The 72,089-nt window shown below is 39.0% G+C and overlaps 2 protein-coding genes and 1 long non-coding RNA gene across 3 annotated transcripts; 1 reads left to right on the forward strand and 2 right to left on the reverse strand.

The window, feature by feature from the left end:
• Positions 1-246: 246 nt before the first annotated feature.
• On the reverse strand, positions 247-20,454 carry LOC134159644 (uncharacterized). Its single transcript, XR_009963234.1, has 4 exons — positions 20,158-20,454; positions 19,497-19,598; positions 13,062-13,178; positions 247-528 (listed from the first exon to the last, which is right to left on the reverse strand). It is a non-coding gene; the product is annotated as an uncharacterized LOC134159644 (long non-coding RNA).
• Positions 20,455-29,923: 9,469 nt separating this feature from the next.
• MRPL36 (mitochondrial ribosomal protein L36) lies at positions 29,924-30,684 on the reverse strand. Its single transcript, XM_062611018.1, has one exon. The coding sequence runs from the start codon at positions 30,635-30,637 to the stop codon at positions 30,314-30,316; it is 324 nt and encodes a 107-aa protein (XP_062467002.1). The 5' UTR covers positions 30,638-30,684; the 3' UTR covers positions 29,924-30,313.
• Positions 30,685-30,915: 231 nt separating this feature from the next.
• Positions 30,916-37,221, forward strand: NDUFS6 (NADH:ubiquinone oxidoreductase subunit S6). Its single transcript, XM_062611019.1, has 4 exons — positions 30,916-31,084; positions 32,040-32,093; positions 35,049-35,171; positions 37,073-37,221. The coding sequence occupies exons 1-4, from the start codon at positions 30,956-30,958 to the stop codon at positions 37,136-37,138; spliced, it is 372 nt and encodes a 123-aa protein (XP_062467003.1). The 5' UTR covers positions 30,916-30,955; the 3' UTR covers positions 37,139-37,221.
• Positions 37,222-72,089: the final 34,868 nt, after the last annotated feature.

A 72,089-nucleotide genomic window follows, 5' to 3' on the forward strand; every position in this document is an offset into this window, starting at 1 on the left:
GGAGTCTCCTTCCCTGGAGACATTCAAAGCCCGCCTGGACACATTCCTGTGTAACGTTATCTAGGTGTTCCTGCTCTGGCAGGGGGATTGGACTAGATGATCTTTCGAGGTCCCTTCCAATCTCTAGCATACTGTGATACTGTGATTTCTAGCAGTTTAATATACTATACCTCTCCCTCCCCCAACAAAATACCCTAAACCGCAAACCTAAACAGAAAACTCCCCAAACACCCTCATAACCAAAGCCAAAGAGGTTTTTACTAACTGGCAGATGAAATATTTTTGTTCATTTTGGTATTTAATTTGCTTCATGGTGTCGCTACTCCTCCATGGACCAATCACCAACCACGGTTATGCAACACTTTATTAACACACAGTGCACAACACACCTTTCCAGGATCAATGAGATCCCCCGGTCAGATTCCTTTTCCAATACCATAGTAGATCCACTGTCTCCTTCCAGCTTACTTTGTTTTGGGGTTACCTTGATTGTTTGTAGGCTTTGACAGATGTTGTATGCCAGAAAACCTTTACAAAGAGAAAAAAGTTGAGTTAATGTTGGCATGTTGGCTGACCAAAGTGACGCAGACTGGTCCTGTATCAGAGATGTGTCTCCACTATATATCTACTCTTTCTTTACTTATTAATAATATTCCCACATGAATGGCTGTGTTATTGTGCCTGGTATCAACTTATTAGCCTGTATTTATTCAGATCATTACACCTTTCCTTTGAAAATAACTGTGCAACAGTGGTCTTTCCTTCTATTCCCAGCACTTTTGAATTTCAGTAGTTATTAAAATGCTGTCAGCTATTGCTCTCCAGGCAGTGCCTTGAAAATCTATATGAAAATTATAGAGAGCTTCTGGTTTGATGTTTAAATTCAGTAGATACTATTTTAAATGTTGTATTTAGATGTTAAAAACAAACCCTCAAACATTCGATAAATATTTCTCTTCTGCCTTTAAAACAAAGCCCTTAAGTGTTACACTTCTGACTATTCATTGACATTTCCAAATTGCCACCTGACAGAAAGAGATTTGTAATGGTTACTGGGATGTCTTTTGCCACTGCTGAATAGTTAAAATTGAAAGTTTTTGTCCCAAAACCACACTGTAATAAAAATTTCATTGAAATATTCTTAGTATACCTGTATTCCTTGGTAGTTAATTTTTTGTAGGATAAAACCTACAACAGCTCTTTCTATTACGTAGGGCTTTTTAACACTGCATTTGCTGATTTTGATAGCAGAACTATTTCAATACTGATTAATCAGGGATTTTTGATGGCATTTTGGGATTAATGGTATCAATTTTCATTCATACTTTCTTGCTGGAATTCTTGCTTTGAAGCCTTTTTGTTTAAAATTATTTCTAGCATTAGGATGCTAGGCTTTTTTACTAGTTGCCTAATTAAAGCCCAAGTGATTTAGACGTGCTTAATTTGAGTTATATAATATGACATGTAAGTGAAGTTGAGTGTCTATGTCCCTTGTAGACAAGAGGGGCTGCTGAATTGGGCCAAGCTGAAATATGAATTAGTCTGGTGAATTCTCTGGTGGATAATTAGTATCAACTGGCAAGATGGTGCTTCAAGATCTGTGAGATTTTTGCTGCATGGTATATGATGAATGCATTTATGCCAGTAACAGGCTGGAGATTATGGAACTCTGGGGATAGGTGATGAGTCAACAGAGATCTTGTGGGTCAGGGCCAAAGGGAGAACAGTGGTGGGGGACATTACTGTGGGGATCTGATAAGGGCCACCTATCAGGAAGACTCTGTGGATGAAGCTCTCTATAGACAGATAGATAGGAACAGCTTGAACTTCAAGAGAGCAGACTTTGGCCTCTTCAAGAGCCTGCTTAGTAAGGTTCCACTGAATAAAGCCCTAGAGGGCAGGAGTGCCAAAGACTTCTGCTTGATATTCAAGGATCACCTACTCCTTGATTCTCTTGTGAGATGGGCCAATGACAACCCCATGAAGTTCAACCAAGCCAAGTGAAAGGTCCTACACCTGCGTAGGGGCAATCCTAGGCACAGCTACAGTTTGGGTGGGCAGAGAAGAGATTCAGAGAAGCCTTGGGGAGAAGGACTTGGGGATATTGGTTGAAGACAATCTGAACATGAGCCGGCAGCGTGTGCTCGCAGCCCAGAAAGCCAACTGTATCCTGGGCTGCATCAAAAGGAGCGTGACCAGCAACAAACCAGAAACAGTCTGGGTAGGGCAGCTCCCGGATTTACGGTGGGAGGAAGTTAGGAGTGAGGAGAAATGAATGGAGATGTTGACTTTTGGAGATGCATGGTTGATGCCTTCAATCCTACTCTGGGAGTAAGATGAGACTTTGATTAGGGGCAGCCTACACATATCTTCTGTGACTAATGGTTTTTCTATGGACAAGACATTGCCTGCCTGTTTCATGTTCAGGGAATGAAGATGACACTGCCATTACCTGTGCAAAGGGAATGCAGGGAAAAGGGGGAGTAAAGCAGATGTAAATCAGATGGTTTTTGACTCTTACAGAGCCAAGAGCCTGCTGAAATTCTGTTCTGATCCTCTTTCAGCACTTGCTAGCCTCACATGTTTCTTTGTCATCTTACCTTCCTGATCTACTGATGATGACGGTGCTAGACTGGGCACACAGAAACTAGAGGGCTGCAGCCTCTGTCCTCCTAAGTATCTGGCAGGACTTCTCTGTGTCCCAGAGATCTTAGGCGAATGGCCCCTATCTGGCACATGAACCATATCAGATTCACCTTTCTGGAATACAGACACAAAATTCCAATTAACATTTCAGTAGCAGCAATGGGGCTTGAAATGATCTGTAACTGAATAATGCTATACTCACTGTTTAACTAGAACCTTTTCTGCATGCCAGTGGCATGTGAAATTTGAAGGAAATATGAAAGAAAGCTGTTAGTGAAATTTATATTAAAGTTCAGAAAACTATTAATGAGCAATTTTTTTTACTAAAATTCCTCTAAGAAACCTATACATAAATGAAACTCATTTAAACGCTTGAACTAAAAATGACTGGGATACCGTGCCTTAATTACTTTTTTTAAAATATGCAAAACTCCTTCCTTTTGCCTTCAGAATAAGAAATAACAACATTCAACTAAATACAAATTGTCAAGGACAATTTTAGAAAGAAGTGTAAATACAGATTTATAATGGAAAGTGACTGCAATGTAAATAGAAATGTTTCTGTCTTTCATTAAATCTTCTGCAGACTATTATATTTACATTAAAAAAGCCCCAGAATTAAGCAATAGTTGTGAATTTCCTTAATTAATTATCTCTCTCAGCTGATACACCTGCTTCCTACCTCTCTATTTTCTTTCAGTGTTCATCCTAACCCTTGAAATGCCTCGGTAGCTTGAAAAGTAACTGAAAAAACCCCAACTACTACAAAAAGCTACATCAAGGTACCAAGGGCAAGTTTTTAACTACTCTCAACTTCTCAAAAGGTCAAGGCTGAGTAAGACAAGGTCTTACATGAGTAACAGCTTTTTTATGTTTGAAAACTTTTGCTTTATTTATTTCCTTATATGAAAATAAAATGAAAATAAAAACTCCAAACCAATTCCATCCCAAAACCACATTTGTGAAAACATAAGGTTGAGAGTATAGTTAGCACATTAAAAGGATATAATAATGAAAACAAGCATTATAAACTTAAAATACTAAATTGCCACTATCGTACCTGAAATAAAGTCAGATGTGTGAAGGCATGGAAAAGTATTCAAATGCCACAAACCTTTGCTGGGCTTTGTGTGACAGTGTTACAATAGAACTGAGATTGATCGTTAATGTTATGTTGAACATTGCTACGGTCTATATACTTCTACAAATTCTTTTTCAAAGCATCAAAACCCTAGAATAAAATTGTATACTATTAAACATGTGATGCTGGGTTTTGTGAAAAGGTCTTTGCAAGTCTCAGGAATACCTTTTCTGTGGGCTAATTTAACTGAAATCAATGTACAGGGTACAGCTGTTTCCTCTGAGCTTGCTTTGAGGTTGGAGCTGATATTCCTGGGTTTAAGAAAGACGAAAGTTGTTTGCAAAAGCTATGCAAATGAGAATATTAAAAAAAAAAAAAAAGTCTGATCCCTCTTCAGGAAGATAGACCGAACCAAACTGAACAAAACAAACAAAAGGCTCTAAAGTGTAGCTTACAGCAGGCTTCATTTACGCACATTATAATTCTACCCCCACCACTTCTACACGGTGATGTCTAATCCTGTGCTGAGATTAGGAGCAATAACCAGATGAAGAAAAGGATATCATGGACATAGCAAAAGAGTTATGAAGTTCATGTATAACAATCATCTGTGTATTAAGAATACCAAAACAATAAAAGTCTGATTATGCTGTCAACTATTCTGTTAAAAGCTAATAAAATACTCTGCTGAAGCTGACTCATATAACTAACAGGTTGCAGATTTCAACCATAAAGAAATATTATTAGTTATATTTATAATATAAGACAATAGTAATTTTGTATTCTTCATATGGAACTGTTCTGTACTTGCATTCTTCAAAATGTCTGTCACAGACGAATATAATCCATTTTACAGATGAAATGAGGATTCACATAATAGATACATTGTAATTATGACAAAAACTACAATATGATCATAGAATCATACAATAACTCTGGTCAGAAAGGACCTTTGGTGTCATCTGGCCCAACCCAGAGAAGGGTTGACTTTGAATTGAGATCTAGCTCTGAAATTCGACCAGGTTGTATACAGCATTTTCTGGTTGAGTTTGGAACATCCCCCAAAGAAAGAAATTCCACGGCCTCTCTGGGCAACCTTTTCTGATGTCTGATCACCTCATTGTGAATTTTTTTCCTAATATCAAGTTGGAATTTTCCTTCTTTCAACTTAAACCTATCACTCATTGTCCTTTTGCTGCCCACCTCTGAGAAGAGTCTGGCTCTGCCTTCTCTGTAAATGTCCTGCTAGGTAGTTGAAGAGAGTGATAGTTCCCCTCTTGGTCCTCTCTTAAGAGATCCCTTGATGTTTCTTACATGTGAAAAGAGGATGATTGTTTCTAACTTCTTTCAAGTGTACATGTTTCTAAAAGTACATTTTGCAAGCCTTACTACTTTAAATAGCAGGTGGTATAGACCATTCTACTAAACTTGTGAGTCCCTAAAAGTGTGTAGAGTTAAGTAAATTCCCTTTACCCCATATTGGTAATCTAATGATGGTGCACTCAGCAGCATGCTAAACTTTGATGGCTGTACTTCATTTTGTGTTCAATAAAAGATAACATGAGAGATCATTAGAGTAACTATGTCAGATTAAATGTATTTTCTTGTACAAAAGTCAAGTCCCTTCAGGAATCATTGCAATTTACTTTGTCTCATGGAGAACAATATTTTCCCGCTAGACCTCAACACAAAGGGCCATTACAAAATGCAATTCATATTTCATATGTTCAGAAACGTTCAGCACAAATTACAAATGGAGACTTTAGTGAAGTATTTATGTTCTGTTACCAACAAGATATGTATAAGTAATATGTGTCCCAGGGCTCCAGCCTACACCGCTTACATTTATTTGTTACAGACTGCACTTATACTTTGCAGTTAAACATAAGGTAAGTCATGTTGCTTCTTTGAAAACATAGAAAAGTGCAGCAGACAAAAACATTATTGTTTCTGAGATTTTCCAACAGCTGCAGAATGAAGAAGGTAGCATACATCGCTTAACTGTTAAAACAGTGATATCCTACCCAAACTTCAAAAGACTGTTCATAGAATCATAGAATCACAGAACCACAGAATGGTTTGGGTTGGAAGGGATCTTAAAGATCATCTGGTTCCACCCTTCCTGCCATTGGACAGGAACAACTTCCACTAGACCAGGTTGTTTAAAGCTCCACCCAGCCTGGCCTTGAAGACTTACAGAGATGGGGCATCCCTTGAATGGGCATTTTGTGAAGTTCATGGAACTTCACCTCCCTGAAGAACCTGAGGCTGCGTGGGCGCACTTGGAGGCTCAAATGAAGACCTTAGAATGGGCCAGCGAAAACGATTTTGCCCTATTTTGAGTACCGCTATGTGTGTTCATAAGGAAGTGATATGCAGCTCAATGCTGCTCTTGCCAGGCAGCATTTCCACTGGAAGCAGTTAGGCAGGGCTAACGTTTTTGTTTGTGATTATGTATTTTCACTGTGGGAACAGCTTTTTGTAATGTCCAGAACATGTGAACACAGTGTTTTAAGTACTAAAAGGTGTATAAAACTTGGGGTCTTTGGTCTTCAAAACAATAAACACAGGTCAATAAAAGATCCATGTGGCAAGCAAAGTTTTCTTGTAGAAGGGTTTAAACACTATTGCATACATAGTAAATTATATAAATTACAATTATATATATATAAATATATATATTGATAATTTGACCCTGTTAAATATATTAAATATATGATGGTACTCCCTTAAGGCATTTTAAAAGTTTCTATTTAATAGAAACTGATGCATCCAGAAGTAATATTTTGGTAGACAAATCATCAGTCTAATCAATCAGAAAACCAAAAAATGTTTTTTCTGTTTAAGGGTTACTCCACTGCTCTTCTTACTGTGGTTTCTTAAAATCAGTTTGTACAGTTTTAGTAACAGGACAGTTTAAAGCTCCATTGACATTTGAGTTTTGCAGTTCTTGAAACAAATCATGAGTGCTGAGAAACAAATTTCAAACAAATCATGAGTGCTGAAAATGATATCAAGACCAAGTCAGGAATAGCAGAGTATCTGACAATTATAATCTCATATTTTCATTGCCAAGCAATTATAAATTCAAGAAAGTAGACATCTCATCCTGCAATATTAATTTTGACTCACACTCACTAGCTGTTACTGTCACAGTATTTTTTCTTCATTCAGGTAAGTCACCTATCAGGGACCATATTAATGTTTCTCTTCCAAGAATATGATAGTCAGTAGTGCAGCCAAGCAGCAAAGCAGTGCAGTGTCTAATTCCTAAATCTAATTCCTAACTCTACTCTCAGACTGCACAATAGAGATAAAGAACCCCTCCCAATTTACCCCCTACTCCCACTCTGTTCCTTCTTCCTCCAAGGCAGCAATAGTGTCTGTGCACGTGTGTCCGTTTGAAATTACCAAAATGGTGCATGCACCGTCCTGAAAATGAATCACAGAGAGTCTGGATCAACATGAAGGCACAGCACATCAGCCCCTTCTGTGAGTGACACTTTGCGTTCTGTGGGTGGACAAGGCCAAAATATCACTCCTTTTACCTGGGCATGGTGACAACTCTGGTGCTCCCCTCTCACGCACAGGTCAGTAACGGTAATGACTTGCAAATCTCCTATGAATCTTCCAGGGGAAAAAAAAAACAAAACAACACAGCTAATAAGGCTGTTCAGTATAAACGTACAGAGCTGGTTGCACTAGAAATGGAAGAATCACTAGGACTCATATCAAATTATTATCTCCACTCACACCATCCATAGTTTTGAGAGGATGCGGCAAAACTGCAGAAGGTAATCAGACTCAGTTGAAAAAAAAATACTGTAAAATATGAAATTTGAAGGGATCAGTTTATCAACTACTTTTGGGTCAATCTTTTTAATATATTCATGGTTGCACATCACAATTGTGTGGAAGTTATTCTGATGACACCGGTACAAAGTCAAAAGCTCTGTAAATACTGAAGAAGGGCTAGTTATTTTGTTTGTGAACATTGCATGTTGACATTGCAAGGCTCTACCTAGCATACTGCAGGTGATTCTTCTCATCTGTGCCCAGAAGTCATGAACTGAAATTGGATCAGGAGCACAGGGAAGCTACTAAGAAGACTAGAAAAACAGGGAACCCATCTTTATAGAAAGGACATTGCCAAAGGCTAGCTTGTTTATATAAGTAGATTGTAGTGCGGAGGAGGTTGTGATTGCAGTCTATAAATATATCAAGGGTGTAAACACAGTGAGGGGAAACAGCTATTTAAATTAAAAGGCAGTGTTGGCATAAGAAGAAATAGACATTAAAAGATTATAAATGCATTTAGACTTGAAAATAGAAAATGTCCCTAAGCCATCATTGCAGTTAAAAAGACCTAACTTTGAAATGAAATCAAACACATTTATTCAGTTCTAGGGTACAGCTGTTGTGATATCAATGGCCTGGACTCAAGGAAGGTCCTAGTTCTGTGTTCCAGTGAACTATATTTAAGATCTTTTTCACTCACAGGAACAGGGTTATGGCTGCAGGACAGCATTTATATGCATCTTCCTCTGTGTTTCTAGGAGTACAAACACCTGTGATTATTGAGGGACAAAAGCAGGTGTTTTTTCTCAAGCATAGTTATAAGGCTGAAAAAAAGTGCATTTATTACCAAAGGCATGCAGTCTCTGCATGCAACTTACAAATATATTTATTTACTTTTGGAGTTATTTGTAGTTGAAGTTTGTTCTACATGATCAAAAAATTAGCTACAAAGTTAAGACTGTACTGTGGAGTACAAGTGTAATGTCAGGCAGGGACATTTAGTACAGACATAGACTGGTAGAATGTAGGAACTTCAGGACCAGATGCAGTCAATGATGCAGTTCCTGTATCTTTCATACCCAGATGTGTGGCACACCTAGTACAACAGCCTGTGGAAAGGCACCAGAACAAACTACAGGCTCAGGATTAAGTGCAGGACTCTGCCCTTCATGAGGTGAAGGTATTGTGAGATTGTGGGAACTATAAAGTCAATACCAGCTGTGAAGGACTACAGAGGAGGGTAACCAGTGCATCCTCTGGGATCCAAAGAATAATGGAACAAGAAATGCAAGGGATAAATTATCTGTTGCCTGGATGATCCTAGTTACAGGGAAGAATTCAGAAAGATCCTTAGAGAAAGCCTGAAGAAAGTTCTGAGGAGAGTTCAAAATTTACTGCAGAGATTTCATAAATTCAGAATAAGACCATGCCAGCTCAAAAGAGCATCTCAGAATCCAGAAAGTTGCTAAGTGGCTATTTTAAACTGCTTTTGTAAAATTAATTTCAAATATATAAGCTTTAATCACTCCAAGATCTGGCTTAATTCCAATACCACTGGTGCAGACTCACAGGGAAGTCATAGCAATGCAGCAGCACACATTGTCTCCAGAGATACGGTTTCTGTGTGCACCTCCTGCGCTGGGGAACTGGCAAGGCTCATCCACCACACAGGGACAAAATTTCAGTGTGTATTTTGGTTTTCTCTTCGGGACAGCAGCCAGGCTTGTGTTGTGCCCTCAGTAGTTATCAGTGGAGAAGTCATCCCAAATTCAGAATTTACTTTAGATTAATTAGAGCTCTGCACTATAGAAGAAACACTACATCTTTAATCCTTAGCTGACATCAATGTTATGTAGCACGAGCAAGAAATGCAGGTGGACACACAAACCTAGTGTTCTTGTCTACTGGCTTAAATACCACAATACCTTTACAATGGTGTGTTTAGACATAGCATATGCTATGATTCTTCCTTCGTCACACTGTTGGGGTTTAGGATCAGTAATAGATTTTTTTAAAAAGTTAAAACTTTTTAAGTTTTTAATCAGAGGTGGATGTTAGAAGGAGAGGACGAATTTGGTATTGTCAAGATGTAGAAAGAAACATGTTTGGTTAAATGAAAGGTATTATGGGAGGAGAAAATAAATGGAAGAAAGAAAGTTTTGACAGAAAAGTTAACTGAGATTCTATTGCTTGTGCTCAATTTATTCTTCTTTTCTTTTTCTTGACAAAAAAGTTAATCTGAAGATTTTAGTACTGAAAAGAATATGAGGAAGCAATTATAACATGGGGGAACATATGATTTTCCCATTTAAAAACTGTTTTGGTGCTGTTTCTCCACATTTGTAGTTTCATTTCTAGTTGAACTTTCCAGTTAATTTTTTAATGTAATCCAAGCATGTCTTTGAGGACATGTCAATCGTCAGCATTTTTAAAGGCAAATTACTTATTTCAGTATTGAAATACGGATTTAGAATATTACCTGTAGGCAAATATTAAGAAGAAGAACAGGAACTAGACCTCCTCTTATACCAGCCACATGTGATTGATTCTTGCCTCTTATCTTTCTAAACAGTGCAAACATAACAACTCTTCTGTTTAGCATCCAAATCCAATGAACTATCCATTATTTGTGAAATTTTGTTTGTAATAGGGCTAGGTGGGGAAAAATGTTTGATGTCACTGCTGTGTCACTGTCCTGATTTCAACAAAATCAGTACTGAGCTTTTTTCCCTAAAATCCCTGTTTCCACTTCAGTGAAAAAGTGGCTTAATAATGAGAAATGATCAGCTTGAAGGCAACAAAATTAGAAGATTTAAAAAATCAATACTCCCTAAAAGATAAAAGCATATCTTTATCTAGGGAATCACTGCAAGTATTTCCAAGGCACAGACGGGAAAAGAGAATCCAAACTATAAAGAATAATAAGAAACCTATTCCGATTTAAAAGAGATAGTGAGAAATGTAGCATATTTTTCCTTTATTGCCAAGGGAAGTACTGAAGAAAGTCATATCAAAACTGACTTCCTGGAACAGCATGGAGATGCATGAGACTTTTGTATTCTTCATCCACTGTTCTGTGATTATTAGATTGTGTAGATGTGTTTAGGAGATGGTCTAAATTGATTCCTGCCATCTCAAGTGTACAGAGGAGAAGAAAGAACAGGTAAGAAGCCAACACATGCCAATGGAAAGATTTCCACTGACTGCAGTTGCCGTCAGATTAAATGCCAAATAGTCTTTAGATTAAAAAGTTTATTTAGTAGGTGATTTTGTCAATTCAAGCCTACAATGTGTAACATAATGTTTGCAATTTTTTGCATTGTTATACCAAGGAAATATTTCCCAGGTTGCGTGCAACTTACCCAAGCAAAGTAAAGGCCCTTGTATATTCTGTGTGTACAGTATTTCTCCTGCGTGCCCTGCCCTCACTATGTGAAATTCACCCTAGATGTCCAAAATGACAAAATGACTACCTGTAACTCTTCACATACGAGACACAGCAACTGAGAATAACTGCCCCGGTGCTTACACGAGAATGGTTTTATATCTCCCTGATAAGACAGATACTGGTGAAGTTACATTACTAGAACGTGGGACCATATAGTACAGAAAGATGAAGTAACTGGGGTTTATTCTCAACAAAATCATAGTTTTAAAAAAATCAATTACTTGTTCTGCACCATTGATCACTGTCCAAATTGATTTTTTTGTTACTTCATACAGAAAGATCAGAATAAAGACAACTTTACTGAAGAAATGCAGATTCCAGTAAATATTTCAATAAGCCAAGTTTCAGTTTCATCTGCATCTGCTGTAAATATCAACGTAAGGCCAAATCCTTTTGGCTTTATCTAAATGAATCCAATTTCAGTTAGCTTGCTGGGACTATTTATCCCTGACTGGCCTCAGAATATATAGTAAATGCAAAGCGCAACCTGATTTTAATAAGCCATTCCTACTGGGAGCTGTAAAACAGGGAAAAAAAAGTGAAAATCCAGTTCTTTGAGGAAAAAAAAAAAAATAAAAAATCTCACTTTCTTATTATATCCTTTGATTTAAATTATAGAGTTGTAATTAAAGATTACATTCTTTTAATCTGAAAATGAGGCTCTCTCAATAATATAAGGTGCTGTTTGGCTTAAAGCACTAAGAGTTCTTTTCATTGAATCATATATTTTAAAACCATATTGTGTGAGTCTCTTTACTGTCCTCTTTTCCCTGCCTCTTTTGCATAATATATTGGTATGTAATAGGAAGCAGCACTGCAGTTACAATTTAACAGGAAACACAACTGTTTATTGAACCAGATACCCATTATTAATTTAACAACCAAATACAAATGCTTCTGGCAATCAGTGCAATAATTCTGTTTCCTTGATTACTTAAGGTTTGCCATTGGCTTCAGTGGAAGCTTAATCCAGCCCTCAGAGGGGAGAAGTGCTGCTTTTTAACACTTGTAAAGAAAGAACAAGTACCAACCTAATTCGGTTATCCTGCATGCAATTCCCCCTGTCATCTTTTATAGACATAGACATCTCTCATGTGGCTTTAGGAAGAGATTAAAACTATTCTCTTTTTCATCATTTTCCTCATATTTTACATCTGGCTTGGAATGTGAAATATGTGCAGTAAAGAGTCTACACATAATTTTTTAATTTACAAGTAAATGAGTTATAAGAGCTCATAGTAAGTGAAAAAAGGTTCCCATCTTTGTCTTGAAATTGTATTACCTACATTTTCAAGCAAGTGTTTCACCATTCAAGTTGGAGCACTGCATAATAGGGCCTGTAGAGATGTGTACATTTCAAAGGTGATCTGGAGAAAGCTACACCAGAGATTAATTGGGCCCAATGAGACTCTAGAGGGCAGTCTTGGTATAGTAAAAGAAATATCTATTTTTCTGTCATTAGAAACCTCAGTCATGTAGAGTCAGTACAAAACGTTATAGCATAGTTTAAAAAAGCACCAATATTTTCAAAGTAGATTTTAACAAAGTTGCTTAATTTGATATGAAATACAATTACCTTTTGCTGTAAGATAATAATTCACAATAATACAATGCAATTAAAAAGTCAGTATACCTTTTATACTATTAACTAGGATATCCATAGGCTATAATGAATACATCAGAAACCAAGTACAAAATATGGTTTCCTTCTTGGTTTTAGTTAGTTCAAGCACTCATCAATTCACAAGATGCATTTCCATCAGCAGTTTAAAACTCTACCAAAAGTCCACCAGAAGTCATTTGCTTAAAGAGAGTAGAATAAAATCCAACATACAGTGCAGATGCAAATTTAATGTCAGTTTTTAAAAGATGTGTTTTACTTTATAAGTAATTAATCTTTATACACAAGTTTTGACTATTGTCGGCAGAAATCAAAATTGCGTGCCTTGTAAATTTTTAATTGAGCAATTCTTAGATTAAAAAAATGCATTAGTCACTTTGACTGTGTTTAATATTTTAGAAGAAGTTGTTCTGCAAGAAAACAAATCATTGGTAATGAAAAACAATGCATTGCTTGTAAGTACTAACTGTGCAAACTTTTGAAACATGTAACCTTTGTTTCTTTACAGGCAAACAATATTGCAGTCTTGTTTTAATATAGGATCTTACTTCCTGTGTAAGACTTTCATCTGTATCTTTCAAAACCTTTAGAAGAGGAAAGAGAATCATTATTCCCATTTTATAGAGGGGCATTGCCTTCTCTGTTGGCTACAGCAGTCATATCGCCTAGTTGGTGAAACAAGGTTCATCACGCAACTGCAGCTTAGCTGGTTCAGGTCACACACACAAGGAGGGTGAAAGACTGGGACTGGTGCTACAAAGGCAACAAGCCAAGCTCCAATCCCATGAATTTCTGCTCATCCGTCCTTCATTCCTGAAGCAATTAAACTTCCTAGATGTCCCCATCCTTGACCTTGAAAATTTTGAGGATCAAAGAGTCTTAGTTCCATTGTTTTTCTAAGCAGGAGGATTTTTTCTGCTTTAGATCTGCTTGTTTATGCTCATACTTGAGCTGGAGTGTGCAACTATCTGTTTTTCTGCCCACATCACATGGGTAGTTGATCAGCTGCAGTCTCAGCACCCCTCTACAAACTGGATTTGGTAGCCAAAAAATACAGCTGCATCCATTTAAAACACAGCCAGGTAAAAAGAAACTACATTTAAGAAGTGTTCAAGACAAGGCTGGATGGGGCTTTGAGCAACGTGGTCTAGTGGAAAGTGTCCCTGTTCATGGCAGCAGTGTTGGAACTGGGTGAGCTTTAAGGTCCCTTCCAACCCAAACCTGTGAATCAATTCTGTGATTCTATGAAAAATATTATCACATGGTTACAGACCTTCTTTTGATCTGGCAAGTAGAGCATTCACCCATACATGGAAGTTGGATTCATTCCCTCTCTGGCCCAGGAGGCTTCAAACCATCATTTTGTGCAAGTTTATTTTTCCTAGTTTAGTGAGATGTCAGCCTGCACGCAAAGAAAATAAAGAAAATTTATAGGGCTAGTGGGGGAAATAGGGAGGAACTTGGAGAAGGACACACTGTAGGGATATTGTAGGGAATCTCTGTGCTAACCATAGGCAGGCGGGGGTGCCCTACCTATTAGACCAGGTAAGAAGTATTTGCTGAATAATTCTGCCTTTTCTACAATGTTATTCCCATTTTTAAACACTGTTAATCTATCCTTGGCCTGTGCTGATGCAATGCTTTAAAGTAACAGTAATAATGATAGTGTACATTTGAAGTCCTACTGTTTTTCTGCTTGTGGATGTGCCTTTCATCTCTCCCTGAACGTATACAGAGAAGCTTTCTCAAGTTATGAGTATTTTTCATTTTGTGTCTGAATTTCAAAACTGAATGCAAGGTTCCTGGTGGTCAGTGCTTATGCTGTTTTGCAGGCTCTGAAACTAGGATTCTTTCTCTCATAAATTAAACCAACCAACCAACTATGCCATCCTTTGCCCACTAGAACATACCTTCAGATTCCTCTTGATAAAAGGGGCCCTTAACGAGATTTTCTTGTGATATCCAATTTCTTAATTCAAATTGTCATTGGCTTTGTGTAATGTTTGATTGAGATTAATACCAAAGAGCATAATGTCTAAAAAACCCCAAACTTGCAGAGTCTTCTCTGTTCTAAATTTCCTGCAAAGTTTGCTAAAGCATAAAGTGTAGGCAACTTTATATACACTTATGGGTTTGAAATATATATATCACATGAACCAACTAATGTTTTTGTTGATTTTGTTCTTTTAAAGGGAGAATAGTTTATTAAAGATCAAGTTCTTTGAAAATATAATTTTTTTTTTTATGTAAGTAAGAGTTTTATGTGCACGTCTCCTCCAGCAAATACAGAAAAATATCTGTAGGAATATCTGTAATTTCCACTCAGACAATTATTTGAATTAAAACAATATAATGCAGGAAAGCAAAGTACATTTCATGAAAATTTACTTTTCTGTTACAATTCATTCTGTTACAATTATTACCAGAGCTAATAACCCTAACTCTCATAGAAATATGAACAGTAGAATTTTTTGAAAGTTTTCAATTCTGCAGTAGATCACATCATCTAACAAGCTTCAGATTGCTAAGAATAAAAGCATATTAAAGATATGACAGGGTTTGGCTACCTCATCGTAAGAAGTGAATGACATGATAAATTGGGGGGGGGGAGGGGGAGGAGTTTTAAAGTTGAGTTAGCTGTTTGTAGCAACAGCTAGATACCATTTCTGGTAAATATCAAAATAAATCAATATAAGAATAGTAAAAGAATTGATTACAATCTGCTGATCTCAAATGGTAATTGTAAATGACAATACATAATCAAATAGATATATTACCCATAGTACAGGTTACCACAATATTGAAGGAACTGTAAATAATAAGGTGCCTACATGGAACAACTGGATTTTTTACAAATTTGTGTGCAAATTATCATTATGTGCTTTGGTTCAGAGAAGTACAACATACGTTACTTATCACATATAATGTGATGGGCAGGGTAAAGTGTCACTTTAAGGGAAAGTGTAATAGCAGCAACTGAGAAAGCATTTTTCTTCAACTATGAATAACCAATTGAACTTGGACCCTCCCATCCAATGCTGAGCCTAAGAGTATATTTTTATGGTCCTTCACAGACAGATACTATCCATATCAGTTTGCCCATATTCCAAACCAAACAAAAATCACTTAGCAGCATTAATGCACTGCTGAGACAAAGTCAATACCTTTTGTCTTGCTCAAGGCTTTTTGTCTGCTTTTATCAAAATACTAACTAGAGCTACGTGGCCACAAGGTGTATTGGAAAGTGGAGCTGAGCTTGCTCATTTCTGCCTAAAAACCAGGATGTAATTGTACCCTAGAGACAGCTAATCTGGTCTTGAAGGGAGAGATCTACTTTTTCAATATATATAATAAAGGAAGAGATAGATACCCAGTAAGTTTAAGGAGGTGCAATATTGAGACCACACTCGAGCTGACAACATCTTTATTCAGTGCCCCATGGTCTCAAAAGGTATGTTAATAACCATAACAATAGAAATTTCCTCAGACATCACTTTCGTAAAATCGATGGTGCCCTCTGAGGCAGTCAGCCCTTGCTTTAACCTATTGTCCAACATGAAACACAGTTCAGCAAAATTTGCAACAATTGCAGATGTTCCTACAGCTTGCTGGGTTAGAAGCCAGTCCTTCCAGAGATGCTGTCAGTATCTCCAGGTAATGGTAAGTGCAACTTACCATTAAGAGTGAGTCCAGCGGAGGGTTGTAAAGGTGATCAGAAGGCTCCTATGGAGACAGGCTGAGAGTGCTGGGCTGGTTCAGCCAGGAGAAGACAAGGCTCCAGGGAGACCTTGTAACAGCCTTCCAGTACCTAAGGGAGTCCAAGAAGAAATCTGGAGAGGGACTTTTTACAAGGGCAGGTAGTGACAGGACAAGGAGGGATGGCTTTAAACTGAAAGAGGGTGGATTTAGATTACATATTAAGAAGAAATTCTTTGCTATGAGGGTGGTGAGACACTGGAACAAGCTGCCCAGAGACATTGTGGCCACTGTGGCAGTGTTCAAAGACAGGTTTGATGGGGCTTTGAGCAATGTGGTCTAGTGGAAGGTGTCCCTGTGCATGGGAGGAGGGGTTGGAAATAGAAGATCTTTATGGTCCCTTCTAGCCCAAACTATCCCATGATTCTATGGTACACTATTCAGAGTACACCAGATAATTTTACCTTCAGATGTTATTGCGTCAGCCTTTACAAGACTTTCATGAGGCAAAACCTTGAACTCCAAACTGTTTTTCTAGTCATTATACAAAAATTACATGAATATAAACACTGTTGACTGTCTCATCTGCTGTATATATTTACCTTTCTAGCAAGAAGGATGCCGTTTCTTCTCCTTTAAAGGAGGAAGAGAAAGATTTTAGAGACATAGGTCCTGAGTGATGAGTGGAAACAGAATACACAATGTGCCTGACTTCTATTATACACACACTCAGATACTAACACGGGCTGAAAAAGATGGGTGCTTTTAATCAAGGTCATTTATGCAGTTGGGTGCACTGAAGACCTTGTGCTGTGGCAACGAGTCTAGAATTTCTCCTCCTGAATAGAATAACTAACAAATAGCTACAGCTGAAGATATGAATTCAGTATGAATTAAGAGAGATGTAAATCACTGTCAAATTAACAAGGTTGACAAAGTGGTTCAGAAGTTCAGCACTGCTCTCTGGAAGTGTGAAAACATAACACAAAGGATACAAATGAAACCTGCGGGACTCCTCTTAGGGGTCATTAATCTTCATATCATGCTAACGCTTTATCAAAGTGATTTTACAAAAACTACAAATAGACATTAGTTTTGGTCTATAGAAACCCTCAAAAACATTTAGATGTGCTTTTCTTTAAGATACTGGGGCAAGGGCACCCAACAGCCATTTAACGGGCATTAGGGCCAGGGCAAATGCAATGTGCTAGGTCTGAAATGCAAGGGTTATCACTAGAGTAAAGCTAAGAGACCTCTACTTGGCTTCTTTCTGTACAGGGGGAACCTTAGCTGGCAAAGGGCTAAGGACTAATCTTTTCAAGTATAAAGGAAATGTCTCAGATAATGATTAATCGAGAAGGAGTGGCAATTCTTCTATCAAGAACATGCTAGAGGATTAGATGTCTTGCTTTTCCCTGTCAGGATAGAAGATTATTCGCGGTTGAAAAGACTTGAGTGCTAGCAAGGTCAGCAATATTACTTTTGTTAATCTTGATGTGGTGCGATGTTTCTTATTTAATGCGTTATTTGTATATCTTTATACTGTGTAAAAAAGAGCTGCTGCCTTAACTTACAATTATGGTGTGTGACTGAGATAATGTGAAGGGGACGATGGGAGTGGGAGTATGGCAGCACTGATGAGTTCTTTCTTTCTTCTTTCTGCTGCTAAGCAGTTGTCATCTTGTTTATTCTCTCAAATTACTAATTGCCACACTATAATCACATAAAAGCCAAATGAAAACACCACCCAAGCACTTCCACAATTTTCTTTTGTTGGTGCATCCAACAGAAGCATGAGTTATGGCTCAAGTTACTTTAGGGTTCTGAACTCCATGGCTCCTGAACATAGACTACTGTGCCTCCAAAAGAAGGGGTATCTTAGAGCCACCAACAGATGATGCTCATCAGTAGGCATTTACCTGTGACACTGTTGTAAACTCTCCTGCCACACCTTAGTGTTGTGGTACAAGCAGAAACAGTAAAGCGTACAGTGTATCATTTAGTTCATTTTACAAACATCAGAAATGTGATAACAAGGCTCACAGCCCTTTTATTAAGGGAAAGTAACTCTTATTGTGTCACCAAAGTAGTTGATATATATTTCCTGACAAAGTGAACTAAAATACCTGGACAGTGGGCAGAAGTGTAGCCCATACAAAACAGTTGATGCATGAAGAGATTCTATTGATTGATAAATTGTATTTTTCTAAGAGAAGCCATAATTACAACTAACAATTTACTTCTTAGTTGCTGTCATAAAATAATGGAAAACCATTGTCAACCTAAATAAATTCTCCTATTTTTATTTACAAGAATTTTCAAGCATGTGTACAGGAAAGAAGGTGTGCTAAAAAGTGTAAGTGTGGCTTTAAATAATCAATATGTTATATGGAGAAGTTCTGACCTAGAAATTTTAAAAGTGTATACAAATGTGTGTGTGTATGTATGCAAAAATAAGATTTTTTTGAACCTGCCCAGAAATCGGCTTTATTCATTGGCAAATTAATCAGATTTTTTATGCATATTTAAACACAGGTCTTGAACAGTAAGAAAGACAACTGTGGGTGTTCCTCGTGATGGTGCACAGAGAAGCCAAAGGCCTTGAGTACAGAGCAATCGACACTTGAATCCTAATGACTGTAAGTGGGAGCACAACCTGATATTCCATTAAATCAAAGGAGTAGCTGATATGTTAATGGAGCCAACTATTACAGACAGAAAACTCTTGCCTTTCCCCCTCATTTTTAGTTACAAGTATGGGATCATATAGGAAGAACATGTGCTTCTTTCTGTTCTATCCTTGTACCATCAGTACTATGATAATATCTTTTAATTCTGAAGCAATTAGTTCACAAGGGAAAATAAAGATAAAATCTCGACTTTCTACAGTCTTGTTCAAAGTATTTCAATGGACAGCTAAGATCTATATAGTTGGTTGGTTTGCTTTTTTTATTCTGCTAAATTAAATATTATTGTATTTAGGGTATTAGTGCTGATTTTTGGCCTCACTTTTGTTACTATCACCTTTTCACTATTAAGTTTATTCACTATTTTTAAGTTGTTGTTGGGATTCTTGGAGTTTCTTTCTTTGTTTAACTGTCCTTTGTAATTTTTTTCCAGTGTGTTCTCCAAAACCCTGTTGAACCCAATACTTAGGCAGTATTTTCATGATAACTGCTGGACTTTTACATTTAATTAAAACACACCTGTGTCAAACGCATACAGAACTTTCTTGCAATTCCACTCTAGGCAGAAAATCTACAGGATGCTTTGCAACTGAAGAGGGAAAGTTGAGGATAATTCAATTGCTGTAAACAAACAAACAAAAAATGTTATGGAACAAGCAAAGGAGACAAAACAGACAAAACCATCCTGTTTGTATTTCATCCTCTGCGCTGCAGAAGTGCCAGCACATCACACAACAGATATTAGAGAGGGAATAGGGATCTACAGCTGCAGAAATCATTCTGTTGTGCAAACAACGATAGAAGTCTCGCTCTTGCCTCACTCCTTCTTCCCAATGCTGCCCTCACAAGCTTCCCTTTCAGCTGCCTTTAGCCCAACTGCAAGGGCTTCCCCTCTGCAGATACCATCAGTGCAGAGGATGCTGTGCTGTTCCTCTCAGCAGCTCCTCAGCTAGGGCTAGCACAGAGGAATGCTTGGCTCCCAAAACATGCAGAAGGTCATTGGCTCATGGATGCCTGCCCTACTGACACAAGGGTGCCAGTGATGGCTAGAGGAGGCTGAAAGAAATTATGAGAGTAGGCTGTATGAAGTGGGAAGACCTGCATGCTGTTGATGACTGACCACTTCTAGACCCTCTGGTAACAAATGCAGAGACTTCATCTACTAGGCAAAGGCGCAAACCATGGCTCAGTTTCCTTCCATTTTGGAGAAAGAACTATCCTGCACAATAGCCGAGGCTGCTTCTGGGCTCTCTGCCATCCACCTTGGTTTGACACACCAGGCCAAGCTGGCCAAACCATTGCTGTAGTTTCCCCACTGGAGTCCTGTGAAGAGGAGATTTTTAAAGTACTCTCACTGCTGACTCAGTGTGATCAGGACTACCCAAAGGGACTACGCCCCTCTCAGGCCGAACCCTTGGAGGTGATTTCTTGGGTGCTCGCCAGTAAATTCCTGGGTAGTGACTGTGGACCCTCAGCCCAGGGCACCCCATGGTCCTGATCAAGTCCTCAGGAAACTGCATGGTCTTTCTCCCAGGAACATGGGCTGTGCTCACCCTGCAGCTGAAGCCCAGCCTTCATGAACTGGCCCGGTGCCACGTATGACTTCTCAGCATGATTTTCAAGAGTGCAGAAAAGTGATTTCACTATCCAGTCTGGGGAATGTGATACATTCAGACCACAACTATTTTGATAATCTGTACTGCTTGAAGATTCTCTCTAATTGACTTACCAGGACCATTTGTCATTTGGCCTCCTAGCCTTTGACCAAAAGAAAGTGATGGACAGGCTGAACCATGACTATTTTAGGAGCACCTCCTCAGTCTCCAAGGGTTTTGCTATAATTAGCATCTCTTTTACATTCACAACAGTGTTTTCTAAGAGACCATTCAAAGCTTACTCCCTTTTATCAGGACTTCCTCAGATCCTGGAAACCCTTTTCGGTGATCAGGTCCACTACAACTACTGAGCCAGGAAATGAAGGATTTCAAACAAAAAGTAAAGTCTTCAGTGTAACATTTTGGAATCAGAAACAATGGTACATAAAATTCTTAATAATACATAGACTTAAGCAAAAATTATACAGCTAATTTTTTTTTCATTTTAGTGTATAGTTTTTGTCTTTATTTCAAGGAGAAGGGGTGGAAAACAGGCAGAAAAAAGAAAATGTCTAATATTTTAACTTCAGAGAACTGCTGATGAGATATTTTTACCTTGAATGAATTTTATTTGTCTTGACTGTGGAGTCATAAGGTTTGGAGTCAATCAAGTTTCTGAAGGAAGAGAATGCTATATTAAGAATACTCATCTTTTTTTTTTTTTTTTCAAGAAAGGCTTTTAACGCTTCTGTACTGTTGACTATAAAATATGGAGCAAAAGGGTGGGAACATTTAATATATTGGAGCTGAAACTAAAACCTGGACAATGAAGCATGAAATGAAGTATGCTTGATATGACAGGGAAACAGAATTAACAAATAGGTAAGACAGAGAAAGTATGTTAAAGAACAATTTTAATGAATAAAAGGACACTAGGATGATTGTAACTTGAAGAGGACAAAATTAAAGATGGAAATAGGTTACAGCATGCGTAATCATCAGAACACAACAATGTATCAGAAAAATCTCTTTTCTCCTCTGAAATATTTCAAAAGCAATACATGACTGACGAAGAGCACAGTGCTTCAGATACACAACAATTTAAAGTATTATAAAGCAATTAAAAATTAAAAATTACATTCATTACACTGCGCTGTGCCATAGAATTACGTACTTGCCTATTAAGAAGGACGCTCTTCCGTTTCCAGTGACAAGCTTTCTTAAGAAGAAACCATAACAACAAGAGAAACACAAAGAGTTTCTATAACCTTGTAATCACACATGTCATACACAATGTACTATTTTCCCTCTTTATAGCAGAAATGCACACAAATAATATATAGTAGATGCTTCAAATTATGTTTTCTGTGACAGAAGTTAATTCTAAAGTAAGTATTCCATGAAAAAGAAACAGAGAAAACATTTTTACATGTCTATCATTTGTCCTTAGAGGACAAAAAACAAATACGTTTTCTAAAGCTTGACACTGGTATTATTCTGTGTGGCCTCCGGCTATATGCTTTTTCCAGTTTGTAGAATTGAAGGGATAAGAAAACAGCTTTGCATTAAGAGGAACACATTGTACAGGTTAATCATTACCATGCAGAAATCAAAATGCTGCCAACAAAATAATGGCATACTAGTGCCAAGGGAGTCACCAGGATGACTGTGAGGGAAGCTGCGGGAGAATAACAACTCCTTTGAATGTGGGGAAGTATTGGAGGCATGTGCTTCTAAATTAATTATTGATGTGGCTGAAACAGAAGTTTTTACTACTGTCGACAATAGCAAATACTCGTAAAAATTTAATTGGCTAAAAGTTAATTTCAGTGTTCCTCAATCATGAAATGCATTAATTGTGAAGAGCCTTTTCTTAGATGTTTAAATTTTAAAAGGAAATAAAGCAGAAAAGCAGAATCAGGCAGGGGAATTTAACAAATGTAAAAATGTTGACAGAAGTGGGAGTCATTACTTAGTCAATATTGTATCAATTAACCAAATTAACCATAATCCCCGATGAAAACTAAGTAAAATGGCATAATTTTCTAGTTTGTCTGACTCATTCACATTATACATTATGTGTGTACATTAGCATATACAAATCAGGCAAACTAAAAGGCAAAAGGCAATGCCACATAAAATGTGGGAGAATTAGACAAAACAGTGTTTGTAAGAATTTTAAATGTTCTAAATCCATTAAATAATAAATAAATCATACAGTGTACTGGTGACAGTTGTTACTTTTGAAGGAGAGTGGCTAGTCGGCTCCCAGCTACAAGCTTTCCTTAGGCTGCAGATGGGAACATCAGAGAATCACTTGCTTATATTCTAAACAAATAGCATCCAAAGCCATTGGTAGAAGGGATAAGAAAATATGGATTTCCACTTTAACTAGGTAAAGTAGAACCATAAAACAGTAAGAAAAGTGAACAAGTTCTTTGTTAAGATGTGTAACATCAGGCTGAGACTGCCATAACTGCAATGATAGTCTTTTTAGGTAATACTGACACTGAGTTTTTAATTCAGCACCATTGACTATCATAGTATAGCCCTATTTAAATAATTGAAATGGAAAACTACCTATATTATTGGGGAGCAAAGCTTGAAAAAGATTTTCTCTTCACTTACTGAGTTTATATTTTTAGCCCTGAGCATGTAACATCTCAATACCTCTGAGAAGCTCTGAAAAGAACCTGTTCAGAGGGGACAACATAAAAGATAACAGCAAGCAATATTATCACTAGAGTAATAGGACAGCCTTTAGCTCCCTTTGAATATAGGGACTTGTGGGAACCGAGGAAAAGCTCATCTATTTGCTATGCTTGTCTGAACACAGCAATAAACTCACAGAAATACCTGAGAAGGCCACTCACCCTCCAAATTCCTTGTATGAGAAACTGTGGAGAAGCTTCCTTTGACACTGGTATAGAAAACATGAGGGAGCATAAGAAAAAGCATTGACAACACTATGAGATTCACTGTAACTTCTATATTTTCTCTTTCTGGACAGCAATGAGAGTGAAACACTTGGCTGAGCAATATTGATGACACACAGGATTGTTTGATGTTCTTGTCACCATTGTTTATTAAATCCAACAGAAAAATATCTAAAGCTGGTGTTATTTAGTTACTTTAACAGTCATAGATGTTAACATCTATGTTAACATTTTAACATAACTAACAATCCTATCATTTTCTTCGTGAACTTTCTCTGTTAAAAAGAAAATAAAACATTATTAATTGGTAAGGGCCAGGTTTTAGCTCTGAGCTATAATTATTTAAAAAAAAAAAAAATTGGATTAAACTATACGTGAAATTGCCCTGAGATCACTTCAGCTATGAGACTGACATAGATAAAAGACACCTCCCTCTAATGCTGTATTGGTTTCTGAGAACTGTGGTCATGTAACAGGTGCCACAAAGGTCCTTCCCACTGTAGCTTGTTGAAATTGTTTACCACAATGTACTACAGTAAATTTGCCCACACTATACCTAGATCACAAATGGGTACAACTCTCACCCACTTTCATCCTATGGTTTGGAGGTTTGCACATATATTTATATTTAAGAGAGTTACAAAATTCAAACAATGTAACAAGGAACAAAAGAAGCAGCAATGGACAATCTTTTGTTTGTATAGTTTTACTGATAACACAAAGTCACTATAACTAGATCTAACCAGTAATACTATCCATTGGAAATAAACTACTTAAAATGTGAAGTCTGGGGGCTGTAGGAGCAAATTTTTCTGCTGTTCTTAGGAAAAGGCCAGTGGCAAAAGCATTAGGCAGTACATGTTCCTGTTTAACGTAGGCTGGATTAGTTACTAAAAGTCTTCTAAAGGAGCTTATTTGTACAGAAGCTCAAGATTTGGTCTGAAAAGGCTGCTTCATGGGTTAATGTATTCACCTATAAATAAAAGCAGTGACAGCTCTCCTGTCACTACATGCTGATGGACGGTTCCTTTTTCTACCATTACAGCCTTGTGAATGTGGGAAAATTAATTTAAGTGGTAGTTAATTTCTAATGAATTCCATTCAAGCGGTTAATATGGTCCCTTGATGTTATGGTAACCTTCATGGATCATTGCATTATGTAAATAAATTCTACTTTATGCTGGTTTATTAAAAAAAAAGGAAGATTGGTGAGTCCAGTCAAACCTTCACGAATACAAATATGCATAAAATTTCTCCAGAAATCACTAAAAATAGACTGTTTAAGAGGATTACACTTGATATCCTACAAAGCATACCATTCATCTTTACAAGTCATCTAAATTTTATATCATTTTGGCAGGATCATCTATTATTTGGAGCAGAGAATAAGAAGACTTTTGGAAAGGAAACCTCTTCACTCAGAATTGTATTAGAAATGCATCCTGTGTGTCCTTGAGGGACTCTCCAAGCCTTTAGCTCAGCTGCTTTGCACAGGCATGAATCACTGGACAGGCTTCACACATCCCAGCTCCTGCTTTATCCCCTCTTCTGGAGAGAGACCTCTTACAGGGTGTGTTCTGTAGAGAACATATACATGGCATCTTACTCCCTGAAGTCATGATTCTTCCAGCTTATATCAGGGGGGTTTAGATTAGGATGTGTTATTTTACTGAAATACTAAAATCCTTAAAGAAAAAAAAATGGTGTGCCATATTTATTTTAAAATATTAATGTATTTTGGTATTCAAATTCATGTCCATGTACCTTCTGAAAGGTAATGAAGGGTTCTTTTTACTGTGCCATACATATTACTTGAAGGATATTACATATTACTTGAAGGTTCTTTTTATTGAGCAATACATATTACTTGAAGAACACTGTGTAAGAACAGAGCCTTCTATGGTGCGTAAGTTGAGTGAGTTTTTTGATATCCCTAGTAATATGTGTTGAAACTAAACCCCTTATATATGTCTAAACTTAGGAAGCTAAAAAAGAAAAGACAACAAAATGGCCTTTGCTCTTAGTGGCTATTTCAAGCAAACAAAACCCAAAACATAAGGTGCTGTTCAGTCTTTTGGTAGCCTTATGCACCCAAGCCACTTGATGATAGACAACAATTAGTGTATATCTAGACAGAAATACATTACAGCAGCTGGCCCAGATAACTTATGACAGGGGACTTTAAAGAGCTGGGTCAGGATATTTTTGGCCTATTGATTTAATATATTCTTTAAAATACTGAAATACCAGCAGTTGAAAGTAAGGGCCACAAACTTGTAAGCTAAATTCTGCAGTGTAAAAGGGTTTTGATATGGAACAAAAGTAATGACATGAAAATAAGCAGAAAATAGGATTAAGTGAAACATGATGCAGCTTGTGTACACCATGTCAAGCAAAAGTATCTTTCTTTGACTTTTAGAAAGAGAGAAAAATACAGTAGATCTAATCTATCAGGACTTCAGAAAAATATGTGACAGTTCATTTATGTAGTTAACTAAAACACAGAAAAAGAGGACCACCTAATGGATTTTAAGATTAGTAAGGACGTGACTAAAAGTGAGATGTATGAGAGGAAATGCTTGTAGGCAATATCTTTTATTAGACAATTGAGACAGTTGGAAATAAAGCTGGTAAGCTTTGGGCATACACGAGAATGACTTGTGTTCTCAAAAGCTTTCCTATTTTTTTCTAACTATATCAGTGATCCAATAAAATATATTACCTCTCCTTACAAACCTTATCTCACAAATTCAAAAGTTACACAAAAGGGCTGTTAGGATGATGAGAGGAGCAGAAAGACTGCTTTGTGAGAAAAGACTAAAATTACTTGTTTAGCTTAGGAAAACAAAGACTGAGAAAGGATGCGATAGCTGCCTAGAAATAAATATCAAGCAGGTAAATTCCACAGGAACAGAAGTGTTATTTAACATAAAAGATAGTGTTGGCATAAGTATAAACAAGTCCTGAATAAATTTAGAGCTGCAGTTAGAGGAGTAGGAAGAGGAGGGAAGTCCTAGACCCTTTCAAAGAGCAGTGCTAGCAAAAGGCAGTTAATTTTTAATGCAGAACTTAGTAAATTTATTTAAATAATTGTATTAAGTAGTTGCCAGAATAGCAGGGAGTTGGAGTCTATGTATATATACTGCCTTTATGACTTTTTCCAGGGACCACCAATTCTCCCAGTGAACTGGCCTAGAGCTGATTGTAACCATACTACTCATAGGCAGCATCTTTTAAAGTACCCCTGTAGACTCTGGGACTGCTTGTTCCCAGCCTTTTCCTCATTTAGACACTGTTTGCTACCAGTCTTCAGCCACGTACAACAGAGAGGTTGACATTATTCCCTGCCTGTTCCTTTGCTTACTTACAGCCACTAAATGGAATCAGTACTATTTTTAGACAAAACAACTTCACAAAGTTAACTTTTTTTCATTTTTGCACAACATAGCACATAAAACCAGGTGGCTTCTTGAAAACTACTTCTCTCAACACTGTATTCACATTTACGGACAACGGATTTCAAAGTCTAATGCACAAGTTTCTAGGTGAAATGGTGAATTTTCCATTTCTGGAGGCAGGTGGATAACTCCAGCAAGTGACAGCTTCATCTTGGGTGCCAATATTCTCCTCGTACCCACTTTCATCATTTTTAGACCAGGTTCAATGTGTTCACTGTGATGAAGCTCTCATAAAGATTGCTGCTTCCACTACGAGTGGGATACAGAGCAATAACGAAACTGCTGTGGTTTATCTCCCAGAGGTATAGAAGTAAAACACCACCACTTACCTAGAAAAAATGGGCTGTAAACTGTGACAGTTCAATAACAGCTTCGTGGGCAGTTCAGCTATTCCTACAGGAAGGCAAACTCAAGTCCTGGAGAGCACAGGAGACCAAACAGGTTAGGGCATGACCCCTCGTAGTTGTGGTGAGTTAAACTTTCAGCTCATCAGAAGAAAAACAGCCCCTTCTCAGCCTTCCCCAGTTTAAACCACTGGTACAGGTTTCAAACTGCAAGTTATTCATCTGATGAGATGCAATGGAATGAATGTGTGTTTAAATGTTATAATCATTAAAGTTATAATCAGCCTTATTAAACAGAATGGGGATACTGTGTCTTTAATTTGCACCATAGAAGTCGTTAGATAGTTTTCAGCAGTGTATAATAAGGTACATCCACCCTTGCTGATTCAGAACTGGAGAATATGGTGACACTACTGGTACATGTAAGCTGGTAATGAAATCTCTCCAGATTCAGGTGTATGAAGCTCCCTGAAACCACAGAAAGACCATGGCACTACAGAGGAGATAGCAACCACAGACAAAGCCTGACAGTCATTAATATACATGAGCTCTGTATATTTATCCTGCGGTTGACCTAAATACATCTCTACCTGTTGCCTATCTGGAATCTGAGAGTCTCATTCCCTAGAACAGTTCTGAGAAATTAAGGAAGTTCAGTCATCACAACCGCAAATAATTTTAATAACTGTATGATGGAAACGGTCACAGGAGACATCAGTTGTCTTGTTCCTACTCCACTGTGGGGATTTAAAGAATGAAGAATTTCTGGAAGGGATAACCTAGACACAAAACCACCATGAAACCAGAAGCTGCAAATGTAATTGGAACCTGAGTCTTATTTCAGTTTTCAGTGTACAGATCCTTCTTCCTGTGTTACTGGGTCCTATTTATGCCTTAAGCCATTTTACATTCTAGCTGTGCACTCCTTATCATTCCCCTCCCCTTCACCTTATGCCCACACAACATCTGTGGAAGGGGGAGAAATAAAAAAGCATATGTAACTGATATAGATTGGTATTTTTAGTATTCCAGGACTAAATATTTGGCCTGGGTAGCTTAAGTAGCAGCTGTGTACCCGTTGAAAACAGCTGTTTAAGCAGCACAACATTCAGAAAGTCTGTAATGAAGGATGTGAACCCTTAGCTACCAACCACTAGGCTACTGGCTGACATTATTTCAGATTCTTGTTTTGTAGTTTATTTAAACAAACCCAAAATAAATATGCATCACCTCCATCTCTAGTCACCTTCCTCACATCAGCCAAATTACAGAAAGTTTCAGAATTTGATGGGGTTTTTTTGGGAGCACATCTCTAAGAGTTTGTGGATACCAACTGAAATGGTACTTAGAAGCGTGAGATTCAGTATTCCTGCGTAACAGATGAAGAAACCAAGACAAAGGCAAAATTACCTTTCCAAGATTATAAAGCACGTCAATGGCAGAGTAAAATTATAATTCAGAGCCTTCTGGTTTCTAATCCTATAATCCTCTTTCCAAAATCTATTAGCACAACCAAGTATGCTGTTCCAGTGATGGCTGTGAATGCTCCATTCTTTTGCACACTCCACCCCAGGTATCACAAACTGACCATTCAGATGACAACACATGCATAATTCACAGCCGCACTAAACATCTCAATTCAAATTACACCACATCTCAGTTTCTGACTAGCAACACTAGATTCAATGGCTTTAATTCTGAAACAACTTTTCCTAATTGTAGGTTGTTGAAATAGGCTGAGTCAGCCCTGTATAAAAACTTGTCTTATGCTAAATGGGGAGATGAAAACATAGCGATTTGTGCCTCCTTTTTATGTACAGTAATCCTATCTCTGAATTCACTCCAAGTTGCTGAGTGTAGGCTGTATTTAATAGACACCAACCTAGCATGAGTACCCCACACTACTGCATTCAAAACACCTGGAAGGAGCTGTTTCTAGGGACAAAGTAGAAGTTGTATAAAAGACAAAAAAAGGGCAATGCTAAAGCCTCAATTGTGTACATAAGTGAGCCTAAAACTTTGCAGAAACTTGCTGGGATCTGAAATAATTATTTTTATCTTCTTTCCTGCAGACATCTACACAAAACAGTTTACTCCACCCAAAAAGCAATGATTCCTGGGTATTGCCTTTTTATTTGGATTAAAGTTTGGGAAACTGTAGAATAGTATACCATAAACACCAGAGAGGACTTCCCTGAAGGAAGATGAGGCTAAGAACACTCCCTAATACATTCTGAATAATCAATATAACATTAAATAAGAATTTTAAACACTGGAACTTAAAAATAAAGTTATGATAACTTTATACTAACTAAAATGCCATCATCTCCCCTCAAAACCCACAGTGAAAAGCAGCAAGGGTTGTTTACGTTGGCATTACTGAAGCTACATGGGATTATGTGTTGCAACTTAACAATTATAAGACATTTTTACCTCACCTATGAACAAAACCAAAAGCTAGAACACCATCTTTCAACATATATTTATTTACCACTTAGGAACCCACCTGAGTTTGAAACTATTGGTGCTGTTGTAACAACTTTCAACATCTAGAGTTTTGTGTTGTTTTTTAGAAAGATTAATTGCATATTGTAATAATGCACATCAACGGACTTTATTTTCATTATGCTTTAATTAAATACATATGCATCTCGAGAGTCTGATGATTCAGCTTTACCCATACTAAATTAACAGAGACGTGATTTTCACGGCTAAGATAACAAGAGATCCTAAAAATTGTGGCTTTCCGTTTCAGTTCTCAGCGTCCATGATCAGAAGTTACGGCAAGGGCCCTTAAGAACTCAACCCGCCCTACTTTAGCGTTAAGAAGAAAGGCTGCCACCTTCATCATTTGGCGATCTGTGTCTCCAGCAGCCAGGTTCCAGATGTCGCTGGGCAGAGGGCGAGGTGCCAGCGGCAGGGATATGGAAAGCCGGACTCGAGGCTAACATTGCGTTCACTCTCTGCCCTCCGGCGTCCCGCGGCTGCGTTCCGGCCGCAGGGCTACAGCTGCCGCTGCTTGTGCCGGGGGTTGGTTTTGCAGAGCACGTAGAGCCGGCCCCGCCGCCGGACCATGAAGCAGTCCTTGCAGCGCCTCTTCAGCGACACTTTGCTCTTCAGCCCCGCGACGAGCGGCGGCAGCAGCCCGGCCGGCGGGGGCAGGGCCAGCAGGGGGCGGCGGACGGCTGTCCCGCACCACGGATGCAGGGCCCGACTCACCGGGGCGGGCAGTAGCACCGCCCGCCACCACGGAGCCAAGGAACTGAAGGGCGAGCGGCCCAGCGAGCCGAGCGGCCCAGCGAGCGCCCTGGCCAGAAGAGCCAGCATGCTCTGCACCCTGCGGGATAGAGCACTGTGAGGACACACACCACACCACACGCCACGCCACGCCACGCCACAGCAACAACCCTCCCTGTCCCTCCTTCTCTTACCGTCCCTAGCCCCTAACGGAAAGCACCCAGCACTAACCGGCACAACCACCGCCCCCACCTTGGACCGCAGATCGCCACTCACCGCCTCCACACACCCCGCGCATGCGCCCACGCCACGGCCCAACGGAAAGGCGCGGAAGCCGGAGAGGGGCGGGGCAAGAGTAACTGCCGCGCCTGCGCCCGCCGGCGGAGGGAATCACGTGTCCGGCGCAAGATGGCGGCGCCCGGCGCGACCTTCCGCCGCTTGCTGTTGCTGCGCCGGTCGCTGCCTGTGGCGGTCGCCGCTCGGTCTTACGGTGTGCGGGCCTCCGGTACCGGCGAGTTGGTGACGCACACCGGGCAGGTGAGCGTGCAGGGCCGCGGAGAGAGGAGGGCGGCACGGCGGTCGGTGTTGCTCCTCTGCAGGGGAGGGCGGGCGCGGCAGGGCCGCGTCTCCCACTGTTCTGGTGCCTGTGGAAAAGCACTGCCGGTGTTGCGAATGGCACGGTGGTGTGCTTCATCTAGTATGCGGTGAGGAAATGGGTGCTCTTGGATGATATATAAGCAGAGGTACGCGCGGTCTCAGACAAAAAAGAAGTTAATTTGGGCGGTATGTCCAGCGTGAGAAGTCCCTGCGTATGGCAGGGGTTTGGAACCGGATGATCTTTAAAGTCCCTTCTAACCCAAACCATTCTATGATACTATGAACTGGGAGCAAGGTCACTAACTGTTACTAAGTGCTGTGGTATGAGTCCAGCGATTGACACGGGTGGAGAGTTCTCAGGTAGGAGGTACCCTGCTGTCAGTACCCCGGTGTCAGTGCCTTGTAATTCCTTGTCATCTGTTCTTCGGTGTCAAAACTGAGCGTGAGAGCTGGGGAGGCTTGTGTACTGTCTTGTAGAGGTGGGAGACAAGCATGGCTGGTGGAGCTAGTGCAGGAGGGTCCTCGCTGTGCTTACTGAACCCAAACATAAATAAACATGAAACTTGAATTTTCTACTTTAGTCCACCTTACAGATGGCAGTGTGGGATCAAGGAACAGCATTATAAGTAATTTTTTCTTTGTCTCTATTGTCAGAGCTAAGGCTTCTATTTACTGGCTTTAGCCCCACCTCCCCCTTTCTTTTCTACTTTCCAATCTAAAATGTACTTTACTCTGTGACAGAAATTTTCTGTACAGAGCATACATGTAAGATGATGCTAATGCTCGGAACTGAGGAAACAATTTCAACTGTTTAGTCTTGACAGTCTATAAGCCTTTGTGTTGTTTATTTATTGTTATTGCTTTTTAAATCAATCAAGTTTATTTTATTTCTTAGGTATATGATGAAAAGGATTATAGAAGAGTTAGATTCGTTGGACGGCAAAAGGAGGTAACTCATTCTACTTTTAGTCATAGCAGAGGGTGTAGTTTGAGGGATTTCTTATATCTGATATTGATGATTGATGTCCTCAACCTGCATGTCATTAAACAAACAAACCTAAACACCAAAAAAAAACCCAGCAACAAAACAGCAAACCAACCAAATCCCAAAACTGCAACCAGAAAAAAAAAACAGCAACCTACTAAAACCAATCTGATACAGATTTTGGTTTCTGGTGCGTTTTCCATTACATTGAAAGTTCTAATTTTAAGACAGTTTATAGTAATTTTTGTGTACCTTTCTACTTTTTTTGAAATTCAAGACGTGGCCTGCACCTGCTAAGTGCATTAGGCATTTGAACATCTTAAAATTGGACTTATTGGACTTTCTATCTTATGTGTTTTAAGAAAATTTTAAGCTTGTTTTTCGTGCAGTTTGTGTTCAGAAAATAACATAACTAAATGCCCTGTTGAATTGTGCTTCTACACATGTGTTTAAATGCATGTTTAGAAGCTTAATCTGCTGTCACATATTTAAAATCCTGAGCTTTGCCTAAATTGAGTTTTTAATAAAGCCGCTTCATTTCCAGACCCTGGAGCACATTTGCTGAACAGTGACATAACAGGTAAAACTAAAATTTAGAGTATTCTGAAATAATGAAGCCTCAAAGGCAAAGTCAAGTAACACCAGCATCAGCCAAATGTACAGTGAAGTTACCTGGTGCACCTGTTGCTGCTGCTTATCAATAGAGTGGGTATGTGAAATTATAAGTCCTTTAGCACAGGGATCTCTCTAATGATCAAACAGTGCTGCTCCATTGGGCATCTGCTGGTCTTAGAGAGAGAAACAGAGATAGTTTCAGCTAAATTGTATTCTTCAGTGCCTGAGCATCTGATGAGTGCCTTAATGTTAATGCTATAAACGTGTATATATAGTAGAGGCATTAAATATAAGGTGTGATAGATTTTTAATGCAGTTTTGTGTAATTATTCCCTTCCTAAATTAACTTGAAGTAATTATGCTGATTTTTGAGATTTTTTATTGAGTATACTTCTTTATATTGCTACACTTGTGCTGTGTGGCAGAAATGAGGATTCTACATGGGAAACAGTTAAATGAAAATGTCGCTTAAAATGCTGAAGTAGTTTACTTCTGGGAGGATAAGAGCAAAGTAGGTCTTTCCCAAATGCAATGGCTGTTTTTATGCTACTTCTGTAACCTTGTAGGAAACACTTCTTAAGCCTAATTCTCCATAGGACATTGGTCCCTCTGATATGCCTTTGCCAGCAGCTGATTTCAGACTCTCTGTGGTAAGGATCTTTCAGGATTTTCAGTTCAGCCTGAATCCTCCTTCTCCGGTAAAAGACAAGCTTTAAGTCTGCTGAGCAAGGTTTAATGCTAGGGTTTAATTGTGAAACTGGGAAAAAAATTTACTAAATTAAAAAAAATTACTAAAATGAAAATAAAAAAAAAATACTAAAATGATCTTCATCTGTGCTTACTAATGGGATCTCTCTCTAGGAGCTTTGCCGTTATTCCCTAGTGTGTTTCAGCTGCTAGTGTTCGGGTTTCACAGCCGCATCTGTAGTATGATTGTTGTACTGTGTCTCAGAAATGTTGTGAAGAGTGGAGTTACACTTCTGATCTTGAAGCAGTGGTGTGCCATGGTGGTATCTACCTCTTCCTTCAGCATGAAATAAAGGATGCAAAGTTTTGAGCATTATTAAAAGCAGCAGTAAAAATCATTGCAGGTTGGCAAAGATTACATGTGACTTGCAGATGCAGGCCTCAGCCTGTGAGATTCTTGATATTCCCAATTTGCTTCAATACCAAAAAATATTTTTTGTTACTTTATTTAGCTAGCGTCTTCCTTAGGTAAAGAAGATCTTGTTGCTAGCAAAACTGACTTTTCAACCGCTATACCAGAAATGCACATTTGGGGTGAATTCAGTTGGAGGCTTGGTGAAAGATCCTAAGTTGTGTATAAAACTATTATTGTAGTTCTTAGTGACTTATGTTTTTCCTAAGGATCTCATCTTCATTCAAATACCAGCATGTCTGAGCCTTACACAGAGAGCATTAGATAGTGCCTTCTTTGGGTTTGTGTATTATTTTATGTATGTGCATGTACAACATTGCCTTTGAAAAAGCTGGCCCCTCCTGGTGCATGTTTACGTGAGGGGTAGGAGGGGTTGTCTGCTCACTGCTGGCTCAGATCCTGTTGGAAGAGGCTGGTGCAGATGAGGGAAGAAAGCGCTGTGGCTGGGCACTGCAGGTCCTGCTGAGACACGAGTTTCTGTGTCGCAGGTCTGCCCAGAGGTAGGTACATTTGCAGGTGTGACCTAGGGAAAAGCCGTACTTGTCACTGATGTGTGTGTTCAGGAAGTATGTATAAAATGGGTTTACAGAGTGGCACATCTTTTCTAATGCTGAACAGTTTGCCTTTCTGACTGTGGTTATGCACCCTGTTTATGGATTCCTGTGCAGTGATAGAATAAGATGCATGCTGAGAGGCTCTAAATTACCAGCAGTTGTTTTATCTCACTCCTGACCTTATCTGTCCCACTATTATTTTTATCAGCAGTGAGTCTTTTGTGATTTTATCGGGTAGTCACTAAAACACAATACAGAGGCAGTGTCAGTTAAATGTCTTGTGTTCTTGGCTGCTTGGTCCTGCTCACCTTTCTCCTGAATCTGATTAGGTCACATTGTAAGCCTGAACACTGATGTGGCCTGTGTATCTGGGAAAGGGATTGCTTTTGCAGAGTTGACCATGCAGTAGTGACATGTAGTCACTGATCTGGCTTATAGCACAGCCTAAAAGTTGGTGAAGGAGGTGGGAGGAAACTCAGAAAGGAACTTTTCAAGATGGCTGTAGTGGAACTGCTTGTGGAGGCAGGAAATGGGAATTGCTTTCTGTCTGAGTAGGAAGGGTATCTCAAAGTTTCTTTTTTTCTCTTACAGGTGAACAAGAACTTTGCGATTGATCTGATAGCAGAGCAGCCTGTGAGTGAAGTTGAAAGCAGAGTGATATCATGTGATGGTGGTGGTGGAGCTTTGGGACATCCTAAAGTGTACATAAACTTGGTAATATCTTTGTTCTGCATATAGGATGTTTTGCCTGTAAATTCTTGTTTGTAAGTTTGTACTTTTGGGTGTGCTAGTTTAACAAAAAAGGAGCCTGCGATGCTCATTTTATATAGTGCCTAATGTAAAATTAAGATCTCTAGTCAGAAGAGTTAGAGGGCTTCCATTTCAAGTGGCAGAAATTTCTTTTTGAAATTTTGATTTGTTTGATAAGACAGTAATTCTGGGGTTTTTTTAAGAGTTTAACTGAAACAGTGTGAACAAGCAGTGCCCTGAGAGCAAAAAATAACATGCTGCGTGTATTTTCAGACACTTACTCTCATTATTTAAATGCCACTGTGGTGTAGATTTAGGATACAATTGCAGCATTGTTAGGAACATGCAGTTTATTTTGAACCTTGCAAGTTCAAGGAAAAGAAGAGGGGAGGGGGAAAACCCTAAATAAACAAACCAACCAATCCCTCTTTCAGTCTTTCAGAATCTTTGTAGTTCCAAAGATTAAATGTTTCAATCATGGTCAGGGAATCAATGAAGAATAAATGTTGTCTTATCCTCCTATTGACAGCAGTGATACTCTCCAGTGTATTCTTATTCTAGAGAGTAAAAATACTCAGGCTACTGTCCTGTGACCTCAATGGAATCAGCGATGACTTGTTGCTTAGATACTGTTCTTTGGCAGACCCTGACTGCAAATGTCTGAAAATCTTTGCTTGCTCACCCAAAATTTAATGTTTGCTTAATATCCAGAACAGTGGTGGAGGAGAGCTGGGCTGCTTTAGTGTCAGTGTTGTTGTGACTTCTAACTATAATCACAAGCATTTCTATTTTGAACAAAGTAAGAACTTTGTAATGATTCATATTGCAAAGTCAAATACTCGGAGATTCTAATTCATAACAATTAGGAAGCTTTGTGTTCTTCAGTCTTAAGTTAACTTCTTCAACACACTGCATTTATATTGATTTGTTTGACTTGTGCCATGCTCTTCTTGAAAAATACCTTCTTTTTTTTTGTGAATTTTGTGTTTGTTTTTTTTTTTTGTGTTAACAATCAAATTACAAGGTGTCTGTGGTTTAGTTCTTGAAAGCTAATTTCAGCAAACAGGGAGAATGGTATTAGACCACCTTGTTTCCCCTAGCCCTGAAAATTGAAATCCAGGCTTTTGGTGGTGGATGGTAGCCTGGATCTCTAATCCTGTATTAAGGAAGGGGAACCATTTCATGACTCAAATGATTATGTTGCTAAATAACAGAAGATCCCTGTCTTGTGTTTTGTTGTGTTAGGAAGGACTGCAGTCCTCCCAGAAGAGCTTGCAGTCAGTCACACTTCTAAATTTTAAAAAACACAAGTGTGTCTTTTGGAGCGAAGAATAAAATTTTATACAGTGGTATCTGCTACTTTTCTCCAAAATGTTTTCTTTCAGAATTCCTCCCAGAATCCTACTGAAATTTCCCTCTTCCTGCTAACTCTGTAGCTTACATTCCTGGTGAAAATTCCTGTCTAGATAAAACTTGGAAATGCCAAATCCTATTCTGAATTCAAATAATTATGAAATGAACTTTTCAGAACATTGGAACAGATACAATTGAACTTACTTAAGATGTCCAGTTTGGTAGGAGTACGCTTTATTGCTGAAGAGATACCACTTGACTTGACTTTAAAATTGTGTTGCTGAGATTAGACCTGGTAGTTAGAAGGCTGGCAGAAGGGAAGCTGTATAGGAAACAGAAACATAAACCTCATACCATTGTCCTTGCTTCCACCATTTCAGATAAGATTAAACTCTGTACTTCAGCTATATTGATCTATTTTAAGGTGGCACATATAAGTAAGACAAAATGTGTAATTTCTGACAGTTCTATGAAGTGGAACTAGCAGCTCTTGTATTTTTATATTTTTACAGGACAAAGATACAAAGACGGGAACATGTGGCTACTGTGGACTTCAGTTTAAACAGAAACATCACTGAAAGATTGTCCCTGCATGCTTGCAGATTTCTGTTCAGATGTTAATGTTTAACTATAAATAAACAATATATGTTTAGAAACCCAAGATTAGTGTTTGTGTTTAGGAATGTCCAGTCTGTAGCTTTGTAAACCTGGGTTGTCGAGTATTGGAGAGCTGAATGGTATTACAATACCTTCTTTGTGCTTAATTTGGTTTTCATGGAACAAATGTCCTGCCTTGTTTGGCAGGCTTGGAAGTGGTATTTGCCTGCAGCATAGGTTAGGTTTGTACTTGGTAGATTTGTATTCTTGTTCACACTAAATTGGATTTGTATGTTTACTGGGGGATTAATTATTCTAGGTGTTTGTCTTGGCATTGTTTGACACTGTTAATTTGTTCATGGCCTGGTATCTATAGCTAGATTCACAAATGGAAGCACAGAGATATTACGATACTCAGCATTACAGCGCTTACTCCTGGAAGCAAAACTGTCATCCCTGAATTAAGTAGCTACACTTGCTACTTGATTAAAATAAACAGACAGTGCCTTAGAATGATAATCAGTATGAGCTGGAGAACTACCTAATTGGCAGCCGTGAAAGGTGAGGACATAAGCATTTGTCCTCCAGTTGAGAGGATAGAGTATAAATATCTGATTCTGTTTGGGCTTCACACCCTTGAAACCTCTTTAGGAGCTAGGTTTTGTCAGACTCAAAGCAGGAATTGCTCTATTGTAGGGAGAAGCTTCTGCTTCTTTAATACAAATAAACTGACAAAGAGAGCATACATCCATCTCTGTGTAACACCATCTAGGCTGTATGAGGCTGGTTGTCAGACATCATCTACCTTCTTGCTTAATTTCAGTTACGTAGCATCTCATATAAGAATGACCCTCAAACAGGGTGTGTGTCTGGAGAGCGAGAGTCAGAGATTTGGTCTTTGCTCCGGAGATCATTTTAATTTGTCAGTAACTGACTTTTTAAAATGCTGGTGATGGAACATGATCCCAGGTAGTAATTTCTGCTTGGCTGAAGTTCTAATAGGGAGTGATTTTAAACCTGCTGTTCATATCACTTTAGTTAAATTGATGTGGTGGTATCAAGTTGAACCAAATTATGTGGGCCTACAGCTTCGTAACTTGCTTGTGTCAATTTATGGGTGAAGTTTAACCAACGCAGTCAGTCTTGCAGCAAGGTCTGAACTATTCTGTCTGTATAAATTGTATGTTTAGAGGCTGTACTCACATGCTTGTACACATTCATTCCACTTGTAAAAGCCTAACCTCCCTTTCTGTTTCTTCTCCCTCTTCCTCCTTTCCTCTGTTTCTCTCCTGTCCATGGCTGCTGGTTTCAGTGATCATCCAGCTGGCCTTCATTCTTTGTCATGACTTAGGAATTACTTAGGAAGAAATACTAGAGCTAAGCATTGTAAATTCAGTGCCGGTTACTGAGCATTGACTTTTCTATAAGCTCAGGGTCTCACGGAGCATAGATGGCTGATACAATGGTTGTAGTTTTGTAATGTTAGTGTAGTGGCCAAATTCAAGAAGGCTTAATGTGTGTTGTGTTTTGAGTAGCACCTGAAGCATGTACAAAGATGACAAAGGATCCTTTCATTCAAATGATCTGTCAACTGAGCATATATGAGACATTATGAATGGTCTTCTGGTAAGTCCGTATCATGCTCTAAATATAAAATAATCACTTGAACTTGCAGTGTCTGTCTTCAAGTATAAATCTGGTTGCATTTTAGTCTGGCTCTCTACCAGTTTGTAGAGCATTTTGGCTGGCATAGTTCTCTCGTGTAATCATCTCTGTGAAAAGACTTGGAACAAGTAATCGTATGTGGTCTTCTTCGTTGGGCCTTTGATTTTCTTATGAATAATATATCTCCTTGGATCACTGCTGCTCATAATAAATTAACAATGTTTAAATTGGCACAGCATCTGCTGAAGACCCAGACAAATCCCATCCCGTTGGTTTCAACTATGGAATGCTGTTCTTGGATATTCTCCCTAAAGTACTCATGATATGTGAAGCTTTTGACAACAGTGAAACAGAGGTCTACTTCAGTCTACTGATCTTTGTAAAAAAACTTGAGACCTTGCTTCTTAGAGTTTCCTGTGTACCAAATTTATGTATCCAGTTGGGAATGGTTGGTTGTATGAAGCTTCACACTTTGAGCCACACCATCCACATACCTGTGGAAAGATCAACCTTGATGTGCAGGGAAAAAAAGTGATGGAAAGCAAAAACTTTTATCGTGTTCACAAGCAGATACATGTGAAAATGGATCTATAAGGGTGGACTAAAGCACATCAGTATCGAAGTGAGGACAGACTAAAGCACATATGCACCACATCAGCATTACAATTTCCAGGCAACAAATTCAGACTAGAAAGCAACATGGAATAAAACTTTCAGACTTAAATTCTATCAATCACCTTTTTGTTCCTTGTAAATAATTTATCCAGGCTGGAGCTATAGTCTCTTACTCTCCAATAACCAGAATACAAACCATAGTTTATACTTTGTTGCTGTGGAAATATGAAGTATTATACATTGATGTGTAGCTTGTCTTAAAAGCTGTATGTTGCCTTTACCTATTGGAACCATGTAGGCTTTTTTTTCCCTTTACTGCCACGCGTGAAGCTTTTCTTGGTGAAAATCACTTAATATGTTTCAACTTTGAAAACAAATAAGGACTATCCACCCTTCCCCATATTACTTGGTAGCTGTCAGTTCTCTAATTAAAAACTAAAATGAATTTACAAGGTGAGTCCTGTTTGTTCACAAAAGCAAAAAGCACTACCATGACTGCAGCATAATATGCAAGCTCACATTTTTAAAAACTTCTTTCAGTCCCATGGCATTTTGTACTCTGAAGTTGATCTTGTTACAAGCTTCTCCAAATCAGCAGGTAGTATCCCTATGCTCTTTACTCCCACCTGCCAGTAATAATAGCATTAAACTTTTAATTTAATGCTATTGCAAGTACCAGAGAAAATACAGCATACTGTAATAGCTATAGAAATATTTGGTTCTGTAATACCCATATTGTTGGTTTTCTTTGGTGTGCTCCTGCTATAGGTCTACGTTGATTTGAGAGCCAATTCAATATTTCTGTGGTGGTCTCCAAGCATGCCACCTATATTTAAAGCTAAGGATCTCTGAGGAGCCCATCTGACAATTCAATCTTGCCAATGGAATAATTGATCAGGAAAAAAATGGCCCTGAATTCACCTTGTCATAGATTTCATGGTGCAAATTATGATGTGGCTCCTTCTCCAGAGGTCCATTGGACTTGTATATCTAGGGAAGAACAGCAGTTTTGGTTTTCATAATCTGAGGTAATATAGTAGCCAAAAAAAAAAAAAAGAATTAAAAATGTGATAGGTTTCATTGCTGTAAATGTCACTCTGTGAATGAGTTCACATGGTTGTATTTTTGTCAAGCATTGTTCAGTGTTAGCAGCACATGCAACAAGATGTGCCTTGAAGACTTTGCATGTCCACCGTGTGACAGCTTTCATTCCAGGCTTTCCAGACTCCAAACCATTTTCTGCTGACTGACTGCAGTGGGAGGTTACAAGTGGAACGTAATTATCAATTTTTCCATGTGCAGAGCAGCTCATGGAGCTCAGATGTGTTTGAGATATGGTGAATTTAACTGACAGTTACAGGAACATTTTTCTGCATCTGAAAGTTATACAGTCATTATCAGTTATTCCAGGTTTGCACTGCCATTCATCTCCATCCAAAATCATCAGTATTTGGGTGTCAGAAATTGAGCTGACAAAGCAAAAACTGCCATGTGGAAGAACAGGTCATAGAAGTGCCACAGAGGGACCAGGGTAGTAACCTGTGCAGTATGGAAATGATGTGATGGAGTACTGGGAGCATTGTCTTCAAGCTCCTCTTGTTTTTTTTAAGAGGCTGTTAATTTCCCTCAGTGTGACCAAATGCTGTGAGAATATGCATAACTGCAGTTATCAATATATCTTATGCTGATACAACATCCTGCTTTGTGAAGTCCTTGCAGTAGCCTGCTGTGCATGCAATTTTATTGATGCCCTGGCAACTGTGTGCCAGGACAAATGCTATCAACAGCATTTTCTAGTGGATGTGTCATTTTAGTGAGTGCTCGTTTTCAACCAAAAAGTTCCTATCTCTAAGCAGTGTGAATCCAGTCGTGAAATGAAAACATTATCAGGCTTCTATGCTAATTTCCCCCCCTTATATCTCCAGTGGAGAAAACAAATTTCAATCTTAGAAGCCTAATGTAGTGTATCTACTTGGGACAGAATGTTATGGTGATTTTCTTAAAAACAAGCTGAGTGACATGCAGAGGGGGTATGCAGGGGCTAATGCTTGAATGTAGTGTCAACTAGTCATTCATAACCATGAGGATCAGGAGCAAGGCTATTGCTTGTCTACACATGGGAGAAGCTTCTTACCTAATATTGTTGATTTATTTACTGTTTTATAAACTTACCTCAAGTTTATTTGGATACTTGTTCCTGCTATTGGTCGAAGTTGCTCTGAGAGGCTCTCAGGTATGTTTCTGGAGGTTTAAAATATTTGGTCTTGGTGCCTATGAACCGGATGTGGTGAAATCTGGTATTTTCAGATCTGGTAACTGAGTTCCCCAGATTTCTGGATGGGAGTTCAAGTTGGCTGTTTATGTTTGAGGAGGATGGGTTGCTTAGATTTTTGGGAAGGAATGGTGAGATGTTTGAGCTGGCTAGGTATTATTCCTAGCAGCCCTTGGCAAAAGGATTACTGACCATTTCTGTACACATGAATGTTGCAATGTAGTCCACAGTTGTCTCCAGTTATGAACACTGGATGTCAAGCCAGAACACATGCTTGGGTGTATTTTGCTTGGCTTGTGCTCCTTAACGATCTTCCTGTAAGCAAAGCACAGGAGAAGTGTTGGGTCAGGAGAAAAGCATATATTAGGAATTATTTTGGAGAGAATAGTGTGAAACAGAAAACAGTTATGCTGCTGCCTAAACTGTGTTTTCTGTACAGGCCTGCTCCTCCTGTTAAAAACAACAAAAAGGTATATTAGAAGGGGAAAAAGCTTAGAGAAGGGCAAATAAGAAAAAGGTTTCTGTAGAAGGGAGGACACGCTGAGTACTCTGTGACTCTTAGTCTGTTTAAAGTTATGATAGAGATCTACAAAAAACTGAATGGTAGGGAAAAGTTGGATTGACTTTTGGAAAGACCAAGTCATGGTTATTTGTAAAAGCTGGAAAATAATGATGAGCTGATTCTTTGGGGATTATTTAGTCAGGTTAAAAAATTTTGCTTTTTTAAAAACAAAGTTGGGCATGCTACCTGGAAATTTTACTTACTCATAGAACCAGTTAGGTTGGAAAAGACCTGTAGGATCATCAAGTCCCACTATTACCCCAGCACTGCCAAGACCACCACTAAATCGTGTCACTGAGGGCCTCATCTACATCGTTTTTGAACACTTACAGGAACGGTGATTTCACCATTTCCCTGGGCAGCCTGTTCCAATGCCTGAACAGCTTCTCAGTGTTCAGAAGTTTTTCCTAATATCCACTCTAAACCTTCCCTGGTGCAGTTTGAGGCCATTTCCTCTTGTTCTAGTGCTTGTTACTTGGCAGAAGAGACTGACCCTCATCTCACTTTCAGGCAGTTGTAGAGAGCAAAAAGGTCCCCTCTGAGTCTTCTCTTGTCCAGACTAAACAACCCCAGCTCCTTCAGCTGTTCCTCATCAGATTTGTGCTCTAGACCCTTCAGCAGCTTTGAGGTGCTGGAGCGGGTCCAGAGGACAACAATGTCTCTCTTGTAGGGAGGGACCCAGAACTGAACACAGGATTTGAAGTTCAGCCTCACTAGTGTCAAGTACAAGGGGATGATGCCTTCCCTGGCCCTGCTGGCCACACTATTTCTGATACAGGCCAGGATGCTGTTGTCCTTCAGTAATGTTTCCCAAGGAATTCTGCCAATCAACATCCTAAACAGGCCAAAGTCAGCCCTCCAGAAGTCTAAGGTGGAGGTTTTGCTGACCTTCTCCTCAACTTCTTCAAAGACTGAATATTCAATCATTTCATGATCATTTTGCCCAACTTGCTGGCTTACAGCTGGTTCTAAAGGAGGGTACATGGATTAAAAACTACCCCATGTTCAGAGGACAGCTACTAGGACAGTAATACATACAGTGTAAAAGACTGAAGGAAAATGAACAAAATAGAAGGCAAACAAGACCAATAATGGGCATAGCTAAGGCCGATAAGAAGCACAAAATTACTATAGAATTAGCAAAAGGTTTAACACATTGGTCTAATGTGAGAGGGATGTGGTGAAATAGGTGATGTAAAAAGGTAAGAAAATTAAAATATGTATGTTCGATATCATGTAATTGTAATTTCCAGTAATAGACAATCAAGGGATTGTTCTTTAGTAGTGGCTAAATTTAGACATTTTTAAATTGGCATGGCCAGATAATTAGTTTCAACAGGACTGCCCAGTGAACTTCCTGAGTCATTAATGTTGATTTTTGATAAGCTATGAAATACTGGAGAAACAGCACAAAACCAGCTAACATGCCAACGTTCAAAGAGGGTAAAAGGCATGACCTGGATAATTATATGTCTGTCAGCTTGACATCACTTCTGGGTAAAATAATAAGGAACCTAATTAATAATGAATTAAAGAAGTGTTGTATAATTAGTGCCAATCAACATGAGTTATAGGAAAATGAGACCATGTCAAGCCAGCGTGATCTATTTTTGATGAAATTAGAAGTAGTGGTTGATAAAGCTAAAAGTGTTAATGTAATATCCGCTGATTTCTGTGAGGATTAGACTTAATAGTCCATATTTTGATTCAGAAATGGAAGTCTAGCATAATCAAGCAGCAGCACTTTACATGTTTTACATGCATTAAAGGATAGTTAATTCCTAGGTGTGAAAATGTCAATGTAAAATGAAACTCATTGCTGAAAGGCCACATTCCTCTTGCACTCTTGATGGCATCCTTTCTCAACCCTATGGCGCTTAGCTTCTTATCAATGTCCTAAAAGCCACATAATAGCTACTGATGGTTTGCCAAGGATTGAAAGGTTGAACACTTGTTAAGTAAGGAAGAGGATTCAGCAGTGATACTATTTGCTGCCACTTACCCAGTCAAAGTTGGCACAAAGCTGAATGTGTTTCAATGCAATGACCCTTACAGGAAAAATAAAATGCTGTCCATATTTATTGTAAAAATGTACTTCTGTGAAGTGATAACCATAACCGCCTCAGTTGCAACTTATCCTGTGCAAGTAGCAGCCTTAATAACTTCAGGTAGCAGGAAACAATGACTATTATACGTGACTAGGGGAGTTTGTTGATCATCAAATCAGTTTGAGTTTCCAGTTCAATTCTGTGTCATAAATAACTTTTATGAACTTTGGAGGGATAAATAGAGGTGTATTGAGTAGGCATCTTTCTGAATTTGATGTGAGTGCATTTGTTACTTGAATACTGTGTCCAGTTTGAGGTCTGTGGTTCTGATGGCTAAATTAGAGGAAGTTCAGAGAAAGCCATGGCGCTAATTACAAGAGTAGGAAATGTGTAATGAAAGATCTAACAAGCTTCATCTTTGCACTTTTTCATAAATGAAGTTAAAAGATGACTTGATGAGGGTCTACCAGTACAAATGCAGGGAACAAAACATTGATAATGGCATCTTTAGTTAGGCTAAAAAGGATAAGATCTAGTGGCTGGAAGCTATAGATAAGCAGATTCAGACAAGGGGGAAGGAGGCTTCACAGTGTGAGTGATTTACCAAGGACTGCAGTAGATTCTGCAGCACTCTTGACTCTTATTTTTAAGGTTGATATCTGTGAAAATGTGTATTAATTGAAACAAGGTTGAAATCTGGAAGCCATTACTTACAGCCTGTATTACAAAGGCAGCGGTCCATTCTCAGTCATAGAAATGAAATATGTATCAGGCCAGAGACATTGGTTCCATTGAACAGTGATGCTGTTAAAAATATCTTCCAGACCTTGTTCTGAGTAAGGCACAGGAAGGACTTGAACTCTGTTTTTCTAGAAGAATACTCTAGTAGTCTGAATGATGGGGACTCGAATTCTGCTGTTGCAAAAGAATCTCTTGCTTACAGCTGTGTGGGAAAAGATCAAACCTCAAATCCTGATGTTTATCCTGATGAGGAATTGTCATCATCTGCTAGGTGTCTAACAAAGCCAGACAAACTAAAGTAAAAGGAAGTCAACACTTTAGGATATGGTCAGTTAGAGGACTTCATATCTGTTCTTGAGAGAACGTAGGTGAAATCTGCACTACTTTTTGAGATGAAAATGAAAAAGGATTGCTCCTATTCAAACTTAAGTCCCAGCTTCCAAAAGTTATGGTAATTTTGTTTTTGTCAGTACTGCTTTTGTGGTGCTCTTGATACTATACCAGATTCTGGAACGAAGAGGCTTGTGCTTCTGTAAGCTTCGCTTACTCTCTTAAATGCCACTCTGGATTACAGTGGCTTCTCAGGTTTTCCATGGCTTTTACGAAGTAGCAAGCATTCAGCATCTCCTGTGTTGGATAATAGCATTTTCCTCAAGAACAGCCCTGGAACAAAGTGTTACTGTTTAATCATGAAATGTCTGATGTTGATGTCAATTAGCATAAATTAGAAATCATCACACTGAGACATTTGAGGGGAGCCCAAGACAATATTAGGGGAACCTGTACACACTAGTGAAACATCTATATTAATGCTAAAAGCAGTCAGAAGGATTTTTAAAGCATATTTTAAAACAAAAATCAAAACAAAAAGCAAACAATAATCCCTCATAGAGGGTTTAAAGAGAGAAAAATACCAGAATTATTCAACAGAAAGAAAATATTTAACAAAAAATATCCTGTGATTGGAAACCAGCTGATATTTATATATATGCTGAGGAAACATGTTCTATTCCAGTGGTAAATGGAAAGGATGTTAGGCATATACTCCCAGTAAAGACCTTTAGACTTGTAGGACTGGATAACATTGAAAACAATTGGCTGAAGAGCTTTCAATGTCATTGATATTGACACGTCTAACTTCTTGGAACACAGGTAAGCCTTCAGAAAATTTTGAGAAAGCTAATATGGTGATATTTAAAGTTGCTCTTGATGGCAGCATCTTGCTGGTCATTCTTACTGTTTCCTGCTCCATTAAAAGAAAATGATTAGCATCTGTTATTTTACCTCCATGAAGGTTTTTGTATGCTGTATCCTATAACCTTTGTTTTCTTTTGCTAAGATGTACAAAATGAGGGTTTATTTTTTTGTGACTCAACACTCAGCAATTTTTCAACACCTTAAAATATGATTAGCTACAGTGAATATAATAATGTAGCATTAAGCACATTGCTGCTGCATGCAGAAATGAAATAGTGGGGAGGGAATCCCCGCAGTATTTAAGGGAAGAGATTCACCTTCTTGGATAGCGTAGTACTGGAAGCTTATGCAGATTTGCTTGTCCTCCATTTGAGGGGAGCCCTCTAGATCTTTGTTCGTTGCAGTTCCTATGCAGTATATTTATTCTGTATGCTAGTTCTGTTCCTGACTGTGTGACCTTGCACTTGATTTTATGAAATTTCATTGAGCTTAGATGTGCTCAGCTGAGTGGTTCAAATCACTCTGTAAGCAGTTCTGTCTCTGTCTTTTTTTGTTTGCTCCTCTGCAAATATTTGCATAATAAGACATGGTTTTGTATTTCTTTCTAATTCTGGATAACTGTTTTGTTTGGTGTCAGACCTTGCCTAATGAGAAACATTCTTGTTTGACAAGGATTTCCTCATTTGGAAAAGCTTTTTGAAATCTGCCATCTAGCTGTTTCTAATTTCATCTAATCATAGAAGTATAACAATAGGCTAAAACTTTTCCTACTGGCATTTACTGGCTTTGCATCTTTTACAATATGGATTTTTCCTTGTGTCCTCTGTTCTCTAAGTTTTGATTAATATATGTAAAACATTTTCTCTGTTCCCTGTTTTTATCTTTGATTTCAGTTGTTTTGTTATAATCATATGCATCAATAGTTTATGTAGTTATTCGTGAACATGATCTGCTACCCCCTTTTAAAGCAGGCTTTTATCCAGTGTTCTTAATTGACTAAAAATGCTGAAAGTTTCAGATTTTTCTTTTTTCTTTTTTTTTTTTTTTTTTTTGGTGATTGATTTCTTTGTAAATATTTGGATGTGGCTGTTTGTGGTGGAGGCAGTAAGACCCCTCATTTTCCAGCTTGTGACTGATTTTTTTTGCAGTTCTCAAATTCTGAGTACTTGGGTGGTGGCAAATGTTAGCAGAAGGTTGGATAGGGCTGCTTTCTTACGGTAAGAATACTTTGTTGTGTAAGGTATGCTTAGTAATACAAGGGCTAAATATAGTGCAAATAATCAAGTAATGAGAACAGACATCAGGGCTTCAGTTCCTTTGTAAATGTTCTGAGAAAGTGCCTATTATACGGCTAGGGTGATGGTAACTGAAGTAGAAACACAAGCTGTGTTTTGGAATCTGAATACAAGCACAAATGCCCCCTTCCTCCCTACCCCTTCTCTTTCCTTCTGTCTTCAGCTCACTGACTGTTGTCAGGCCAAGTCTATAAGTTGATGTGTTCATCTTCTGCGTCTTTTGCTATATAGGAAATATTAGCACTAAGATTTCTGGTCTTGGATTTGGCCATGTGATTTTTATGTGCTGTAATTCTGTAATTGCCATGTTCTCTGTATCCTGTCTAGTTTTCCAAATAAGGTCTTATGTTAAAAAAGTACAGAATAAACTTCCTTTCTTCCTTTCCAGCTGTTTAATATTATTTAAAAGTTGGAGTGTATGCAACAAAACCAAACTGGTCAGTATGAGAGAATAAGCTTTAAATATTTTCTTTTTATTTCTGCTTTTTACTTTCTGTACTGTCTTCATTGAGTTGTGCTCACTGTATGAGGATTGCACTGTATAGATATTTGAAAAATATTTTTACAAATATATGGGTAGCATTCCATGTTGGTAAATCTTAACTAGTTACAAAGCAAACATGATGCAGTGTTTTCTTCATTATGAAGGGTGGGAGAAAAGAGCCTTATGCCATTCAAGTCAAAATATATATGTGTATTAGGCAGTTGGAAAAAGTTGAGGGGGGAAACAAACCCACAATGATTTAATACTTTTTTTGGTGGCTTGCCAGTGAAGCCAAGGGAAGTCACATTGTCAGCTCATCACTCTGAACCCCATGGTACTATCTGAAGTGCTTCATGTATCATTCATTACAGCAGGTAGAGGGACAGTGAAATGTGGTTCACTTTAGCAGTAAACTCCTTTAGGACTGTTTGCTTAAGTGACTTAATGGCTTATTCTTAATGTTCCTTTCTTTTATCTTGAGACCTCATAACTCAAAATGGCCAAAAATAATTCAAATTCTTCTTGGCAGCAGGTCACCTGTGAAATATTTTCTGTCCAACTTTATTACTTTTGAATACAAAATGCCAAGAAAAATGTGTGTGTATGTTGGGGTATAGGAAAGATTTAGAGGTGTACATCTTCTGTGTACATCTACAGTTTCTGTATATCTTCTGTATACTTCTGTGGCTTTTTACAATGGTGACAAAGAAAATGTATTTTAAATCATGTAATCTGTACCTCGTTATAGTCTGTTCCATTTTAAAAGCCCTTAAGTCTTGACATAAACCATTCATAAGTGACATAAAAGTAGAAACAAAAGAGAATTAAAGGCAGTGAAATGTACTGGATAGGGAAAGAAGTAGTGAAAAAGCTAGTGAGTATTTGGGGGAAAGCAGCAGCAAACTTTGCTCTACATTTTTGTCTGATTTCCCCCCTCTGCCCCTGTAATACAGAAAGTACCTATGCAAGTTACATGGAGGAAGTCTTAGAAAACTTTCAATACCTGACACAAATAGAAGACCTTGAAAACTATTAAAAAATGCCTCAGAACTGTCTAGAAAAATAATTGTACTTATTCTCTATGCATATTTTTGTATTAAATAATCAGAAAAATAAATGAACAGTCAAAATGGACATTTTATGTAAATAGAATTTGCCCCCCCCCCCCCCCCCCCGAAAAATCATTTTTAGGGAAATTGCAGTTATGTGTAGCTATAGAAAAAGTGGCAGATTCAAAGATATTGATGTCCTGGGCTGTGATCAAGGAGATAATAGTCCCTTTCTGTCAGACTCTGGTATAACTATATGTAAACCAAAACAGATTGAATACAAGTCTGACAAAAGGAAGACAAGCAAAACATACATAATCACAGAATGGTTCAGATTGGAAAGGACCTTGAGATCACTTAGTTCCAACTCTCCTGCTGTGGGCAGGGGCACTCCCCCTAGACTAGGTTGCTCAAAGCCCCATCCAACCTGGCCTTGAACACCTCCAGGGATGGAGAATTCACAGCTCTTTTGGGCAACCTGTTCCAATGCCTCACAATAAAGAACTTCTTCCTTATATCCAATCTAAACTTTCCCTGTTTAAGTTTTAACCCCTTACTCCTTGTCCTATCACTACAGTCCCTAATGAAGAGCCCCTCCCCAGCATCCTTGTAGGATACTGGAAGGCTGCTATGAGGTCTCCACGCAGCCTTCTCTTCCCCAGTCTGAACAAGCCCCAGTTTTCTTAGCCTGTCAGGTGATGAATAGCAAACATCTGTAATTGTTTTCTAGCTTTGGGGTTTAATTAGTCAAACAAAATGAAACCTATTTATTAGTATTTTGTGGTCTACCTATTAAGAGCAGTGAATGGGAGAGATACCAGGCAGCTGCTGGAGGCAGAGCAGGAGGTACCGCCACATTTCTCAAACCTGACACAAAACCTGACTGTAAGACTGCTGTTCCTCTCTTGTACTCCTCTCACTTAAGGCACTAACTATCCTCACGCAATACTAAAGGAAGCATCCTATTTACATTTAAAAGAAAAAATATCAAAACAAAATCACAGTGAATTTGCTTTGAAGATGGTAGTCTTAAAGCCTATATATTCCTAACCTTCTGCTATTTGTTTTAAACATATTAACTGATTTCTTTTAATAATGAAAGCTTGAACAGAAAGACTGTCTGGACATTTGCTAAAAAAATAATTCTGCTACCATTAACAAATAGCTTGGTTAGATGCTGTATCCAACTTAATAAGGAATTTCAGTGTCAGCTGTAAAAATTCATGGCTGTACAAAGACCCTTCATTCCTCTCTAGCAGTGTGGCCACTTCTGGATATCAACCCAGTTTCTTTCAATAGTTGCTGGAACTATGTTTTGTTTCCAGATGGGATTTTTTGTTGTTACTGGATGAAGACTCAGGAATTCTATTGACAGGTGAACCTGATCACACTGAGCATAAAAATAACCCCACCCAAAACCCACAGTGATTTCCTTTCTTCTGTCTGTTTCATAGAAGTAACACCAATGAGTAGTAGTAATTTATATTAGAATAGTAATTGCTCACATTGGCCTACTTCTCAGCCCTGCCTAGACCCTTCTGGACTGCATCCTTTCCTTCAAGTGTGTAAATTGCACAATGTAGTTTTCATGGCTTGACCCTAGCTGGCAACAAAGCACGACACAGATGTTTGTTCACACCTGCCTGAGCAGAATGGCAGAGGCAACTGGAAAGATAAAAGTGAGAAAGCCCATAGGCTGAAATAAAGACAGTATTGACAGGTACTCCTGGAATGCTGCTGTCACCGTCTCACACAAAGGCGCCTGGATGGGTGAGGTACTGCCAGCTGACCCCTGTGGAAGGTGGACCCACTTCCATCAATGATTCCTCTTAAGATGGGCTCCATGCTGTCACGCCTGGGCCTCACACCATGTCTCAGCAGACAGATAAGCCAGGGACCCATGCTTTTTCTCTTGCATGACCGCAGCTGTGCGCTGGACAACGTCAGTAGTGTGAGCGCATGACATTACTCACGTGGCATGAGGGGGGATGTTTTTCCCCCTCGTGTACTCGTCCTTCCGTGTAGGAAAAGGGAGGCCCAGCCAGTCTGCACGAGGTCTGCTACCATTCCATAAAGGAGCTGTTTATTGCCAAGTATGGTGGGAGCCCTACTTTCTCTTTCCCTGGCCCTGCCCCTGGAGTGTAGAGGGGTGTCAGCTCTTGCACGGAGTCCCCTAGAGGGGGCAAGAGTGCCTGTACATTCCACTCCTACATCCAGATAGGTTGTAAAGACAGTGCTCCTTAAAAGAGAAGTGTCCCTAAAATGGAGCCCCAGTAGCTCTTCATCTCCTGGCTTCCCTTGGTCAGCTACTTGGGTGACCTTGTCATGCAAGGAAATTTAGTTAAGCAGAACATTACCGTTGTGAACCCGTGCTTGCTATGACCAGTGAGAGGATTGTCTTTCACGCATTCATCAGTAACTTGGAAGAAATAGGTCCATTGCCAACAGCAGGGCTGGGAGAGACTGGAGTCTTGTGTTTGGTCTTTTAGCCAGCGCTAAATGTAGCCAGCAAACACAAAATGTCCTTGTTTACCCCATCAGCCCATTGTGCTGGATGAGGGGACTGAAGGAAGCACAGTGATGGAGTCAATAGCACATCTCGGGTTGTACATATTGTTACTCTGAGCTGGCTGTAGTGTCTTGGTGATCCTGATAGCTGCATTGGGTAGAATGCAGCCAAAATGCTTCTGTTTGCTGGAGAAGTCATAACCACATTTTGGTTATCGATCTGCTACATGTTGCAGGTGAGAAAGCAAAAGAAAACTGCTAAAGTGAGGAGAAAAGGCATATAGGATAAAGATGTGAAGTGCAAGGCATTCATGCTAGAGGGGGAAGATAGGTACAATAAAAATTGAGGAAGAGGGTGGGAAAATGAAGGAGAAATATCAAAGTTATCTTTGTCTATAGAATGCCAGAGGCTTGGAATGATAGTGAGAGGTAGAGGGGCAGCAGTAAGGGCATTCTCGTGTCCTTTTAAGAGCTGCTTGGGGCAAACACGGTACTGGTATATGTACCAATTGGGAAAGGCTTTGCCTGTGTGACCAAGTATGGCTGTAGCTTTATATTAAGAACAAGTAAGAGGTTTTTTATTCAACTTTCCTCCATAAAAGGCTTAAAAAGAGAACAGAAATATGGTTTTGTCCATGCAATATAAAATACAGTCTTCATGTAGGAAGCTCAAGTGATGAAGTTTGCCTAATGTACTATTTTGATTTGGTATATCTGGTGGGAACTAGTAATTTCTTGGATGGGAAATGACTTTAACTTGAAAAATGGCATATTACCCCTTTTAAAAAAAGTAAATTAGTAAGTAGTTTTACATGGCAATAAAGAGTAAAATGCAACTACCTGAGACAGATGTTGGTGTGTCTGGACAGACTGTAGAAACAGTGATTTCACAAACCACTGTGAGTGCAGTCTCAGTATTGGTCTAGAAGCATGAGGAGTTCAACACAAAGAAGCACCAGAAAAACATTCAGAGAAGGGATTAAGAAAATGAATACAACAGAGGTGAAATAGAAATGCTGCACGATGTATGGAAAACCAGCTGCTGCACATTTCCTTTGTTAATATTAGAAAAAAATGAACAAACATGAGATTTAAAAGTAGAAGAAGAATATTTTCATACACAATATATAGTAACCTTGTGAAAGTGCTCAGTCTGAAGTACAGAATTAAAGGTAAACGATATCTTTCTGTAGAAGCTACTCTTCATTCAGAAATGTCTTTATCTGAAGAAATGCAACTGCTTATATTTACTCTTATTTTTATATATATATACACTCTTATTTTTATATATATATACACATTTATATATATATATATATATACCCTTATATTTACAGAACTTTTTCCTTGTCTTGCTTTTGTGTTGCCTTTTTACCTCTTTCCCAGAGCTGGTAGTACCCCGAGTCCCTGCTAGATGGCATGGCAAGCCATCACAATAATAATAATGTGATAAGGTGGATGTACTAGTATGTTCTGTACAGCAGTGAAGTCAACTGCCCAGTCACCATTGTTCCTTTCCCTTTTTCATGTTTTTAATCATTTTTTCCTATTTATATATGAGAGATTATGGCTAGGCTTTTATTTTCTTATTAATAAAACAATGGTAAACAGAGGTAAAATTTGTCTTTCTCCTATATGTATGAAAGGAGAGTAAATCAATAGTGCTTGTAGCTGTATTTAAGAAAACACGCTTGAGTCCTAATAGATGTTCTCACTGTTTTTTCTGTCATTCCTGCTGTAGAAACTCTATGATCCAAGCCCTAGCAGTGTTCTATTCCCTCCCTCATACCCAATAGCAGGTGAAACTTTCCCCTTGGTCCCATTGGACCTTGTGAATCAATATATGCTGTCCTGCTGCTCATCTCTCTCTGGCTTCACAAAGACCATGTTGAGATGAGGGAATGATATTTGAATGCTGGCACTAACAAAGCAAAAATTCAGTTTTATGTTCAGTGCTCTTCTCCCTTTGAGCATGTTAAAGCCTGATTCTCCTGTCACCTCTGTTAGGGTGAAACCGAGAATAATTCCAAATAACTCACGGGGGTGACACTCTTGTAACTGCTGTTAGGAAAAGCAGAATTGGAGTGCAAAAGACCTACATGGGACCATTTTCAAAATTACAGTTTTAAATGGATTTTATAAAGCACTGTTTTCATTATTGCTGCCTTACATTGTAATTACTTTAAAAAAAACCAACATGGTAAATGCGAGAGGGAAGGACCAAAGATAGATAGTATAGGCATGGATTGGCTATGGGCGTGTTATCCATACTAGAATTCATTCAATATCTGCAGGTGTAGATTTACAGAAACAGATAAGGGCACAGTAATCCCCGTTTCCATCTCCTTGTGGCTCATTGGGAGCCTGGGCATCCACAGCACAGCACTGGGGTTTCTTCTTGGCATCTTGGTCACAGATGCAGATCGCTGAAGGGGATCTGTGACACCATGCAGCAGCTGGTGAGTGGGAGCCTTGTCATGGGTAGTGTATGGTGGGGCAAGAAGGTTCATGCCCCAGTATGTGATCAGGTGTGCAAGAGGTAAAGCTCATCTTCTGTCCCTCGCCTCTCCCAGTCACGTGGGGACTGCATTAGCCCCTGCTGCAGCTTGACTTGGCAAAGCACTCAGACGCCGATGAGAGAGGCTACAATATTAAAGAGGTTAATGTGTAAAGATGTCATGTAAAAAAATAATCCATGCTCTCTTTTGACCAGAGTGTAATAGAAAAAGCTTTCCTACACTGTAGCGTTAGTAATTCTGCACACACAGAGGATGCACAGAGCTAGTGAGTCTGTTATAAATAGAGCTAAGTTTACCAGTTCTAGTTTTATTTGTTTTCCTAAAGAACAGGTAAGCATTAACAGACTCTTAACTTGTGATAAATGAATTATCTTGTGCCATATTTCAGGAAGCATCTAACTATGGAAAACTCTGGGGAAACACCTACTTAGTGTAGTAAAACCAGCCTATTTAAAGGCTGCACAAGTAATTCCAACAGTGTTAGTGCTGAAAGTATTACAGTGCGAGTAGTGGATATGAAAATATGGTATTGCACTGTAGAAAATGCCCTGGAGAGGCAATATGTGATTATAGAGTCTGAAGGATCTTTTCTGGTAGTCTTAATGTGAAATCTTTATGTTGTTCAAGTCAGTGGCAAAGGCTATGTAATGACACCTGAAGGGATAATCTGGGGCATATAGCCAGTATATCAATTACTGATACTGTCTTTCATTAGAAAACTATTTGAAGCAATGTATACCTCTGTAAGTAATCCTGTAGATAACAAGGGCTGGATGTGCTAAGAGACTTAAGCAACCATGTGTTCCTTTCAGGGCATAACTCTAGTTTTAAGGAGCTAGCAAGATTGTTAAAGCCCCAGTTCAGTGGCTAGTGGGCATGCACAAGCGCATACCCACAGCCAGCCTGATCAGGACCCTTCTTCATAATGACCTCACTGGAATTCCCATCAGGTTCAGTCCCTCTCAGCTTAGCAAAGGACGAGTCTTCAAGGGCTACCTTGCAGTGACTATGGTTATTCTCCATGTACCTCTTCTCAGGTTCATTACTCCATGTAATTCAGAGGAAAGACTTGAGCCCAGCTCTTCATCTGTGTCAGAGAGAGGGCTGCAACCTCTTGGCTGTCAGATATTCAGAGGGGAGGGGAAGAGGGTGGGGAGCTGTCTTCTGTTAAAACTCTTCCAGTATATACAAATAATGACAATTCATTACAGGAGAGACAGAGATTGATGACATAGGCATGTAATTAGGGCTATCACCTGGGAAGTGGGAGAGTCAGGTTCTGGTCCATGCTCCAATGAATATTTAATTATTAACATGAGATGGAACAGCTCTGTCAAACCTGGGAAGGCTGCACCTGCAATTCTTCAATGGTTTTCTGCTGCAGGCAGTCTCCTGGCTGGTAGGAGAAGTGGATTGAGTCCCTTGTTTCCAAATTAATAAGTATTTCAGAGCAGATCTTTCACCTTCTGAGAGCACTCTCCAATGAGCAATGTTATAAGATTGCAAGGATTTCAGTAGCTTTTATTTATTTTGTGAGAGGTCGGGAGTCTTTGGCATTTAATTCAAAAAGAGATTGAAAATTTTTAGTAAACCCTAACACCTCCAGGAGGGTTTCCCTTATGTTCTGCTATGGTGGCCAGAAGTGGGGTGTGAGGGTCCAGCTAGTGCATCCTGTAATTTCTGTGAATTCCTGAAAAAAAAGAAAGGAAACAGACACAAAATCTTTTCAAGCCTTTCCTATAGCTGGGGAATCAAAATGTTGGGGTGCAAGGTTTGGTTTCAATGAAATCTCTGGAGAAATTCCATTTTCTAGTAGGAATGAAGTGAGAGGAGCTACAGCCCCAGGCACTCCAAGGTCAAGCTAATGAATACTCAGGGAGGAGGGGAAAATTTCAATTGCCTAACCAGGAGTGTCAAGTATCACTTTTGGTATTGGCTCTGACATTTTAAGCCTGCCTGGCCTCCACCTCCTGTTTGTGAGGGAGTGGATCTCCCTGAAGTCCTACCTCAGACCTGCCAGCCCCATGCAGATGTTGTGGCTGCCCCGGGGCATCTCAGATAGCATGAGGTGACAATGCTTAGGCAGCTGAATCTCACTCATCCTGTCTGTCTTGCACATCCGATACCTCTGCCCTCTGAAGGCAGTACAATTCCTCTTGTCATTCTGCTTCAACAGCAAGACCAGTGGCTACTAATGTGGCCATCTGTCTCAGTCTACACAGTGGTTAAAATTGTCCTGCTATTGCGGAGGAAGGAGCAAAAACCAAATCACTTTGAAAACCCCTGTCACTGCATAGCTGGTTCTGTAATGCTTTTACTGATACAAAGCATTACACTTTCCTTTTTATTGCTCATAAAGAAATTTAACAGTCTACAGTACAACTTTTAAGGTGTGGTTTGTAAAGACTGACTGCATTTTAATAGGTGTGTATTGGAAATACATAACTTTCTTTGCTATTACTATTTTCCTTACTGGTTTTATCAATATTTTTGTAATTAATTTTAGAAGGTTATGATGTAGTAAAAAAAAAAAGGAAAGGAAAAAAGAGACCAATTCAGTTCTAAGAGATCAAAAAAGACTGAAATGCATAAGCAACTTCACTCTGGAAAATAAGACGACAAGAATAAGACAAATAAAAGGAAAATGGGGAAAGATAGAGATCAGGGATGTTCTGCAAGATGTTGTGTAAATGCAATATGTTCCAATAGCAGGGAGTTTCAGTACTCAAAGGCATGTAGCTTTGCATCTTGTATCATTCTGATTTCTAATTCATCTTGATTGTCTTCTATTTGAAATGCTCTTTGTCCTTAATATAAGCAGATTTGGTAAGATTTGCTATTTCACTGGATTTCACAATCTGGGATTCATGACGTGAGTGACATATATCTGGCTATGAATTACATTTTACTAAAAAAACCCAAATCCATTTAATACAAGCACTTCCTCCCTCCTGCTTGCTTTAGTAATACTGAGAACCAGAAAAAAAAAATCACAGATCACACTGATACAAAAAGGCAAGAGTGACTGAACCTTTTTGTGAACAATGTTCTACTAAGTGCTCTGTTTTACAAATAGTTTCTATTCAGTGTGAACATGGATTCGAGATTGATTTTTTAAGAAGTTGTTTGAAACTACTTGTTACCAGTCATTCCTCTTGGAAATGCCACCCAAGCCTTTGGAGTTGTGTGCCAGACCTCTTTTGACTGTGTCTGTTGGCTGATGAGCTAGTTCCAGTCTGAGGCTACTGCTGAGCACAAACCTTGCTCATCCTCCTCAGGATCATTTTCAACCCTTATGTGTCAATTTGTAATCCAAAACTCTGTGCAATATGTCAGCTAGTTGCACGGTAGAAGGCTAAGCCTGGATACAAGCTGGCAATGAGTTTACACTCACGTGCTGTCCTCTGATCAGTATAACTCTGACAGCTTGAGCTTTTCCTGCCCTCATGCTCTTGCCATTTCAGTACTGCTTTGGGAACTGCCTTTCTTTTCCAAACAGCCGTGTGAGCACCAGATATCTACAGGACTCCAGTCTGGTGCACTAAAGGAAAGAGAGTATTTATTAAGGTCTTGAAGCATTTCTTCCTGATACAGAACTTTACTGCTACTGGAGAACCTATGGACAAGGCAGGAGGCTTAGAAAGCTCATTGACTGGTTGGCAAGATAACAGTGGTGGATTAAGGATGACTGCTGGTAACTCCTGGGGCCAGTAGAATAAAAGGTGTTGATATAAGCTTGTAGATGTATCGTGGCAGGTTTTTGACATTAGGAGAGTAGAAGGGCGATTTTGGTGGAGGTCAGCTACCTACTAGCCATGGAGCTACTCAGGTAATGTAGCTGAGGTACTTGGCTATGTACTGTCACCATGTACTCAAGTAATGGGACAAAGACAACCTTCTCTCAGTGACCTAGATAGAAACCAAAAGAAAAGGAGAGCAGCACCCTGAGTTTTGGTTGACTCTGTAGATGGCCTGTGCCAACAGTGCAAGTCCTAGCAAACTGTGGGACCACTTCATGGTAGTGACCACAAAGTGGCCATTAAAATTTACCTTAACAAGGATGAAATAGTGATGATGGGGGTCAGACTGAGAGCTCTTTCCTGCCTTTTTTATTTTAGGTTTAAAGTTTTTTTTCCCATCTAACTCTTGGAATCAGCTGTTTTATCTTTGCTGAAATTCTCTGAAATTCTCTCTTTCAGCAACTAGGATAAAATAGTCTGACTCCACATGGGCAATTTCAGGCCATAATGTTAAGAGACCAGCAGAAAAATATTATTACTGAAAAAGACTTTTATAATGGGAAGGATTTGCATCTTAAAGAAAGGCAATGCCTCTCCTCTGCTTGCTTAATTGACAGTGATAACAGAAAACAAGTCGGCCACAGGCTGTGAAACTAAAATGCTGTAGAGGGCCCTAAGTCCTCATACAAATCTCTGTAACTTTTCTCATTATTGCATAGCCTGTTTAGTAAGGGAGTAAGAGTCAGTGCGAAGATGGGATTTCTGTCTAGGGGCAACAAGCTAAAAACTGTTTTTTTTTTCCAAAAAGAAATGAGACTCTGAACGGTGATTGGGAACATAAGGAAAATAATTCTGTAGCCTAATAACTGATCATTTCATCAGTTTGGGGAACCATTCAACAGTGACTGAGTAGGAAAGGATAAATTCAGAGAATCTTTTCTGCTTACTCCTCCTTTTTCACATGTAAACAGAGATGTTGCTGTGCTCTGTAAACTCTTCCACTGGTGATAACAAGTCAGTATTTAGGTTTCAGAATACACCTGCAAACTGTGGAGGAAAACTAGAAGAAGAAGAAGAAAGGGGTCTGGATGCAAGGCTTTTCTGTTTGTCTCCTGGTTTTGCACAATGGAACCTGTTTGTGCAATTGTGCATTTTTAATGGAAATAACAGTAAAGAATGCAGATTCAAGAGCCAAACTTTAGTCCAGTATCATTTTACATAAGCAGGCAATAGTTTTTCTTAATTTTATTTGAAGAATTTGTATCTTTTTTTTTCTGTACAATAAATAATCCAGCCTACACGTTATTACACAATTTACAACATTTCTAATATCTCAGTGCTTCTTTAGCTACTGTTAATTAATTCCTCTCACTTGTAGGGATTCATATTATTTAAATATTTATTTATTATTAATTAGTCAGGGTAAGTAACAGTTTTGAATCTTGTCTTGTAAGCAAATCCTTTCAGCTCTTAATTTTCATTCTTGCACTCCTCTGGAGTCCAACAAATCTGGACGCATATTTTTCTTCAGAGGTAGGATTCTAGCCTGAGGATTGTCTTTGGAGTCAAGGAAAAACAAAATAAAACTACAATAATACAGTGCCAATATGGAGAAAACAGGTCTACAAACCAATTTTTTCTGTATCTCAGAGAATTACTAGCAACAGGTAATAAAAGCATATAACCGCAATAGTTTCTCTGAAAAATTTTTCTCTCACATAGTTTCATTTGTAAGAGAAAGAGAAATCTCTTGAGAGCATTTATTTATGTATTCCTCTTCTTTAGCATTTACATCATTTTTATGGGGTGTTTTGTATTTTGTTATTCTACCTCTATACAGAAAGTAGGATTCTTCTTTTTTTTAAAATCCCCTACAGACTGAAAAATACTTTGCTTTGCTTAGGTTGAAGGTCTTCTGGTTTGTCACTGGAAGGCCCCTTTACTTGCTGATTTCTACTCATTAAAGTGGTAGTTTATCCACCTTCAAATGTCTCTGCTCTGTGTCACAGACACTTATTTGTTCTCCAGCCATCAAAGTGTATTAAAATTAACAGCAGTCATCACATGAGTGGAGGGTAGCCGTTCTCAGACACACAGATAGTTATATACTCACAGCAGGAAACTTGCAATCAAATTCTAACAAAAGGTCACATTTGCAATAAGTAAAGGAAAATGTAGGTAATTGGTTATGGAATCAGTTAATATCTTTGCAGACCTTGAAAGGCACTCTGATGGACTTGAAACCTTTCTGTTCAAGTAATTAAAACTGAGGTATTGTTATAGTATTAAAAAGACTCAGGAAATTCTTTGTGCATGGTAAAATAGTGTCTCTACAATGACAAACAAATTCAAGAGGGAAAATTATTTGTGGTTTGTTTGAAAAGACATACGGACTTGGGTTCTGGCTGAAATGCAGAAAAGGAATGGGGAATGAAGTGCAGGACAACATGAAGATTAGCTCTTACAAAATATGGTTTTGAGACTAGTTTCAAAGCACACCCACGATTTCCCTCAGCTGATTTAGATTCCTGATCGCTTCAGAAACACTAGGTCATGGTGTTTATGCAGGCTTCCACAGACCAGGATACTTGCTGGTTTGGAAAGCAGCAACTGACTTTCTGAGGATGGAAAGCATTTCAGTGTTGGCTGAACTTCTAGTGGTACAACACAGTCCTGAGCAATCATATGCCACAGCTATAATTTGAAACTAATATATTAGGCAGGTCCCTGAGCCTCCTGCACAACCAACAGGAAGGGTATGTGCTGCAGAAGGAGGCTCTGAGCAGCCAGAGCATGGAGCAGGGACCAGGGGTATCCACCACAAAAGGCTGTGGAAATATACTGTGATTTTCTTTGCCCATCAAACACTCCTTTTCATCTAGTTCAAGCTAGGAGTTTCTGACAGTTTCTGGCATGACTGGGGACTGAGTCTTTAGGGCAGCTGGCACGAAGCCCTTCCTCTGCCTGTAGAAAATCAAAGTTGGCACTGAGAGCCCTCAGCAGGAGAGGGTAGCGCAGCTCATATCCTTCCATATAGGACTGTGCAAAAAGGAAGTTTGCTGGATCACATGGAAAAGGTGTGTGAAGACACAGGCATATTCCTGAGTCTATGAGCTGGGGCACTCAGCAAGTAGAGGGGAGATATGCTTCTGCTTGAATAAACATTTTAAATATTCCAACAGCCATTAAATACACTCCAGGAGTCCTTTTCTGCTGACCAAGTGCTCTGCCTAGGAGGTTACACTATCACACTCACACCAACTTCTCTGTGCCTTAATTCACATTTAACAGTACCAAAATTCAATTTGGCCCTGTCTACAGGCCTGGTATTTTGAAAGCTTCCTGGTAGCTGAGAGAAAGCCATTCCTGAGCTCTCCTGCTCCCACTGAGCACTCTCCCTGCTGTGCAAACAGAAGGTAGATCTGGCCCTGCGCAAATATGGTGGGGGAACTCCTACATATAGAATGAAGCAGCTTCGTGCCTCTCAGACATCCTCCAGAAATACTCTCTGCAAACATTTTGAAGAATGCATTCCTGGTTGACAATGGGGAAATTAAACTCTTCTCCCTTCTATTGAATTTCCTACTATCTAAGTTATTCTAACAAAGGCACCCCAGGCCTGAGCTTGGATTCTACAAGAGGAAATCTGCAAGCGGAAGAGAACTTCCAAGGCAGAATCATAATCTCATTAAAATGAATTAATTCAGAGGGAGACCACAGCTGATGCTTCCTGCAGAAAAAACTGTTTCAGGGACACTCCGTCTCTCCAGGCTCAGTTTTCCCCTTCACACATCTCTGTTGCTCACATTATCCTTACCTCTGCACTATGTTAACTGTTTCTCCCACAAAGATTATCCTCTCTAGCTTGATTAAGTGGGAACACTGAGGGTATGGTAAAGGAATATGACTGAGGACAGAAATGGAGCGACAGTCTGGGGAGAGGGTTCATTGTTTTAGCTGGGAACCATAGAATCATAGAATAATTAGAGTTGGAAAGGACCTTAAAATCATCTAGTTCCAACCCCCCTGTCGTGCACAGGGACACCTTACACTAAATCATATCACCCAAGGCCTCGTCCAACCTGGTCTTCAATACTGCCAGGGATGGAGTATTCACAGCCTCCCTGGGCAACCTATTCCAGTGCCTCACCACCCTAACAGGAAAGAATTTCCTCCTTATATCCAATCTAAACTTCCCCTGTTTAAGTTTTAACCTGTTACCCCTTGTCCTATCACTACAGTCTCTAATGAAGAGTCCCTCTCCAGCATCCCTATAGGCCCCCTTCAGATACCAGAAGGCTTCTATGAGGTCTCCACGCAGCCTTCTCTTCTCCAGGCTGAACAGCCCCAACTTTCTCAGCCTGTCTTCATACGGGAGGTGCTCCAGTCCCCTGATCATCCTCATGGCCCTTCTCTGGACTTGTTCCAACAGTTCCATGTCCTTTTTATGTCGAGGACACCAGAACTGCACACAATACTCCAAGTGAGGTCTCACAAGAGCAGAGTAGAGGGGCAGAATCACCTCTTTCGACCTGCTGGTCACGCTCCTTTTGATGCGGCCCAGGATATGGTTGGCTTTCTGGGCTGCAAGCACACACTGCCAGCTCATGTTCATTTTCTCATCGACCAACACCCCCAAGTCCTTCTCCACAGGGCTGCTCTGAATCTCTTCTCTGCCCAACCTGTAGCTGTGCCTGGGATTGCTCTGACCCAGGTGTAGGACCTTGCACTTGGCATGGTTAAACTTCATGAGGTTGGCATCAGCCCACCTCACAAGCATGTCAAGGTCCCTCTGGATGGCATTCCTTCCCTCCAGCGTGTCAACCGAACCACACAGCTTGGTATTGTCAAACTTGCTGAGAGCGCACTCAGTCCCACTGTCCATGTCAGCGACAAAGATGTTAAACAAGACCGGTCCCAACACTGATCCTTGAGGGACACCACTCGTTACTGGTCTCCAGCCGGACATTGAGCCATTGACCACAACTCTTTGTGTGCAGCCATCCAGCCAGTTCTTTATCCACCGAGTGGTCCATCCATCAAATTGATGTCTCTCCAATTTGGAGACAAGGATGTCGTGTGGGACAGCGTCAAGTGCTTTGCACAAGTCCAGGTAGATGACATCAACTGCTCTACCCCTGTCCATCAGTTCTGTAGCCCCATCATAGAAGGCTGCCAAATTGGTCAGGCAGGATTTCCCCTTAGTGAAGCCACGCTGGCTGTCACCAAGCACCTTGTTGATTTTCATGTGCCTTAGCATGCCTTCCAGGAGAATCTGCTCCAAGATTTTACCAGGCACAGAGTTGAGACTGACTGGTCTGTAATTCCCTGGGTCATCCATTTTCCCCTTCTTGAAAATGGGGGTTATATTTCCCTTTTTCCAGTCGTTGGGAACTTCACCTGACTGCCATGATTTCTCAAATATGATGGCCAGCAGCTTCACAACTTCATTCGCCAGCTCCTTCTGGACCCGCGGATGGATCTCATCAGGACCCATGGACTTGTGCACATTCAGATTTTTAAGATGGTCTCGAACCAGATCCTCTCCTACAGTGGGTGCAAGGTCTTCATTCTCACAGTCCCTGCATCTGCCTTCCAAGACTTGGGTGGTTTGGTCAGAGCCTTTGCCAGTGAAGACCAAGGCAAAGAAGTCATTCAGACCCTCAGCCTTCTCCAAATCCTGTGTAGCTAAATGGGTTCCTAATCCTGTGTAGGAACACACAAGGCAGAAGCCTAAGCAGACAAAGAATTTGATCTAACTTCTTCCCTTCCTTTTCTTTCTCACTCTGGTGTCTGACGCGACTGTCATCCCTTAAGAAAAAGGCTGGCATGAAAACTGGTTTGCCTTGTATTAGAGAGAATGACAAGTGTCATCTCAGATACATGCTCCTCAAGCTCTGCTGCCATGCAAATGCAACAAATAGAAAGAGGGAAAAGCTGGTCAAGGTTTGCCAGCCATGAGGTTTTTGGTTGTGCAAGCCTTACTGGCTATTGTGTTCAACCAATGTAGCATAATAATAATAATACAGTTGTGAAAATTAGTAAGGACATTCAAAAGAATTTGGATTTTGCATATGAAGTATTCCAGGGAACTGTAGGTCATCTGTATGGGAAGAAGGGGAAGAACAACTCCTGCTAGCAGCACATAAGTTTTATTTGAGGATCTTTCCCCAGAGAGTTAGCAAGTAAGAAGATAATAAAGCATTTCCTGAACTGTTAGGTGGAGACTATTTGCTCAGTTCTAATTGAAATTATTACAGGACATTCTTCGCAAATTTGAGAGTCTTTCAACTAAAAGGCAGGGGAAAAATACCCAAACATTTTCTTGTATTGAAGTAATCAATCACAGAGGGAAATTAGACATTTGAGTGAGACAATATTTGAATGGATTATTGCAGTAAGAAAGTGTTACCTTATAGCTTGAAATAACTTTGCCTAAGCAATATGTTATAAAAATTCAAATTACGAACATAAAAAGATAAAGACATAGTTTCTGAATATGAGTAGGGATCAAGTTGTTGCCATTAATTTACCCAACTCAAAGGCAAGAAAATGGAAATTCTGAAGTAAAGTAGTAAAAGTCTTTCAACATTTTGCCTCTTTTCAAACAAAATTGTGATTTAAAGTATCCAGTCTAAAGGAATTTTCAGGGAAGTTTTTCATATGTAGGGATTTTGGGGGGGGGAATTGTGAAACTATTTTTCTGGGATGTTCTTTTAAAAAATATTTGGCCATGTGGGAACAAAATATTCAAGCCCTGCGGTGTGAGGCTTGCAATGCTCATCTTGCTCAGCTTATTTGAAAAGAAGATCAAGATGTAACTCAGTCACTGGCAGCAGGAATTTCATAGTGAAAAAAGCTCTGACAGTAGGGGATTACAATCTTGTTCACAAAAGCACCCAGAAATCCTACTGAAACGAGGCATCATTTCTTGAAATACAATACTGTTTCTTTGCTGTGAGGGTAATGAGCATTTGTTGAGTATACATCTAATCAGGTTTCCATCCTGGAAGTCTCTTGGTCTCTGCTGTCCTCTGTCTTTGACTGAGTGAAATGTCACCGCCCCAGGGTTTGAGTAAAGGTATTTGATTGATTAAGGATGTGTGAAAATTAGGTTCCCCAAGAAGACGATACGATACTCCTTTCTGTGCCCAAAGTCTAAAAATGGCATCAAAATATCTTTTTGAACAGGTTTGGGCTTGCTTGGAGTTTGGGTTTTTTTTAAATTTTGTTTTGGTTTCAGAATTTTTTTTTTTCCCAGAAGATGCTGAATTAATAGTTTGTTCTTGTGATTTTTTAACTTGGTTTATTTACTTTTCTGTTGCTAAGTTCTCTTTAGTTTCTGTCTGTTTAACAAAATTCCACAGGAGTATTCAAACCAGATTTCAAAACTGACCTCTGTTCTCTTATGAATCTGAAATTTTTACTGTTTTTCTTTTCACTTTCCTTTCTGCTGCAGCTTTCCAATGTTGTGCTTCCCCATTCAGACAAAAGAAAGCCTGATGTTCCACCAACTGTAGATTGAGTCAGATAAAGATTAAATATGAATTTTAAAAAATGATGTTATTCCTGTGGGATTTGTGTTTGATTCTGAGGCAGAACTTCTTTATATTGAGGGTGGCAGAGCACTGGAACTGGCTGCCCAGTGGGCTGTGGAGTCTGCCTCTATGGAGTCATTCAAAACCCACCTGGACATGTTTCTGTGTGACCTGCTCTAGTTGGCCCTGCCTTGGTAAGGGGCTGGACAAGATGATCTCCAGAGGTTCCTTCCAACACTAACAACTCTGTGATTCTGTGTGATTCTCTTCATGCAAATTCCCCATCCATCTTTCAACGAGCAAAATACATTGCTGGCATCCCAATAGCCTTAAAAATAAATAAATAAATGATTGTATTGTAAACTTGAAGGCTGAGAGGCTAAGTGTGACATTAATCAGGCTGATGTTCATACAGTTTTGCCCTCTCAATCAAAGTCACAACTTTAGCTGCTCCTGCTGATTCCAGCCATGTCTGTGCGGTCTGTGCTCGTGGCTATAGCACCCAATGTGCCCACTTGTCAAAGATAGGAATGTGTAATAAGCGGCTACCTGAGCTGAGGAGACTGTAGTTTTTCAGAACCAAGCACTGCTTCCCCAGGCTAACTGGGTACTTGTGGACAGAGTGAACCATGCCTTCTTGGAAAGCCTGAACTGAAAGGTTTGGCAGGGTCATGTAAGTTCTCTGAACACTTCTGAAAGGGCTTAGGGAAGAAGCCAGTTTAAACACTACGCAAGTCTCCTGGCTTGGCTTCCTACCTCTCTACTTATTTTTCTGGGGGAAAAATGGTACAAGTTTCCTTGGTCTTCCTGATGTCATGCTGCAAGGAGGGGAGGGACAATGCCAAGTGCTAGTCAAGCGACAAGGACTCTTTTCCCTTTACACATTTCCAGAAAGAGAAATATTGAAGACATAAAAGGTTTAGTTCACAGTAGATAGATCAGTTTATTGTATGTATTTTGTAAATATTAGAGGGTTCAAAGAATCAAATAAGCCTTAGCTATAAAATATTTATAATTTATCTATTTATGAAGCTGATAAACAAGTAATTCCATAAAACCAATTTAAAATGTCTTTTTATTTTTAAAATCTCAAACTGGTTCAGCTCTCAGGATAATTCCCACTGTAAATTTTATGTTGCATATTTAATACTATTTGGTTTCGAGTAATTATCTGTTTTAAATTTTACTGTTGCAGTTTTCTTGTATGCCCCCAGGCAACTGTGTATAAAGCTATCAAACGGATAGTATATTCAAAAAGAACAAAATATGTAAAGTTTTGTCATATTTCTACAAACCCATGTATATTTATCATAATTCCTAATTATTCTTTTTGCTTTACTGCATATTATTAGTTTAATTGAACCATAAACTTTAGACTAATAACACCAATTTGTCTTTCATTATACTTTGCTCTATTAACTTTTACAAATGGTTTCATCTCAGCCTCTGATTGATGGGCACACAGCAACTGTGCTAGATTTCTCGCCCACAAACAGCTACGTTGCATTTTTTTATTCTAGGAAAATGCTTTTCCCTTTTTTTTTTAATCCTTCCCAGGATGTGATTTTTTATTCTTTATTCCTAACGTTTAAATACAAGACACATTTTGTAACTTTCCTCTACCAAACATTAGCCCTTCTGGCAGAAACCACCAGCAGTCATAAGAGCTGGAGTTGCCAATTATTTCAAAGGATCTTTTTCTAAATAAAATGCTTGGTTCAGGTCACAGTAAAGCCCTTTTCACTTCAGAATTTGGGTAATTTAGACCTCCTAGTGATCTTCATAGGCAGGCGTTTCTCTGTGCAGTAGTGGGAATTCCATTAAAACGTAAAATCAAATACATCTCCTGGAGAAAAAAAACACAACACATAACTATAAAATTACACAAAAATAACAGAGAAAAATGAAGAAAAAATAAAAAAGGCAAATATGGAAAGCTATTGCAGGGCCACTTAGCATATTCATAGTTTGGTTAGGGCCAAGACTCTTTTTAACAGCACAGTCCTCATATTCCCTTCTACTGTATTCACAGAATTAATTAATCTGTTGAGAGAAAAATGAATATTGAAAGTAAGCTGGCCCCTCCCAGCTGGGTTCAGTCTGATCTGCCGTAACCTGGGCCAGCTTTACAGGCTCAAGTGATGCTCTGCATGCCCTTGCCCTGCCCTGTCACCAAAGATCAATTCGATGATTACTGTCCATGTCCTGTGAAGACTTTTAGATATACAGTCCAGTTGTCACATCTTTGAAAAATATAGAGAAAAAAACACAATATCCAGTGCATATTTTTCCTTTTTTTTTCCATTGTTATTAAGTCTCTATTTCCCAAATATCTTGAGACATAGTTTTCTTTCTCCCATGTTATCCTTCTATTTAGAAAAAGCCCAAGCATTTTATCATTTGTACTATCTGTTCAGCTTCTTACACACAGACCACAAGCGCAATTGTTTTTCCAAGACTCCTTCCAAGCAGAAAGAAAAGGAGCTCCAAGCCATCTTTAGCCAGGCAGCTGAGATCTGCATTGTCACCAAAAAGTGTAGGGAAAATGCAGCCGCTGCCACAGACACCTTCTTCAGTGTGAATTCCGCAGAAAATTATGGGAGATAACAAGCTATTTGAATAAGGGGATATCTGTGACCCACAAGGCACAGATACCTTTAAAATTAGCTGTATATCACCACATTTGTAAGAAAATTATGGCAAGATAAAATAGTGGATGGATGAAGCAAATGACAGCTTGAGAGTCAATCAAGCAGAATGAGAAGAGCATAAGAAAGGGGCAGGGGTGGGGGGTGGGGTGGACCTGTATGAGGATATTGGGAAGGAAGAGGAAAAGGAATGGAAGCTAAAATCTCTCCAAAAGATACGACAAGATGCAGGGAAGGAGCAGAGTGCTGCAAGCCATGCAGTCTTTTGGCACCCAAAAGCCCTCCACTGCAATAGAAATATTGAAGTTCCTTCCTATAGAAATACCTTTTTGTGCATCTTGGTCAATAGAAAGAGAAATGGGCTTATTTCAAAGCTGGAACACCCCAGGAGAAGTGTCCCTAAGCAGCAACTTTTGTGAGGGGAAAAATGCCATTTTTGAACCACCATGAAGCCTACCAATGGGCTACCAATGAACCGAATTTACGTTGGAAATTTGAGAATCCAAGCACACAAAGCCAGCATCTCACCAGATAGAGGATTCTGGCATGCTTTTCATTTCAGCGTTGAATTGTCACGGGGTACTAGTGATTGTTAAAAACGTGGAAAAATGGGGTTGAAGCAGTAATTCTACATCAAGAAATAGCAGAAAAGGAGTATGGAAGGTTCTGCATTTTCCCATGTCTCCATCAGTGTGTTTTATTGTATTCAGATGTCTTCTTTTTTGCACAGAACTTACTGGAACCAGTCTGAGTTCCAAAGTTTTGGTGATTATCCAGCATATTTCCCGTGTTTCAAGGGAATGTTAAAACTGCTGGGCCAATAGAAAAGAAAACATCCTCTCTCTTGTTGGAGATTGTCTTCTGTAACTTCAAGTGGCGTTTGTTTCAATGTAGTGCAGAAAGTAAAGATAGTGAACAGGAGGAGAGCAAGTGAGAGCTGCATACTGCCTACAGTAATTGCTGTGGCACAGTAAAGCACAACAGTGACATTTTATTAGGTTTGTTTCTATGTCACTACACTTAGATACTCAAAAATGATGACTCAGGCTTGTAAAACAATTACATCATTAAATGAATTATGAGCCTTGATAATAAATAATGCATCTGGGGCCTCCACATTTGCCATCTGCATTTTGAGAATACTCCAGGAATACAGTGAGGTCCTGTTTTCAAGCATCTTCATGCAGCCAGGTTGGCTGCTACCTGCTTTTCTAAATGAAGGCAGAGATTCCCCAACAATCACATATCTTTGTAGGGCAACTATATCACTGCTCCAGTGAAAGCTGTGCGACCTGTCAAGGTTTCTAATCTCCCGTGAAGCATTTGTTATGTGTCTACATCCTAAATATTTTGTAACCAAAGTTCAGGTTTTGAAATCTGAGATGTAATACTGCGATTTTCATGGCTGCTTAAGTTACCATATATGCATCTATTCTTTGGTGGCTTTTAATAAGGAGAACAGCTATAACTTGCATGAAGACAAAGAAGCTTCCTTTGTCTACAGAAGTCACCACATCCTGTATGTCATATAAAGAGACATCTAGTGAACATATAACATTCTGCAAGAAAACATATCCTTACTATATCACTGAGCATCAGACCATGCAGTTTATCAAGATAAACTTTTATGCAGGTAAACCTATGATTATCTAATTTGTATGTAAAGCAATTATATCTTCACTACATGCACATTTGAAATAGCAATAAACTTCTCACTAGGCAGCTATTAACTTCTGTTTTCAGTATATATTTTTGAAAGGACAACTGTGAATATTTTTCAATAAATGAGGTAGCTAGTTTGTATTACCTCTACTACATGGATCTGCAAATACTGTTTACATTAGAGAAACAAACATTTCTTCCTTCACTTGAAAGTGGTGTTTCTTATGGTATGTCATAATATATCTGTGGTTTATGCTGACACTCACAATGATGAATCATTCAAAATTCAACTTTCCGTATGTAAAATATTAGCCTGTTCCTAACCTTAAACTAATCAAAATAAAAACATAAAAAGGGATAAAATACTCACTTCGTTTGTTCTGGAATCAGTGAAATCACTGTAAGTTATTTGTTTGGTTTTTATTATTATTAATTTCTTTTACTCTTTGCGTCAATTTCTGTGTCATTCTTCCTGGTGGCAGTGGCAGAAAATGAAAAGTGTCATTTTGCTGGAACAGAAAGCATACTTTTCTCATTGAATTGCTCACTGCGGCCATCCACATCCTTATTAGTAAGTAATGTTGTGAAGTTCTTACAAAAGCCATTTTTTGTTTTTTTTTTTTCATGACAATATGGGTAATAATTATTAATAAATAAAATTTTGATCCATGATGCATTAAACTGAAAAGTAAGAAACTAGAACAATCACAAAAATATTATAATAACTGAAATGTACATGTCCAGTTTTAGTCCTTATTGAAATACGTACTTGAGTCCTATTCTTGTCATTGAGAGCGTATTCGACCTGTCAATTATTTAAAATGCTAACAAAGTTTATTGCTTAATTTTCAAAAAGAGATGTGTAACTATTGACTTTTAAGCTGACACAAAGTTCTTCACATGTGCAATTAGGAGAGAAGTAGATTACTTCTTACCATTGAAAGAACGTTTTTTCCCTGCATGTTTTAAACAATTATTTTCTGGACATACGCTTTTTGGCTCAAAAAACTCTGCAGCTTATGAAGTTGTTTGTTATTTTGCTGTGATTTTATACACAATGGAAGGGTGAGGAAAAGGTCAGCAATAACTCTGCTGTTGCATTTTCACTGGGAAAAACATAATATTGATCGATAAGAAAATGGAAAAAGCACAACTATTAGCGTCTTTCGTGATCTTCTCTGACCTTTACCCTGACATGTTGATTTTATTCTTAAATGTTATGTCTGTTGTTCCAAAGGTTTGTCCTGTTTAGTCTTTTATTTAATTAATACATGATCTTCTTTACTCTCTCTAATGTTAAAACATGAAATTCATTTTTACTCCTTGTTGAACCATTGTCCTCTTTACACTCAGCAATGCATGTTGGAATTGGCCTGTTTAAAACTACTCTAGAATCACAAGCAATGGGTACTTAAGTTTATCAAATTGTTTTTCAGGTCCATAGGAAAATTAGCTTTATGGTTGTGTAAACCCTTTAAAACGAAAATTTAAATCTCATGCTCTTAATCCTTTTAGGTGTAGACTGAAGAGCAGAAAATATGGCGCTGAACTTCAGTACTTTACTAAATGTTTGTGTAACTGCTAGTTGCTGAGTATAAAATGTACTCAAATGTACCCAAGGAAGCACTCTAGAGCATGAGGGCAGCCTGAGTATGGTACCATGTTTGGTGCATACACTCACACAGGGAAGAGTGCTGTCCAAAGCCACTGTAGTGCCTTGGTTTGCCTTTAGGCAAAAAATCTTCTCATGTGCTGCCAAAGATGACAAGCCATATGTTTTGGCACTAAAAAGGGATAAGGGCCTGGTTTTATACATGGAGGTAAAAGAAAATAATTAAATTAGATATGCACAGATAAACACATATAGAAAGGGCAAGAAGGTGAATTTGGAGACTTTGGGCTTTTTGGACTATACCCCTTGCTAAACAGCAGCGGTGGCAGCATGGCTCCAAGACTTTCTGGGAACAGGACACATAAATGTCCCTGCACTGTGGGCAGGCAGAGGCCTTCTTCTCCCATATCCTGCAAAGAAAAAGCAAGCAAAACCATAGCAGTGGACTTCATGGGATTTTTTTGTTTGCTCTCTCCTGCTTGCATTTCTTCTAAAAAGGGACTGAAAACCAGCCCCAGACTTGCCTGAGAGTGAGGTCACTTGTTTGTAGCTTCAAAGAACTATATTGAGAATTTGATATGTCACTAATCTAGTTTATAGCTACATTTTAAGCTGGTAACTGGGTTTGTAACTTCTTACTTCAGGTGCTGTTTAACAGGAAAAAAAAGTTGTCACAAAGTCATTTGCCCTCCTAGAACTAAACCAGCTTCAGTAACAAGTCCTTTCTTAAAAAGATGGAGAGTCCTGATCACTTGAATCCAAGAGTTTTAAAATAAT

The sequence above is a fragment of the Pezoporus occidentalis genome, unplaced genomic scaffold (genome assembly GCF_034315485.1).
Source record: "Pezoporus occidentalis ecotype Australia unplaced genomic scaffold, CSIRO_AGI_Poc_V1 ctg15, whole genome shotgun sequence".
NCBI lineage: Eukaryota > Metazoa > Chordata > Aves > Psittaciformes > Psittacidae > Pezoporus > Pezoporus occidentalis.

Bases quoted from the DNA above. Each gene is read 5' to 3' on its own strand.
- MRPL36 (XM_062611018.1), bottom strand. From the start codon at position 30,637: ATGCTGGCTCTTCTGGCCAGGGCGCTCGCTGGGCCGCTCGGCTCGCTG.
- NDUFS6 (XM_062611019.1), top strand. From the start codon at position 30,956: ATGGCGGCGCCCGGCGCGACCTTCCGCCGCTTGCTGTTGCTGCGCCGG. The intron at 32,094-35,048 runs GTAACTCATTCT...TTTCTCTTACAG, and splicing joins TCGTTGGACGGCAAAAGGAG to GTGAACAAGAACTTTGCGAT. The intron at 35,172-37,072 runs GTAATATCTTTG...ATATTTTTACAG, and splicing joins CTAAAGTGTACATAAACTTG to GACAAAGATACAAAGACGGG.